This window comes from Harpia harpyja, chromosome 7 (assembly GCF_026419915.1).
Source record: "Harpia harpyja isolate bHarHar1 chromosome 7, bHarHar1 primary haplotype, whole genome shotgun sequence".
NCBI classification, from domain to species: domain Eukaryota; kingdom Metazoa; phylum Chordata; class Aves; order Accipitriformes; family Accipitridae; genus Harpia; species Harpia harpyja.
In genome coordinates this window covers 43,943,345-44,004,292 of record NC_068946.1, presented here as the reverse complement: position 1 = coordinate 44,004,292, position 60,948 = coordinate 43,943,345, and the positions used below count along the sequence as shown (strand labels likewise).

Genomic DNA, 60,948 nt, shown 5'->3' with positions numbered 1-60,948 from the left:
GCGATTTCACGCTCAGCCTCGCTGACCTCAGCCGGCGCTGCCAGGACACCCCCACGGCTGGACCCGAGCAGGCTCGCTTTTAAAAGACAGACACGGGCAGTTTGGGGGACAGACGGCCGGTCCCAGCAGAGCCGGTCCGGAGCTGGGGGTCCCCCCCAATGCCCCCGAGCCCCGCCGAAGCCGCGCTGCCGCCCGGGCGCCGGCCCCGCACCGGGGCTGCCCGCGGCCGGCTTTGCCGTGTCCGTCCCGGCTCTCCCCTCCGCCGCCGCCTCCCCCCTTCCCTCGGCGGGGCTGGGGGGGGGGGGGGGGGTGTCCGTCCCTGCGCCCCGCGGCTGCCCCGGCCCCGGCGTGCCCGGGGAGAGGCGGGGCGAGGCGGGGCGGGGGAGGGCTCGGCCGGCTCCGGCGGCCCGGCCCGGCCAACCCGCGGCCGCCGGGGCTGAGCCATAAAAGCGCCGGGAGCCGCCGGGGCCGCGGCTCCAGTTGGCCGCAGCCGTCCCCGGCGCGCCTCGGGGTGGGCAGCCCGGTTGGCCCCCCCCCCTCCCCCCCCCCGGCCTCCCCCAGGCACCGCGCCGGACCCGACCCCCTCCCCTTCTTTTCCCTCTCTGCCCGCCCGCAAGATGCTGTTTTGGCACACGCAGCCGGAGCACTACAACCAGCACTCGACCGGCAGCTACCTGCGGTGAGTCCCCCCGCCCGCCCCGGGCAGCCCGAAACCCCCGGGGGTGCCCGGCACCCTCGGCACGGGTGTGGGGCGGGAGAGGCCCCCCCCGGGGGGACCCCTTTGAGGTCCTCCGTACCCGCCGGCGGGACGCGGCGGCCGGCCATCGCCCGGGGTTAGCGCTGCCAACTCCTTCCGAGAGATGTGGGCTCTCTTTTCTTGGTTTTTTTTTTCTTCCCTCGTGGTTGTTTTTTGGTTGGTTGGTTTTGGTGGGGGTTTTTTGTTTGTTTGTTAGCGCGTGGTTAGACAACTACCTGCAGTTTTGCTTGATTGCTTTTGCCGGCTTCCCTCCTCTCAGGGGCTTGGGTAGCGCAGTTCAAAGGGAGAAGGTGCGACAGTTGCAAAGCGCTGTCAAAAGTCTGCGGAAAACCTCTGTTGGCGAGCTAAGAGGGCGTCCAGTTTTTTGCAGGGTGGGATTTCTTTCTCCTTTTTGGGACGATGGGTAAAAAGCTCAGAATTTCACTTTCTGAACTTGCCTAAACCAGCTTTTTCCTGTCTCCAAACAGTTGCGTTTAATTAAATGTGCCTAATTTAAGCACAAGGGCTGCTAAACAATAGTCTGTAACATGTGTAGCACAAACCCGTATTTCCTCCCTCCAAAAGACAACAAAGCAGACAACTTTGGGAGTTTCCTTTCTGCTGGGTGCTTGTGAATTATTTTTTTTTTTCTGAATATGTAAAGCTGAGCTCTCAGCTGGTGTCAATTGCTGCTGCTCTGCTGAAGTGTGATTTTTGTTGAATTTAGCAGTGGAGAACCTGGTTGTGGCCCAAGAGCCTTGCTTTCAAAATGTACCCCCAAATAACCACCTTTGAGAGAACATCGAGTTTGTCTGGTGAAGCACTTCGAACACAGATAATGCTTCCCTTTCAAGGAGACACTCAATCTTAACTATTCCTGCTCCCTGTCAGCGCATTTGAAAAGGAATTTTTTTTACTAAATAATAACTTCCCATTATCAAATGATACAGTACTGTGAGATTCTTGCTTTCTGGCAGCTTCTCCACTTCTCCGCACCAGGTTCTTCACCTCATCCCTCTATGCCAGTAAGTCTGTTTTAACAACATGTATGTGGCAAAAGCCTCGCTTCGTGTTTGCAAACCTGATTAGTTTAGGACAGTGAGAACAGTAGTAGCAGAGGAGCATCAGCATTGGTACTTGTGCATACTCTCTTTGCATTAGAGAGCATTTATGGTGCTCAGGCTGCTTTAACTCCATGGATTTGTAGCACGAGTGCTACAAGATCATCAAGTCTGGGTCAGGCTTGAGCCCACATTTCAAATGCCTTTTAATTGGCCAGAAAACACATTAGATTATTTTTGCTGGCTTGATGCTAGCTGGGGGGATAAAGGATACCTGATCTGGCAGGAAGGCTGCTAGTATGAAGGTAATCTGTCAGTGTTTTAGGAACAAACTTCAGCTTTAGGGAGTATCTGCTGTTGTGACCGTGGTGGTTTTGATCTGGGACTAAAAGCCCTAAAACAAGTTTTATGGCAGCAATGGCCTCAGGTGTTTCACGGAAGGTCAGCTGAATAAAACCTTTCTTTTTTTGTAGGGACCTCTAATTCTGGCCACTTCGCTCTCCATGGGAATGTGGCAAGACATTCATTTCCAGAGGGGCATTTTTCTGCTGAGCTGTGCCTTTCTGAAGGCTCTCCATACCCACTTGTAGCAACTTCGCAGAGGAAGCTGAAATAGTACAATCCTTGAAGTAGCTGTAGGAAAAGTTTGTATCGATTATACTTTGCAGAGATCAAAGGCTTTGTGCGTGTCTGAGACATCTGTGTAAATTCTGCTGTACCTCAGTGGTATTTGTAATTATAGCAAGACAATACTACAGAAAAATCCTCTTAAATCTTCATGCATTTTTATGGAAACCCAGTATGTGTTTTACACTCTGTTCTGCCAGCTGACTGAACTCTCAAATAACTTTTCCCCTTCCCAGGTAAGCGGACTAACTGTTGGTTAAGACCAAAACTGTAAAGCTTTAGCATAAAGGTGAGACTTGGGAGAGTTTTAAGGGTTTCCCCCCTTTTTTTTTTTAAGGATGGGAACCGTTGTAAAATCCTGCTTTTTCCAAAACTTGATTTGCAACTTTTGAGTGAAAAGAGTTGAACAAGTATTGTGATGACTTGTATACCTAGAGCTTAGAAATTCTTTTAAGCCTTGATCTGTTGCTTACATCCTTCTAAGTTCCAAACACTTCTAATAAGGTGAAGTGTTTTAGAAGGGCTTGATCCAAAGCCATGGATACCACTGGCCATTAATTCAAATGCTATAGGAATAAAAATGTGATTAACTTGTGTGGCTTCATCAGCGCTTAAATATTGCGAACCTTTCCAGAAACCAAATCATGGATTCCTCCATGCTTACAGTCTTCAGCAGTCAGACAGCTGTTCCAGCAAGTGTAGGGGTGTTAAGAGCCTGATATGAAATATGATATCTGAATTTTGATTTCCCCTTGCCTAAATTTCCCAACTGTTTCAGCTGAACAGGTATATGAAATCCTCACCCTTAACTGCTAAACCTGGGCCAGATTTTGTGTGCTCTTTACTGCAGAGGCTTTCAGGCTTCAGAGTTTTTTGACCTGTTCTCATCTGTAAAGCAACATGCATTCCAATAGCATTTTGCAGATGAGTGTGTTAAGAGCAAATGTTGCCATCTGGGGTGAGTGAGATGACTCTGTGGAGCAGTATCAGATCCTGTGTATGTGTGGAGCAATGCTATCTATTTCAGAAATCTACTGCAAGCATTTCTGTCACTTCATTACTGTAGTAAATCATCGTCACTAAGGAAAAAAAAAAAAACCAACCCCTCTCTATGGCTGCAGTTAGGCAAGAGCTGTGATTATGTCAGTAATGCCAGTAAGCAAATGGGGCTGGATGCCTTCGAGTTGGTGATAATATGGAGGGGGTGGGGTTGGAAGAGAGAATGGAAACAGAGATTGGTGTTTCTTTTCTCCTGTCTGTATCTGAAATGGCACAGTTTGCTCTCTGGCTTTATTTTACCATAAATAGAAGTACCTGTGTTTGAACCAGGCACTTCAGCAGTTTGCTATAAACTGCTGCACCGTTTCACTCATGACCTGGGTAGCCTTCAAGGTTGTGGGTGCTATGAGTGAAAGCAGGGTGGATCATTAACTGAACAGGCAAGGAAAAAATTCTTAATGCTCTTTCCATAGGGAGCCTGCCTGTACATGCTGGCATGTTCCTGAACAGTTTTTCTTAAAGCTTTTTGTGTATGGGATTACTGAAGGGAGCAGAACTGCAGCCTCTGTAATGGGAATCTCAAGTCTTCACACATCTGGAGGAAATGGAGGAGGAAAAAAAAGAATAACTTATTCTGAACTGGTCTCCATGTTCAACATAATCCTCCTAATTTGGAAGGGTATTAATGTCTTAAATAGGCAGACACAATGATCAGAAATGTTAGTGACATGGGAAAGGCTAATGTGGTTCTGCAGTATCAGACATGCTGAGATAAGGATGCTTATTCCTGACGTCTCATTTTGTACTAATTATTCTGTTGTGCTCTCAGCCTTGCTAATACTCATTCTGCTTGGGGATTAGTGTGGATTGGGATCAGTCTGACACTAAATCAGCAGGCAGGTCAGCATGAACATCTTGTAAAGGAGTGAGAACTGGGACTGCATGCAGGTCCTAGTGAAGCTGCTCCCGAGCACCTGTGTGTGCATTTATGAAGGTAGCCCAATGCTGACTTAAGAGCTACGCGATTCCTTGTGACCAGGTTTATTTGAGTGCAAGGGGATGTTATGAGTCAATTAATCCAGCAGTTCTTGCTGTCACTTACCTGAATGTCTCCTTTTTATGCCAGAGCTGTCTGTTCCTCACCCTTGGCTGCTACTTGTAGACATTTTACTAATCTGACATTCAGCTGTCAAAATAAGGTACCCTTTCTTACTTTTTTTTTTTCTGAAAGGCTTTTGTCTGAGAACCTAAGAACTCTTAAACAAATGTTCTTCCACAAGGATGAAGAATCTATTTTTGATAATTTTTTTCCGCATGAGGCAGACTGCTTAACTGAAAAGTAAACCTGATTTTATGTTTTAAAAACATAAATTAATTCTCAAAAATATTCTGGTTTGTTAATGCTGTGTTCTTTTGTCCAGTGCTGACATCCTAGAGGCAGAAGTTGCCTTGCTACATTATACAGGCCAAATTCTTTCTTTTTTAGCCATCATAACTTGGTGTTTCTCCAGAGACCATCTCCATTATCTCAGAGCATGAGAATCAAGTGAAGAACGAGGCTAGGATATTCTGTAAAGTTTTTGTAACTAAATGTGTGTGAATTGTATGTTGCAGAGATGTCCTTGCACTGCCGATCTTCAAGCAGGAAGAACCGCAGCTGTCTCCTGAGAACGATGCCAAACTGCCACCCTTTCAGTACGTCCTCTGCACAGCCACGTCACCTGCTGTGAAACTCCACGAAGAAACCCTGACCTACCTCAACCAAGGTAGGGTTTGTACTACACTGAAGGAGGGCGTATTTCCTGGGAACAATTCATGAGAAAGAGATTTAATCCCATACTTGTGCCTTTACCGGGAGGGCAGTGGGATGGGGAAAAAGAGGGATAGAGATGGGGAGGGGGATGGAGGAAAGGAGGAATATTTAATTTTTCATATTTATATACCAGATTGTCAACTGATATAAAATAATGAAGTACCACTGATTTAACTGTTGACTTAAAGCAGCATTATAGCATCCCTGTGGCCAGGTACTGGCTTGATCTCAGACAACTTACACTGCAGTCTCCTACCTTTATCTTAAAAGGGCAGACTAATTAAGCAGATTGGCAGCCTTTGGGTTGGGGAGGGCTCTTACTATTGCAAGTCCCCAAGTGCTGGAGGGCATTGCCAGAGAATGAGTTAGCAGGTATCCAAGGGCTCCTCCGTGCTCTGGGCAGAGTGTGACATCCCTCCCACTGGCTGGGCGATGTGGCTCTGCGCAGTCCCTAACTTGACAAGTTGCTGGGGTTCAGTGTAGCAAGGTCCTCTGTCACTGACCTCATAGGCTAATTTTTACTCCTGGATAAACAAGCACCGTGTGCTTTCTCCAGGCTTTTTTTTCCCCCTCCTTTGGCAGAATTTGTACAGACACATCTGTGGTTGGAGTTTGGCTGTCACTTTGCAGCACCTCCTGTGCATGGGTCCTGGCAGGATCAGACATCTTCAGGCACAGATTATGCTAAAACTTACTAGACTTATTTTCTGCCAGGTTGTAAACAAGGGCATTAGCCTAGCAACAAGCTGAGGGCTGTCTGCGCTGTTACTGAGATTCCTCTCCTGTTTTAGGATGCTGCCCTGCTCTTTAAGCTTTGTGGACTGAGCTTGAAGCTCACTCAGGTGCCTCTCTAGCTAGGTTTCTCTCAATGCTTGTACAGGATGGAGCTCTGACCTCAGGTGCGGCTGGCTGCTGGATCTGTGTTGCTAGCTGCTAGACCCATGGAGCCCCCATAGAAAAATCAGCCAAGTGCTGCAGGCTCTACCCAAGGAGCCAGATCTTTCCTGTCACATAAGCTGGCACTGTGCTGTCTCCAGTATCAAAAGATGCTTGAGACTTGTGACCGTCTTCCCAGTTTATCCATCCAAATACAGCAGACCCCAGGAGGTGATATGGGGCGTATCAAGGGTGAGACAGAGATGAATCTTCCCGTGAAACACAGTTCTTTCCTGTTTCAGAGTAAAAGATTTTCTGTTGTGAAAAGCAGTTGATGGCCAAATATTTAGCACACATGAGGCAGTGTCTATTTTTTTTACCTTGGTAGGGCAAAAGTTAGACAACTCTTTACACAATACCATGAGTTTTAAAAACCTGTGTGACTAGAGCAGTCTCTGTTTTCCTATGCAAAGTAAGACTGTTACTGCCTTTGTAGATAGACCATGTGTGTTAGGCTTTCCCTTGCTTACTATTGCAAGGAGTTGTCTCCTGCTCCATCTCGACACAGTACTGACCTGTTTCCTTGGCAGACCACCAGTTCTCGGATATCTTCTGCATCTGTCCTTTATCCCTCAAGGGGGAAGGTGGGATATGTCCTTGCAGAATACACCCTGGAGAGCATGAGGCTGGACAGGCCTGGAGGAACAAAGCAGGGATGAGGCTGGCAGGAGCTGTGCAGTGGGGCAGAGTTGGGAAGGGGCTGAGAGAAGAAGTGGGCACTCTTTAGTGCTCTTGGCTTGCCACAGTGGATGGAAACAGCACCTTTTCCTAGAGAGTCTTTGGGATGATTAGTGGTAAAAGGTGGTGTATCTCCTGACAGCTGAATGGCTCACTGCTTTCTGTTCTTCCTGGCAGGAGCTTTGCATCTGCCTGCCACCTTCTTGGGAGCATCCTCACCTCATTTATTTAAGCTCCCAAGCAATTCGTCTTCCTCCTTACACTGAGATGCTCTGGGTTTCTTGAAAAACCTCTTGAAATTCAAGGCGCTCTGTATGTAGATGGATTTTTTTTTTTTTCTTGAGATCTTGCAGTGTACCTATTTTAAAAACCATTCTGCTCCACTCCAGCAGGTTGTTTCAGACTCCACACCATTGGCTGCACTCTTGCTCCCGGCACTGACCCTTTCCAGTAGCAAGGGCAGGCCTTGACTGTAAATTCATCTGATGCGTAGTCTACCTTGATACTAAGTCCCTTAGACCAAAATCCCTTGCTTGTGCTGGTTAGCAAAAAGGGACTGGGGTCTGCTCCCATGTGGATATGAGCTGCTGTGAGATGCTTCTGGGTTCATTGAAGGTAACTAGACATATGGGGAGAAGATGATGCTGGACACACCTTTCAACCAGCTGTGGTCAGAGGTGGAGAGTCTAATTTCTGTTGGTGGGATGTCAGTGAGGACACTGCCTGGGGTTAAAAAGATGAGGATTTGTCTTGCAATTCCATGACAAAGAATCAATTGGCAGGTAACCTGCTATGTCACTTAGTTTTCTGTTTAGGAATGTCTCCATAAAAGGGTATTTGGTCTTTTTCATGACATCTGTGTCAAAAGTATGTTCCTCATGCAATGACCTTCTAGAATAAAAAAATAGGAGGTGTGTCTTTTTAAAAACAAATATTAAAGTGCATGAGTCAAATTTTCTTCTCCTTTCAGCCACACTTCTCTGGGGGAACCACTTTTGATTCTTGAGCTATATAGTTTCTCAGCAGGTACCTGTTGTGTAGGTATTTTCCTATCCCTTCTCTAAAACCAGAGGAGGGTGCTGCAACTCTTTACTTTGACCTGCTCAACGTAAGCCAGGGAATCCCACCCAGGTGCTGCCACATTGATCTCAATTGTCCTGCCTGGGGTAGAGCCAAGTGCAAGTTAAAGGCTCTGACAGAAAATTAATCCCATTAATAGAATTTTGTATAAGCCTGAGAAGGTATGTGAAGGAGACCTCGAGGCAGTCCAGGTCTCTGGAGCCAATATTCATGGCGTGGCAGAAGAGCTGACTGACTCCAGAGCACTGTGACCCAGCTGCAGTGCTGTAGCCATCTCATGAAGCAATTTAGACCATTCCCTACACCTTATCACCTTACACTGACTGTAAGCAAAGGGACACCTCTTGCACCTTACCCTCTTTCTGTGCTTATCATGATCTGGCCAAACACTTACATAAAACTTCCCTTCTTCCTTGTATGCTTGAGTTTTGTGATGGATTACTTTAGCAAATGGGTAACTTCACTAATGGATGTCCCTCACCCTGTCTGCACTGGTGAAAGCATCAGTCATAGCTGGCTCCTAGTAAGGCAGATACAAAGATACAGTGGCTGTCCCAGCTCCAACAAAGCAATTCACATCCAGTGTGGTTACTTACCCAAATTGTGAGGACTGGGTTTGGGGTTTTCTGCTTGCTGGGTGACTCTTGCCACTTGCTGCCCAAATGTTCCTTCCTGACTCGAGCTCTTCACCACTCAGTAACTGACCTTTTGTCACTCCGAAGCAGTTCTGCTCCCTGCCCTGAAACACTTACTCCACATGTGGCTGGTTCAATGGTGGTTGGTGAGTGGACCAGCTCAGGAGACAGTCCATGTGCAGAACTGGATAGAAGAAAGGTCAGGTCTGACAGAGCTATGGAGTGGAGAAAGCTGGAAGAACTGGGTAGTAAATTGAAGGCCAAGTTGTATAGCAGAGGTAAAAGAGGAACTGGTGGAGACATTCAGGTGAGATCTGAAAGGGTTTCATATGGGTTAGGAAGAAGGGCTGTCCAGTGGCTGTGTTTGTGTACAAAGAGGAGAGGGATGGGAGAGGGCTCCAGGCTTGTGGGGCGTAATGACTTCTCGTGAGCCTTGCTACTTGCTGGATAGACCCATGGAGATGGTCAGTGGCATTGAGGGGGAAGAGGACTTTGGCCTGGGCTCTCCACAAGAGTGAAGGAGGAAGCTGAGAAGACTCCTGAGCTGGAGACCAGTGTTTTCAGTAAGGGCAGGGGAAGCATTTGTGAGGGATCATAGGGGAGTGAGCTTAGCTGTTGTGTTGAGTTGACTTGGGGACATTCAGCAGTGGCAGGCTCCCAAGCTTGTCTGCTCCAGTTTGAAACTGTGAGTGCTTGCTGGCTGCAGGTCTAGAACCAGCCTGTAAATGAAGTAACTAGAGTCAAATCCTTAGCTTGGTTTCCAAAGACTGACTCATTACACTTGTCTTTCCTGATCTCTTCCCCCCCTGCCTTCCCACATTCCTTGGGAAACTGGAGCCAGAGTCCTGCTAGCCCAAATTGAACATGATCTTAGTTTGCTAATCCTTAGGGCAGTTCCTACCTTAAGAGATCTTTACTGGACCTCAGGAGGATTACTCATCTGATGGGACAAAGTATAGAGTCATTTGTATGGTGTCTTAACACCACTCCACCTTCAGTCCACAAAAGTGGTAAAGGTGCTGTCCTCACATTAGGAGCTGCTGCTGGCATCGCTCCTTTGGTCAGGGATCGCATCTGTCAACAGAGCAACACTGTCCAGAAGTCTGCAGCACAAACATCGCCTAATGTTTCTGGAACTAGCCCGCCTTTTAGCACTATTTCAGTGTCTCTTGTGGATAGGGATTTTCAGACAAACAATCAACCAGCAACCATATTACAAACCACCGCTTTAGCAAGAGGGCTTGATGCAGTTGCATATTCCATGGTCTGCAGTCATATGGGGTGTGGTTTGACCATGGCTGGTTGAAACCAGTTTCAAACATGGACAGAAATGGGAGCAACGAAGGTGGTTCCAGAAATTGCACCAGGAGGAATGCGGAGGAAGCAAGCACTGTACAGTAGATCTGAATGCTAATAAATGTGAGGAAATAAAATAATTCCTTTTAAAAAACAAAACAAGAAGCCAAAGAACACAAAAACCTGAAAGTCATTGCCCGAGGGAATCAGATTGTAGTGCCAGAACCACATGTAGACTGTGAGCTATTCAAGTCATGATTTTGTTTCATGACCAGCATTGGGTTGGCTCAGAGCCTCAGATCTAAATTACTCCAAATAGAAGGTGGTTAAGGTTGATGGCAGAGGGTCGCTGAGAGCAAGCTGTGTGACAAATCCAGTCCTGTCCCCCAGTGGTACTTCAGAGTAACTGGCCGTCACCTGCCTATGAAGTTATCCTGAGGTCTATTCAGCTCTCCAGATCTGTGGTATGTGACTTGTGGTTCTTGGCCATGTGAGGATTTTAGTATACAGCTGGTTAGGGTTAGGAAGGCTGGCCATCTCTGCTTTACAGTGTCTTCCAGGAGTCATCTTTATTGCCAGTCCTAGACAGTTCAGAAAACAAGCAAGCCAAGAACGCAAACCATGAGAGAAAACCGCTAACATCTGAGAAGACCTGTGATGATATTGGGAGCGTTGCTGTAGAGGTGCATAAGCAACAGATGCCTCGTGAAGCTAAAGATGGACTTAGTTTGAGTCTGGGTCACACCTAAATGAAATCCCCAAATTTCAGTGCTCAGGTGCAAAGGCATATATCCAGGTTCAAGACACATGTGCATAAAGTGGTACACTTTAAACTGTGCTCCATTTAAAATCTGCTGGGTGTTGTCCTGCCTCAGCTCACTGCCGACATGTTCTGGTTTCTCCTCCAAAGAAAGGTGCAGAAAGCACTGACCAAGGAGCAGCTGAAGAAGACACCTTGAAGCCGATTGCTTGGGTAGGAGATGAAATTGCTTACAACAGAAGGCAAAAGAAAACCTTTGCCTCCTTAAGGTCTAAAGTTCAAATTCAGTTGTCTAATCTTCCACAGCCAGAGAACGCAGTTTTAAACAGAGATTTACAGTAAATGAAAAAAGCTGGTTTGTATTGACGTTAACTCCTACGTAATTGAGTTTTTATGGGGTTACAACTGTCTGAATGCTTGTAGTTTTCCTGGAACAATTCTTTATTTGCCTAAATGAAGTGTAGAGAAGGCTGAGTGACCAGCTCTGCCTGGGTGTGCTTCTGGTTTAATTATAGCTCTGTTTGTGGGGATATTTTTGCTTTGTCCCATGCTAAGAACTGCCTCTTTTCCTAACAATCACTGCCATTACTGACCAGGCCCCGGGTATTTCAAGGAGCTCCGCTGCTGGTGGCCTCTCCTGTGTGAACATGCGCTCCACCCTTGCTTGAGATCACAGGCACAACAACGACTTTGCGTCATTGAGACTGTGAATATCAGGTGCTCCCTGCTGGCTGCCCGCCTATGCGTCCTCGATCCCTGATCGTTGTGGGGTGCTGGACTGCTCCTTGACCCCTTTCCACTCTGTTCCTGGGTTTGGATGCCTTAAAAAATGGCTAACGAAGCTGGTTTGTCTTTTGCATTTCTGAGACCGGCTGCTTGGTGGTTTTGGTTCTTGTGGTGCACCTCTTCGTCTTTGGAGAAGGAATTTGTCTCCTGCCTGACTTTGAAGACAGCTCTGAGTAGGTTCTGGTGTCTCAGTTGAAGCCATTAATTGTGCTAGCAGCAATTTCCCCATATGTTTGGCAGCTCTGTCTTCACTTGGCAGCCCAGGATAAACAACCCTGTCTCCAAACCACACCATCCCTAAGCTCACTATGAATCTTGCTTCAGATGACAGGGCACCTCTGCATAAGTAGAGCATCTGACTTCTGTTGTCCCTAGGAAGCTAGAATCTCAGTTGTCTTTTAACCAAGAGGCTGTTTTCTATTCTTTCTGTAATCCTTTCTTCTGTTGCTAACATCTGGATGAAATTCAAAGGGGATTGTGAACTTGCTGGATTGTAGCCTGTGCACAACTCCTACTGAAAGCCCCTAGACTGCATTTCGTTCTCCCACTTCCATAAATCTTCAATATCTGTGAACGAAGGAAGTGCTCAGAAGTTCCTCTGAGTATAGTGAGAAGTAAGAGAGTATCTGTAAGATTTTTTCCTTATATTCCATGTCATGTTTTTACTTTCCCTCATTATCCATATCTACTTTGAGATTCCTGTAATTATGACAGTGAAATTTTTGCCTGTCATCTTACAGCATTGGATGTTTGTATCAATGTACCTATCAATCTGAGATGTGGAGATTTCCCAATTAGATTTCTCTAATTTGCAGTGTCCTAAAAGATCACATTTTCGGTAGCAATAAGAAGCTTGAGAAATACTGTAGTTTTGATATGATTAACTGTTTTTATAGGAGTAATAGGTGACACTTTTTTTCTAGAGAGGCTGGAAAAACCCGCCTTTTTTTTCCCTTTGCTTCCTACCAACCATTTATTGTGTGTTCTGGAAACTAGACAGCAAGTACTTGAGTAGTGAGATTCCTCTTGTCCTAGCTCCATGCCACGTTTGTAACCGGTGTCAAAGGTACAGTCTGCTTTGATGGGATGGTTGCCAATCACATCGTCTCCCCTGCTTTGTGGTAGGCACTGGCTGAGTAGCCTTGTGTGGTAGTGGGACTTTCTTTCTCCCAGTTTTTTACTGCAGAAACATGGTGGAGGAAGCGACTTACCTGAGGGCACGAGGGAGCTGCTGGGTGGGGTCGGGAGTCGTACTCAGCTCTTCTGCATCCCTCTTCAGCACCCCTACCTGGGACCATTCTTCTTACTTATCTGAAACTCAAGTAAATATTACACACAAAGCTACTCTTACAGAGCTATAAAATCTGTTGTCCAAATTGACTTAGAACAGGTTGAAACCAGAAAAAGCCTGTATTTTTTACTTACACAGAGGGGGCTGAGGTTTTCTGAGCTGGACAGATGTGACTAAGATAGTCCTGGGTGTTTCAAGTACATGCTAGAGAAGTGGAAATACAGGAAGAAATTATTTTCACAGGGCAGATATTTTTTCAGCTTTCCATCAGAAGTCCATAATTTCTTCACTGATTAATTTGTATTAAAAATCAAAGTTTATACCATGGCTTAGATTATGTGGAGTCCAACAAAGTGGATGAGGTCTATGCAAGAGAAGCCCAAGTACACGCAGTGAACTTAGCAACTGTGTCTACTGGCTGCTTTCGTGTCCTTGATTCAAAGTTAGACTCTATTCTTAGAGGAATTAAATGTACATCCCTCTCTTTTGAGTGGAAACCACTGTAAATGAGTGTTTCTGTTAGTGCCTGTTAGCTATGAAGTGTCACCACTGTAAAATAGGCCATCTTCAAAAGTCTGGGAAGATTAAGGCTCGGCCAAATGTTCATATAGTAAATAAGCACTGAAATTTTCCTCGAGCAAACTTGGCTCCGAGGCATGTGTTTGGCTTTCCAACAAGAAAGAAGTAGGGAAAGAGAAAGAAGAGGACAAAGAAACCCCCTCGAGTTGGGAGCAGATTGTAAAAGGAGGGAAAACATAGGAAGAGACATGATGACAGTGAAGCTCTATGGTGTAGTAGTAGAATTAGTAGTTATGAAGTGGTCTGCTGCGTTCTTGTAAGTCTTGCTACCCTGGTGGTAGTGGCAAGTAGGGTAGGTATCCTCGGTGTTGGACTTAGATGGATAGCTTTGCTACAAAGGGAAACAGGCAGGAGGCAGGTGAAGGGCAAGACTGTGAATGCTAAAGCAAGGCATGTGTAAATTTTGGTTCTTATTGCCACAGTATAAGCAAGTTCAGAAGGGGACAATACAAAAGAGGAGTGTGTGAGCATTGATACAGATACAATCTGGACACTGAACACCAGAAACTGGGAAGATGCAGCCAGGAAAGGGCTGGCTGTACTCATCCTGCTCCATCTCTGGGTGCTTATAACTGGGTGCTGTGTTGAAGATGAGATGTGGGGCAAGACGGGCCTGCAGTGTCAGGATGGCTCTTGTGTTCCTTTTGCATTTCCTGGCCCACAGTTGGTCCTCCTTTGCAGGATTTCCATGTTCCTAGCATAGTGGGAGCTTTCAGGGTGGCCTATTGTGTAGCTGGTGAATGCATAATATCTACTGGATAAACATCTCCTACAGCATCTTGTCAAATGAGGCTGCAGCAAGCAACTGCAGAATATCCACTGCCATTTGTGGCCCAGGGAGGGAGGATTCTGCCCTTGCTCCTTGTCCTGCAGAATGTCTGCGCACAGGACATTTCAGCAAGTCTTATGCTAAGTTTTATTTTTGCTTTTGTCTGGCTAAAAAGGTGTGGGCAATCAAGCATGCAAGTTCAGATGCCAGCTCTGTCACTCTTGCCTGTTTACCCTGGGGGTTCATTAATCTTTCTTGTCAGAAAAAATTTTTGTGTGTGCCTGATGCCCTGAATAGTTGCATTTGGCTGTTTCAAAGGTGATCCTCCTGCCTGCTGGATGTGCTTTGGTTTGGGAGGATAAATGCTTTCTTTTTTTTCCTCCCCCTCCTTCTGCGTGCTGCATTTGACTGTCAGCATTCCTTTGCCTTTATCTGTGCACTATTTAGGATGTCCATATAAAGTTGCTAAATGGAATTTTTATTGGCCAGCTTGGCTTAATAATCAAACAGTTTCCAGGCTGGTTCTGTCTAGTGCTGTGTGGATCCATTCTGAGAAAGAGGACTCACAGTGGTTTTTTTTCTTTCCACAGACTCTTGTTGGGGATATGGTTTAGTCTCAGGTTAGGGTTTAATTAATTGCTGGAAAGGCAAGCAGACTACTTGGCTAGATTAAGTAAGGCCTGAGTCATATTGGTCTGGAACATCAGCATCCTAATTGGAAATTAGTGTATTGTATCGGTGTATCGTGCAGAAAACCACAAAATGCATAGTGCAAGTGGCCCCTGAAACATAACACCAAAACAAAAAAAAGCAAACAGGATATTGTGGTTGTGTAGCAAATAATCTTTGAACGAAATGTAACTTTGAGCTTGAAATAATGATAATCTTCTGTAATCAGAAATTGCCTGAAATTCCTGATGGCTGACTAAATTCCAACAATGGAAATCAGTTAAGATGTTATGGTTTGTACCTTCTGAGTGAGTGAAAGCGTTCCTGTGTTGAACTAAATTATTTTTTATCCATAGCAAATTGGTGACTTTCAGTTCTTTTGTCCCCAAACTAAGTGGTCCTGCCTGCATTTAATGTGCATTAATTACCAAAGACAATAAAACTTTAAAAAGTAAACAGTCTATAAATCCTCTTTAAGATAGATGCAATTGCTTTATGAATCACCAAGCAGGAACTCTCTGGACCTGGGTGGTTACTACTTTGCTGGATACTACTCTTGTTTGTAAAGCAGAGTTGCTCAAACTCTAGCCTAGGAGGAGATTGCATAAATTTGCTGTTGCTCAGGGAATGTCTGTTCAAAATACAAATTACAGCGTATCATCACCCACCCAGGTTTTTATTGGTGCCCCTGAAGCTTTCAGTGAAGCTGGGAGACAAATTGCATCTCAGGAATTTACTGTGGTTTTCTAAATATTTATTACTGTTCTGTTCTCTGCCTGAGGTAGGGAAGAAGGGTTGTGGCAAGCTCTGTGCGAGGGGAGCACCGGGTCGCGCAGGCAGGCAGGCAGGAGGCTGCTTTGGCCTCAGCTGTGCTGGGGATTTGCTTGCAAAATGTCCTCTTCATTTCAGGTAGTGGCAGAGATGCTTCAGATGCCCTAGTGTGCTTGTGTCCGATATTACGACGTGACCAGAGACCAGGCTGGTCACCAGCTTTGAAGTTATCTTGAACCCGTGTTGCCTGTGGTGGTGCAGCTATGGCCAATGTTGAGAGCGTGGAAGGAAGAGGGTTTCAGCAAGCTGCTGGCCTTTAGCACTGGGTTTAAGTCTAACATTCAGTAATGTTGAACATCATCCTGGTAAAGGGGGACTGCTCTAAAACTGCTACCACTGCTCTCCTAGCCACAGATGTTTTCTTCAGGCTCTTCCTTCCATCTGAGCCCAGTGGATGTTAAACCCTTGTCAGCCGAGGACCAGATACTGCCCTGGTCAAGGTCAGACCATTCAGTCAAATCACTGGAGAGTCTCAGCATCTGTACCCTTTGCCCCTGTCTCCAGCTTTACCACCAAGCATTGACTTGGAAAGATGTAGGCTAACCTATATTCATCTGTATTTTCATTTGGGGCAGATGGACAAACTCAGTGTAGGGGAACTCTATATTTCAGCTGTATGTTTTGGGCTTAGCTAGGTGCAGTCTGTGTTGGGAGCTGGGAATACAGTTTGCTTTAGTCACACTTGTACCCACATTTCTTTACAGATTTAGATACCTGAGTAAGAATGATCTGTTACTGATTTAGTTTTAGCAGAAAATTGTCAGTCTATGACTGCTAGTGCTGGTGAGTCAGTGATGCAGGATTCGTATGTGATCTGTGTACCAGAGCCTTGAGTGACTTCTTCGCCCTCTTTGTCGCCAGGGGGAGTTCAGCTTTCTTCTGATTAGGTCACTATTATTCACTTTATTTTACAAAGGGATCTTGTTTTAATATCCAAGTACTGATTCTTTAGGTCTTTTTTTCCCTGCAATTGTTACAATTGCAGGGCTGAGATTGTAATTCACTATTTCAGGAGTTTTGCTGGTAGTGATGGTGGAAAACATAGGGTAAACAAGGTTTGGAAGGTATTTTTCAAGGAAAAAATATAATCCAAGCAGTTTGATGCTATAAAAGTACAAGTATCTGAATGCTGTCCATGCTATACCAATGAATTATGGGTACCATTAACCACAAAGCAATGAATTTGCTGGAATAAGTTGTAGGGAGAATGATTTTTTTTTTTTTTTTTTTTTTTTCAAAATCAATACCAAAACATTTATATATAAAGGAATTGTGAAGAATTAGGACCAAATTCTCACTGACAGGGCTCCACAGAGAGGGAAATAAACTTCATGTTTTCTGAAGCTTGGCTGGGAGCAGTCTTGTTTTGATAACAGTCCTGTGTAGTAACTGGAGTGAAACATTCAGAGGTCAAGGGGAAAGCAGTTAGCATAAAATACCATTTTGACTGAGGTTTTTCATGGCGTAAACCGAGTTCCAGGGCTTACATCAGATGACCCGTATATCTTTCATCAAAGCATTTTATTTCCTCTTTGGCTTTCCATTTAATATTAACTCTGTCTCCACTACAGTCTCTTTTTTTACCAGTGGGCAGAATCTGTTTCTAACTTCATCCAAGGTGAATCACTCCTGTCAGGAGGACATGTGCAGTGCCTGCTGTGTGCAAGGTTGCATTATTGTTCCTATCCCATGCAAGTGGCTGGAAAATGCATGCTGCAGAGTTTTTTGAGTGCTTGATGCTAGTTTGAAAGGAACGTGGCTAATGTTTTTATGCCCATTATTTTCTTTTCTCATTGGAATTTCAAATAAGCAAATCAGGCTCACCAAAGAGTAGGAGGGTATCAGTGCACAAAGGTGTCCCAAAAACCTGCTCATTCCTGAGATACCTGCTGAATGGCTAGAAGTGCTTGTGGTTCTACCATTGCCTTCCTCTATACCACAGCTCATGCCACTTAATTTCTCTGTCCCTGTTACCCCATCTGAGTACAGTCTTAGATATATTTTACCGTCTCTTGGATGCTCATGGTCTCAAATCCTAAATTAATTTTCTGTAATGATTAATTAGCCTCATATTTGCATGGGAATGAACTGTAAGTGCAAGAGATGCTTGGCTGTGTAAATTTGTTTGAGGCAATGAACTGTATCACTCTATAGCTTGTGAAATGTATCCCCGAACTGAGCCATTGAGCAGCGGAGTACTTCATACAAAGTAGGTACACTTGTACAACATATACAGAGGTACATAGTACAACAGACGTGGCTCTTAGGGAAGTGGTTTAGTGGTGTACTTGGTAGTGCTAGGTTAACCGTTGGACTCGATGATCTTAAGGGTCTTTTCTGACCTAAATCATTCTGTGATTCTACGAGAGAAAACCAGTTTTGTGAACCTGAGCCTGTTCTTTGTATGCGAATGCAACAGTATTGATTATGTGGGGAGATATGTACATCTCTCTAAAAACTGCCAAGTGAACAATATTAACGCGTATCAGTGGGAACATTAGAAAGTCTGTTGAGTTAAAGTGTGGAAGACCTCAATTTGAGGACCGTGGTTTACAAAATCCACTTTCGTTGTCCGGCAATCTTCAAAGGAAGGTCACTGTTGTCATTTTGGTTTACTTATGCGCAGAGATGGGTTAATACCTATGCATGTTTCCAGTGCTTAATTTGGTACTTCAGATGTTTTATTCCCCCCTCCCCCCTGCCCTAAGCCACTTGCTGGATTCAAGGGTCACTTCCTGTTTGCGGAACTCCTGTTGACATCAGTAGGAGTGTTGTGCAAACATTTGGGGCTTCAATATGGCCTCTCTTGTCCTTTCTTTTTTTTCGTTTTTCTGCCAGCCAGCTGAATAAGCACGATGATCCCTGTGCTCTAGTGATATGCTCTGTACTCACACGGGCAACCAGAAGAACTGGGATTCCCAAAAGGGAATCTGCCTGAAACACGGTGCCTTTCTGACACATCTGCTGTCATAAGTCTTCTGTTTCTAGATCCAGATCCAGACATGTAGCATTTTTTGTCTCTGCTGGTAGCAGCTGCTTAGAGGGAGATATATCTGCTTTGTAGTTTTCTGCAGGGCCAGTTCTGCGGAGATACTGGTGGAGCCAGAAAACCCAAACTGATCTCCTTGGTGCCTGCCTTGTCATACCCTGTACATTTTTCAGTAAAAGGGAGGATGGCAAGATGAACAAGAAAAAGTAGCTATAAAGTATTATACGTATGCTCCGTTAATTCTAATGCTCCTGTCCTGCCTCTGTATGAGCTGTAGGTTTATTTTAAAGAGTTGGTCCTCTACAATGAGCTTTTGTGCTGTCTTAGCCATTTGTGCATAAGGTATCAAGACATCAGTCTCCTTTGTCTGCTGTCAGCCTTGGAGGGAGATATTATTTCAAAAACCAGTTAGCTAAATCCTACTAAAGTGGCTAAATTCCTTATGCTGGGGTGGCATGGGTGGGGTGGTGGTGGCGGCGGCGGTGGTAGCGGCGGTGGGGTGCTGGAGTATGAATTCTCTTCCCGGAGTTGGTCCTTGCATATGCTGTAATACCCATTGCTGCTTCCACACACATATCTGAAGGAGTATTTATGCCCTGGGCAGCCACGTTCAAGGCCTTGTGGAAAAAATCTTATATTTCTGGTTCACCAAAACACCTTACAGGCCTGACTGCTCTCTGAAGAAGGCAAGATTTTGCCCAAGTTGCTGTCCTCTGCAGAATAGTGCCTAGACCTGTTGTGCCAGCAGCTCTTCACACAACCATTGCTTCAGCAGAAGGGACAGACAAAGACAGTGCTGTTACAGCCACGTGACACGGGGGTTACAACTGCCTCGAACACCTTGGTGACTTTCTCAAGGGTGACCAGAAAACTGTAGCAGCCCCAGGAGACAGACTATGATCGATGCCCTAAGTGAGAGATTTTAGCTGCCAAAAGAAAAACTTTTCCCTCAGATTTCTGCTGTGCTTTAGTGCCTACTTGATTACTGGGGCAAATGCATTATGTTACCAAAAATGAGCTTTCCCTGATCAAACGTATGCTTTATTAGCCACGTAAATGCCAGCATGACTCTCTCATTGCTACAACATATTAAACACCTTGGAAATGTTTCCTTAAACTCTAGGTCAGTCTTATGAAATCCGTCTACTTGAGAATAGGAAATTGGGAGAGTTTCAAGATTTAAACACAAAATATGTAAAGGTAAGGAGAAATATAGATTTCTTTTCTTCCTGCTACTACGTACAGCCTCTAATGAAGGGCCTGACCTTGCTCACACTGAGACAATGGAAAATACTTTGCCATTGTTTTTAATGGGAGCAGGGCTGATGGAGTTGTTGAGTGCTAGTTTCACGGGACTATGCAGCTTGGCTTTACAGGGCTTCAGGGGAACCTTTATCCTCTTTGTGGTCATGATCCCAGAGTTTCACTGTGAATATTGGGTTCAGGGGAATCCCAAAGTTCAGAGGTGAACATGGTCAAAACTGCTGAGAGGCAGACTTGTCTCCCTTCTTAACCCCAGCAACACGCCTGGGTTGTTACATGTCAAATGGAGGACCCCGGTGTTTACATCGTTCTGCCATGCAGATTCTGCATAGCTCCAGTTTACTTTGGTAATGGGCATAATTATGAACTTACAGAACTTGATTGTTTGGTTTGGGGGATTTTTTTTCTTGTTCCCCCCCTCCCAAAACAGTTCAAATTCAAAAACTTTGGTTCGGACCTTGGTTCTGGATCCAACCTTCAAGCCTTCCTCTCCCCAATTCTTGGCTGTTTTGCCTCAGGATTTCTTTTGAGAAGTGGGGACTAGCTGCAAAATTTGGATTCCAATCTGGATTTCAAATGTTGTCCAAGTTTAGGCAGTTCCCTATTTGTCTTCTGGCCCATTTCAGGAAGCATGTGATTGGGATTTTCAATGTCATTGGGATCCCAATTTTGCAGGCATTCCCACTGTGGCTTGCTTGCTTCTTGGAGCTAGGGTTTGATTTGGGTGTTTCTCAGGTTCATTGGCAAAAATTGCTCACTCATTTGATATGGCAGTCCCCAGCAGGAGCATGGACTTGAGAAACTGGGATGTAAGGGGTCATTAACTCATGCAAGCGTAGCACTCTGAATATACAAAAGGATATATTAGTTAGGAGTACTTTGGACTTGTTTGCCCTGGGGATTGCCCTTATTCCAGCCTTTTTTCTCCAGTTATTGATATGGCTGCACCATTGCAGACCAGAGATGAAAATTCTCCTGTTACAGAAGCCTTCCTATTCTACACTTGTTTAACTACACTGGGGCAAATCCAATGGCTGGCTCTTAATGGCTGGAATCAAGTTTAATTCCCACTGACAAGGTGTCTGGGCATGTCAGCTCCACCGGTGCAGGGACAGGTGAGCTGGCTTTCACGTTTGCTAATCAGAGTGGGATATACTGGGGTTGGGGCATGGTACAGACATATTAAATATTATCCCCATGTGAGCCATTTTGGGTGTGGAGGCAGTATAGTGATGCTTACATGGCATGACACCTAAGATTAGGTGGACATTGCTATAGTGCTTCCAGACCGAATCCCAGAAAGCTGTTGAGGTCTGCGTTATGCAGCATGGATGTGCCCTGTGAAGGGGGAAGTGTGTTGCTCTCTCACTCAGGGGTCCATTAGGAATTTGATAAACATGGCGATGGGTCTCTTAGGTGGACCCTCTACTCTCCTCATGAATGGGGGTGAGAAACATAACAGATCAGCTTTTGCTTCTACGCTGGAAAACCTAAATCATGTCAAGAGAAGGGCCTCTGGATCACGTTGTTCATCTTGATATCTTTTCTTAACAGAGCATAATTCGTGTAGTTTTCCATGACCGACGCCTGCAGTACACAGAGCATCAGCAGCTTGAGGGCTGGAGGTGGAGTCGGCCTGGGGACCGCATCCTTGATATAGGTGAGACTATTTCATTATGGTTCCTGTGCAGTGTTTGAAAGCGAGATGCTGAATGATGTATGGAGTGTCTGCATGTGTGTTTAGGTTTTTTATATCCTACTCTCTTAGGAATCCTGTATGTCTTTGGGTGGGAAAGAGATCTAGCACTATAGGTCCCAAATAGATATATCATTGGTGGCTTGGCTTTTCACATGCATCTTGTAATTGTATGGAAATGCTTTCTCTTCTTCAATTTTTAATATTTTTAAAATTTTAGGGGTTTTCTTCTACAGATATTCCACTGTCAGTTGGTATCTTGGATCCCAGGGCCAGCCCAACCCAGTTGAACACTGTTGAATTTCTGTGGGATCCATCAAAGAGAGCCTCAGCATTCATTCAGGTGAGAGAAGTGATATTCCTGTGGTAAATACAATGGTGAGATATCTTACAAAGACATGGTGAGATATCTTACAAAGACCTGGTGAGTTAAGCTAGCCAGGACATGAAGGAGAGAGAAAAATACTAATGATAATATACAAACTCAAGTGACAATCATGTATAATTAACTTGTAGGATACTTGCTAAACCAACTTGCTAGCTACTTGCTAGCTTTGGAGTACTACCTGCTACAGCTAGGATCTTCTTTTTTAAAAAAAAATTGATGTTGCTTTCTAAGCATGGGTTTTGTCTGGCGGAAACCGTTCACAACCTGTTAGTTTTGCTTGCTTTCCTCTTTCGTGAGCGTTTCTCATCCCAAACGCCAACCATCTGTTTTTAATCTGTATGTGGGATTTACTTAAGTCAAAGGATGCTTTTCCTGATGCCCTGTTTCTTTCCGGGCTGCTTGTTCTTCTAATTGTTTTGTCCCGAGGAACAGAAATGAAAACATATGAACTCTTCTATCTCTCTTAGTTTCTCGGGAGGAGCCAAAACCTCATGTTCAGGCAAAATCTGAAATTCAGATTTGCACAGCTTCCAACGGTCTCCAGAGATGAGCACAGCTTTTGTTTTGCCAGGTACATTGCATCAGCACAGAATTTACTCCACGGAAACATGGAGGAGAGAAAGGGGTGCCCTTCCGGGTGCAAATCGACACCTTTAAGCAGAATGAAAATGGTGAATACACAGAACACTTGCATTCTGCAAGCTGCCAGATCAAAGTGTTCAAGGTATGAGGTAGTTTTGGCTTTGTCATCAACATAGATTAAGACACAAGAACATGCACAGTTTTTAAATTGTGCAGGAGTGATGCAAATAGCGGAGTAGAACAGACTTTTAACTGGGTATGCTTAAGTTCTTAAACTGGACTCTTGCACACAAAATGACATAAACACTGAACTACACAGCATTTCTAGTTAAATTCAAATGATCCAATTGCTGCACCAAGACTTATGCCAGTCCATTGTGCCTTGAACACTATACAAATACTTGAGATATTTAGGGTATCTGCTGTGTTTTGGTACTCCTAGGCAATCAAGACATTATGGCTTCTTTGATTCAATCCTCCATGTACAATGAGAGTATATCTTGGATATCTTAAATACCCTTTGCTTGTTGCAGCAGAGTTCCTCTCCATGATACCTGGAGGAGAGAAAGCTTCAGAGAGAAAGCATCGCTGAAGCTCCTGATCTGGGCATGGCAGACCTGTAGCCACTTAACAACAAGCTTTTAATTGGTCTGTTTTCTCAAACGATCTCCTGCTCCAGTTTTGCTCCTGTGAGCAGTGTCTTTCCTTTTCCTGGAGAGATGGTACAAATACTAGTTGAGGTGCATAACTCATGGGGCTCATGGTCTGAAATAGTTGGTATCAATTCTCAGGACTGTGGTCAGCCTATTTTGGAATTGCAGTAGGCATTAGTGGGGGATGTTATAGAAACAGCAGAGATGCTTGACTGATTTTTTTTGTCCGGAAAATGCAGATCTGATCTTGTTCCATATGTAGAGTTCCCATAAATCTTAAGGAGACTTTTGTGAACAGATTAGAAAAAAAATCTGTTGGCCTCTGTCTCCAAACTTGTAATACTTCGCATAAGGGAAAGCTTGTGCTTGTGCTTATAGCCTAAAGGAGCAGACAGAAAACAGAAGACTGACAGGGAAAAAATGGAGAAGAAGACCACCCAAGAGAAGGAGAAGTATCAGCCTTCCTATGAGACAACTATTCTCACAGAGGTAAAGTGTTTTAGACATGTCATACTACTTCAACATGTTGGGAGATAGATTTAGGAGAAAATTCAGTCTAACTGAGCCCTGGAGATTGTCTTGTGGAGACACGTATGCCCAAATCTGATTGAAATTGAGAGCAGAGTGAAATTATAAAATGTCTCTCACTGTTGAAGTTTATAAAAGATGCCAAAGTTTCTTATGTTTCAGGGTATAAACCAACCTTTAGCAGCCTAGATTTAAAAGAAATGTTTTCTCCATCTTCTGCCGTGCTCCCAGACATTTGTCATGACACTTAGATGCCAGCTGTATGAGGTATTTTCTTCAGAACTGCCTGGCAAAAGCTCATGTTGGAGATGGGGCACTTTAATAATTTAATCAGACAGCCTATTAATCTGTTCATCTGGTTTTCTGTGAATGTCCTTATGAAGCTACTATTACATACAAGGTCTCAGAAGATTCTGGCTTGTACTCTAGGAATATCTTGAATGTCTTCTATTCTGATGCATCTGGTGTAGAGATGTATGTGTTTCTACCCCTCCATGCCATTACTAAAATGTACATATAAGCTTACCCCAGGCTGCAGGATTACTAAGCAACAGGACTCCCTGTGGGAATGTCTTGTTGTTTGATTTAGTTCTTGTTTTTCTGAAGTGGCTTGCTGGACTTCTAAAAATGAGGGTTTTTTCTTAATTTAAATAAACTTCCTGTTTGTGAGATCCAGTCCCTCCCACTCAATTTTCCTTACATTGCCAGGAGTGACCAGCATGTTTTCTAATTCAACGTGGTGGTGGTTAATGAGGCTTTTGTATACACAGACCTAATTCTACTGAGTTGGCAGATCCCAAACTCTCCCTATGAGCTCTGATGCACTTTGACATATTGCATGGGGAAATGTGGGTTGCCAAAGAGTTAAATATTTGCTAGTGCTTGTGGAGATGATAAAATATTTGCTAGTCTTTGTGAAGATGATAAAACTCCAAAGCTACACTTGTCTTTTTTTTTTTTTTAATTGTTGCAAGCAAGGATACTACAGAGCATTTTCTTGAGCTCTTGGTGGTGAGAGGTTTCACAGGGCTAGACTTCTCCTACAGATTACGGTGGCTTATATTCAGAACAGAGTCACCAATTCTAGCTGGGTTACTCTGGTTTTACACTACTGTAATGGAATATGGAGTTTGACCTACATTTGTGAAGGCTTTTAGTAGCTTTGTGTCTGTCTGTCTATCTTACATTTTCTCCATGTAATGCCCATTTATAACTCAAGCTCTTTGACTAATAGCCAGAGGTTTTAGCAGGCTGGTTCAAATTCTGCTCTTTCACTGGTATAAACCTGAAGCAATGCCACTGGAGCGTATTTGTCACTCTTGCCTGGATTTAATTAGGGATTTATAATTGAGACCAGGGGTATTTCTGTATCGTTGCTGCCTTCAGTCTGAGTTGACTTACTGGCGTTGCTCTGACTTACAGCTGTGCACACTTTGGCCCAGTGTTATTTGGGGACAGGCTTTGTGAAATGGGAGAAATGTGGAATGCACAACTGGAATCAATCTGGCCCCCTGACAGCCCGCTTGGAGAGCAGCGTAGAAAATCCATGGCCTGTCTCCTCCTCCCAGCAGGAGTGATGAGCTGAAGTTAGTGGCGTGGCAACAGCATGAATGTGGTATGAGAGGAGAATTGAATCCTTTATTTCCATCCTTATGAAAGTATCCCTGCTGCCTTTCTTCCAACAGTGCTCTCCCTGGCCAGATGTGCCTTATCAAATGAACAATGCTCCATCTCCAAGCTACAACAGTTCACCCAACAGCTTCAACCTTGGAGATGGGTATGTAACAAATAAATGCTTTATCTTTCCTGTTGATACGGTAGCCTTTGTGTGCATGTGTTTTGTGTGTCCATGCATTTCATACCCTGGAAGAAGAGGTCAAGGACCACCCTTCCCAGAAAGGGGAGAATATTTCCCACAAAGCCTTTTAAGACCTTCCATCCAGGAATTCCCTGTAACGCAGAGTACTCTTTGTATGTCCTCTGCTTATGTGGTGGCTGGGAGGTGAACATCAGAGGACCACCAGGGCAATTCCTGCCATGAATTTCTTCTCTTACTCTTCTGTGGGGGTCAGAGAACACACCATGCCCCGTACCAGCAATTCCCAGTATCTTCTGACAGGAACGTTAGGGGCTTTCAGCCTTCAGCACCTCTTCAGAGTTGGTATTTCTTCCTTCCTTTCTGTCCTGAGGTGGTTTGGGGTGTTGAATTCCCAGTTGAATGGGAAGAAATCCTGTCTGGGGCAAAACAGCCTGGGTTTTGAGAAGCCGTTCCAGAACAAAGGGCTAACAGGAGGCATGTTTAATTCATCAATATAGCTGTCATAAAGAAACAGTTTTAGTGGTCCTGAAACACCCAAGATGACAGCTGATGACAGAAATATACAGCAGGGTCCCTCAGTACTTCTGAGTCCTCCCTGCAACGTACTTTCCCCTAGGAATTTGACGTAGGCCTTTCTTTTCCTTCTCTAGGACTCTGCAGCCTTGTCACCTTCCCACACAGCTTATTAATTAATCAATGTTGTATCACAAATTTTCAATGAGTGACCTCAACCTATGAATAAGGACAAACACTGAAATGACAAAAATTGGTGTTAGTAGAGAGATCTGTTGAGCATTTTCTTCCAGTGGTAGATTATTAACTCTTTGGGAAAATCCTTGACATGTTAAAGTCCTGTCTGTTTTAGGAGGGTTTAGTAGAAATGTAGTTTTGAGTGAGAGTTAAACTGCAATTTACTATGTTTAAGATAACACCAGGGTTGAATTATAAGGTCCTTTATTGAATTTTTGTGAAGAATCATTATTAGACAGTGGATTTAGGGGATTTCTGGCTTGTAGAAATTTTGAGTTCAGCCACTCTGTTGGTCACAACTTCCTTGCTTAGATGGTGTCACGTTAGTGAGTCACCCATATGGAAAAGCTTGAATGAGGTCAGTAGACTGAGTTTTTCTCTCAGTGTTGAGTAGGACCTCAACTGACCAACAAAACGCTCAAATAGAGATTTCTTTTTTTCTTTTTTTTTTCTTTTCTTGGTCCAGATTTTGGACACCTTTTCTAAAATGATAGAGAGAAGAGCCAAGTTGGTATATAACTTGTGACAGTTGAGTCAAATGGAGGAGGGGGAAGAGGAGGGACACTGCAATGTAAAATTTAAAATAATGTTTTTTTTCTCTTCCAACTTTACATAATTTTTTTTAGCAACAGTTCTCCAACCCACCAAGTGGAGCTCCTGCCTCCCAGCAATGATGTAAGTACTTGAGATCATGTTAATGTGGTGCTTTTCTTTTTTAGGACACTGGTGAACAGTTCATTTCAAGACCTTCTTATTCTTTTTGCAATGTAGCATCTCCTTCCTTCTGCTTCTATTCAAGATGCCCAGCAGTGGCTTCATCGTAATAGGTTCTCTCCATTCTGTAGACTCTTCTCAAGTTTTTCGGGTGAGTTTAAACAGTCTAATTATTTTGTCTTTATTCTCTTTTGTGATTGCAGCTCATGCTTCATACCAATAGCATCTGCTGCTGGCCACTGTTGATGGGATCACTGGTCTGATCCAGTGTGGTTGTTCTTTTGTTCTTAGATTAGTCAGCATTTGCCGAAACAGTTTGTAGAAATATAGAATAAGTAAAGATGGAAGAGAGTAAGTTAAGATGGAAGGGACTTCTTGAGTTCATTAGGTGCAACCCCCTGCTTGAAGCAAGTCCAGGGCCTTGTGCAGTTGCATTTGAGTATCCCCAAGGTTGGAAATTCCACAGTGTCTCTAAGCAACCTCTTCAAATACTTCACTACTCTCACAGTGAAAAGGTTTTTCCTTATACCTAATCAGTGCTTCCCATCTTGCATCTTCTGTCTGCTGCCTCTCATCCTGTCCCTGTGCACCTTTGAGAAGAGTCTGGCTCCATCTGCAGCTCCATCTTCACTGTACCCTCCCATTAGGTAGTTGTACACGGCAGTAAGTTGGTGGAAGGGGGAATTGTTAAAGATATTGAAACATTGAGGAGCCTCTCTCTGACTTGCAACATGATTAAATAACCTGGTGAACGTGGGAGTTAGAGAAAATTGGGCCATTTAATGGCCAATGTTAAATATCTAGCTTGTCTCTGAGCTGGCTAGAGTATCTTCCAGTGTAACACTGCTCTTTTGGCAGCTTCTAGCTCTGTTTCACGATGATTGATTTGCAGCATACACCTCTCTGAGTTTGCAACTTCTCTAGGCAAATCTGTCTGATTTAGCTTTGTGGATTCTCTCCCCCTGCCCTTTCCTGCTGCCCATACACACAATTTGGAAGCTAAGATTTGCTTAACTTCTGAAAAAAAATCAATTTGAAATATGTAGGTGCTGACTTACTGAAGATGTCCAAAGAAGATTTTGTTCAAATCTGTGGCCCTGCTGATGGAATTCGGCTCTTTAATGCAATCAAAGGAAGGTTTGTACTTCTTCCTTCCTATTTTTTTGTTATGGCAGCATCCCTTGGTAATTTCAGTGTTAACTAGAAGTTAATCCTGGAGCTGTAGCATTTAGACTTCCTTTCAACACTTCAGAGAGGTCATCTCAGAGGCTGGAGATCACAATGGTATTCAAATCTAAGCACAGCTCAGAAATGTTGCCGAAATGAAGCAGCATAATATGGATCCCCAGTGGTTTGTTTGCTACCAGCTGATAGGTTCCATCCACTTCATGTGAGACACGGCCTACAATACCCTGTCTTGCATCTCCATCACTGGTAACAAACAACAAACCAACCAACCAACCCCTGGAGCCTCAAATGACTCTTAAACTTACTTTTATTGCAATAACATCATAAATTTTACAGCTGGGCAGGATTCAAATCAGTAAAAGCAGGTATGATGAGCTGCTTGGCAAATGCTGTAAACTGTTTATTCTTATCTGATCCTGAAGAGGTTAAGGTGCTCTGCACTGTATCACCACCTCCCAGGGGGCTCTTATAGACCTCCCAAGACATCTAGTCACCAGCATCAAGACTGTCCCTTAGTCGGTTATTTATGCACAGCCTGAATGATTCCATCTGTCATTGTTTGGTAGCTGACTGGAACAATTTTAGATCTACTAAACAACTCAATACTGTTTTTTCAATAATCCTTAGAAATGTAAGGCCCAAGATGACAATTTATGTCTGTCAAGAACCGGAGCAAAACAGGTCCCATCTCCACCAAAAACGAGAAAACGGAGATGGCAGTCTTTGTGGTAAGTTTTTATGTACGGATTTTGTTAAACACTTATCTGGTGAGAATGCTGCCTGAGCTCCTGCATGGGACAGCTTGGTGTCCTGAGTATTTAAAGAGGTCCTATTTATCCTAGTTCTGCCGCTTTGGTTAGTTTCAGGGCTACACATTCCAACTGGTACCATCTGCCTGGGGAACAGACCCAACTTACAAGCTATCTGCAGAATGCTGCGGCAAATTCTCTATTCAGTTCTTAATAGGGACCATAGCATTAAAAACTACCTTCCCATCCACGATTTGCTTTAGATTATGGCTTGTTTGAAAATATCCTGGGAAATGGAAGGTTGGTATGTCTTAAAGTGAGGTTCTAATTCTTGGAAGTTTGAAGCTTTTGGGGACTCACTGCTCTTAACTATCCGTCATGACATGATGTACGATCAAATGAGAATAGAAATTGTCCTTAGTTCTTGCACATAGTATTAACCAGGCACAGCTTGTCTACTTGGTTGTTTCTACCATTTGGATTGGATTTAAAAAATAATACTGTCATCTGCAGTTATCTGATACATTGTAGTCTTTAGTTTGTGCCTATGGAATCAGTGGGATAACATCTAATAAAATACTACTTTTGTGTAACATAATATCATGTGGTTTACTGTTAATTGGATCTACTTTAAAATGTCAAAATCAGTAAAAGTACATTATCCAAAAATGTTAACGTCTTTATGAGAGGACTTTTTTACTGCCCCATGATACATGTTGTCATTAGTCCCCGTGTTTTCCTCTGGGCAAAAGTGACGTATGCTTTATTTGCCCACTGTATCCAAATACTGGGCGTTTTTCTACAAATCATCAAGCTGGATATTTGGGTACTGCTTTAAAGGTACTAAGCTTGTTTACCTACTGTCAAGATTTTAACCTTGATCTTAAACCCATTTGGTTGTTGGTATCGGGCATCTTAGTGTAATCTGTAGTTGCTATTCTGTAATTACTCTATAATTCTGTAATGACTTTCAACTTGTTGCAGTATATCATGCAATCTTCTTGGAAGAATTGACCACGCTGGAATTAATCGAGAAGATTGCAAACTTGTACAGCATTTCTCCACAGCAGATAAATCGAATCTATCGGCAGGGACCCACAGGAATCCATGTATTAGTGAGCAATGAGGTAAGGGGTTAGTGCAAACTCTGTCAGAGCTGTAACGGTTGTCTGACTGCTTGAAGTTAGAATGACCTTTTAAATTATGGAATGAATCTTCAAGGAAGCTTTGCAAGGTTACTAATCCCAACAAGTTAAAGCAAATACTTAAGCAAATCATTCATGCATACCATTGATTTTGGTGTGATTTTAAGATCTTTGCTTTGTAAAAGAGTCTTTTTTTGAAAACAGAACAAAACAGAACAAAATCAGTCATTTCCTTTTTATGCTGGCTACTTAAACAAATTTTGAAGTGAGGATCTAAAGTGAGAATCTTTAAGTAGGAATGTTTCCTAAAAAAGGCAAGTTTGAAAGTCTGTAGGGCAATTAATCTTACATCTTGGCTAGTGATCACAACCACTGGGTCAGAGTCAGTGCTGTGTAAGTGCACACCGTAAATTAATGGACCTCTGCTCGCTGTTTGTGTCCCATTATATGATGGCTTAATTTAGTCCATTCCATTAACTTGCAGGTTAATAGTGAGTTGCCCTTCTTCCTCTTTTCCCCCCACTAAATTACTTACTCATTCATGCACCAGAATCACTTAAGGAGCTTCATTTTTAAGAAACATTGTTAAAACAAATGAAGCAGAGCATAGGTCTCAACTGGAGCCTAAATCGAAGGCTGAAATGCTTATTCCTCCTTGCTATTTCAGCCTGATTAAATCTGAAACCTTGATGCTTTATAGATGTAAAGTGCTTGGAGGCAACTCTTGGTAGGGGAATTGCCTGAACCAGCTTGGGTATAAGGCTTTAAGTATTTATTTAAGTCAATTATTAACAATGTCTATTGCTTTTTTTAATAATTTTTTTCTTGTTCTAGTACTATAGTGGCAAGAGTGAGGCACTCTATGAATGTACTTCACGCATCATTAGGCACAGACACACAGACTGGCCAGTGAAGTTTGATTTGCGGGAGCGGGGGGTGGATGTTAAACCCAGAAGAGAATAGGGAGATTAGTCTAAGTTGAAAAGGATATTTGGTGTGAGGACTTACAGCTGGAAAGTGCTCTACTTGAATGATATTCAATAGCTAGGAGAAGGCTTTTGCTTAAAGCTGGATTTTCTGAGCTGATCAGAGAGGTTCTGGTCAGCTCCCTTCTGAAGTTAGGTGTCCAGCATCTGCTTCAACTGTATGAGACACCTCCTGAGGGTAATTCACCTCCTCTGTCCCACACAGCTACTCTAAGATGGGAGGAAGCATTGACTAAGGATGAAGCTTAAATGAGCATTTCAGACTGGATCTGAAATCAGCTGAATCTCTTAACTTGCCTCTTTACTTAGGGGCCTCACTAGAACCTGCACATGTTCTGAAAATCTAGTTGTATCTCATGAATAACTCAAATAGCTTTAGATACTAATCTTGTTTCCCGTGGTCTGCCTTGCCTCTCATAGCAGTTTCATTAAGATTCCTGTGCCTCAACAAAATACAAGCAGGTAAATGATTCCTGCAAGCACAGCATCTATACTAATGTCTGGTCAAAATAACCAGGTGGATGCTGCTGAGATGGCTTTTCAGTAGCAATATTCCTTTATTCAGCAAGGAGTCCATTTTTCAGGGCTGACCACCTCTAGATATTATTTCGGATGCTAATGTAAGCTCAACTGAGCCTCCTCGTTCAGCTGAATGTGTATTACCGTTGTTAGATTTTAGGAGAGGGACTGCCTTCATCCAGTCTAAACAACTACAGCTTCACTGAAGGCGATTAAGAGCACAGTCTTTAATAGACTAACTGGAGCGGTATAAGAACTTGCAGGATCAAGAGCTGCAAAGAGGATGGTAAAATGCTGAACAAGCTAGATCAGTTCCAGGCAAGCACTTTAGTATGAGCTTCTCTTAAGCACATTAGCAGCTGCAAGGAGCTTAATTAATCAGTCATGTACTTTAATAATCTTACAGGCAGGGTTACTTAGGACAGTGTAGGACAGGACTCAGGACAGTTTGATACCTCTCCTCTAAACTCTATACTGGCACTGAAAGAAACTTGAATTTAATTGCTAAAAATATTTTGTGTTGGCTTTTTTCCTTCTGCCCTTCAGATGGTGCAAAACTTTCAAGATGAATCTTGTTTTGTTATCAGCACATTAAAAGGTATGTATTGCTGCTGCTATTACATGTGGCTCTAAAGATAATTCCTCCTTTCAATTGCACTAAACGTTATCACAAACTCAGTGCTGTTATCCTGAAAAGATAAGTAACCTAATATAGTGTAAGTCAAGGTGTTGCATCAACTTACATACGGTAGACTGATTGATCTATGCTTTCCTCTCAGTTACACTGTTGTAAAACTTTCATAAATCCATTGATACCACTGACATAAACGAGAAGAAAACTTTCCAGTAAAATGATAAAAGGTGACAGTTAGTATGTCGTATTTTTTTATGTAAATGCTTTAACCTACATGTTCAACATTGGTTTTCATGAGTGGGTTGTGGAACAAGAGTACAAACTATTGCAAACTACCTAAGGAGAAAATCTGGAGTTCTGTATCTGTGCTGTTTTCTAAAAGGAATGAAAAAATGCTTTGCATTTCTTTGTTACAGCTGAAAGCAATGACGGCTACCACATCATTTTAAAATGACCGTGCTGCACAGAAAGACTTTAACAGCCTAAAATTTAGTGCCTCACTGAGATTGCTACAACCTAGACTGGAAACATGAAGAACCTTCTGGATAAAATGCTCCTATGAACTAAGAATTACCAAACAGCTTAAGGAAAAACTTGCTTTTACAGATATACATTTTTGGTGGTGTGTAGTTTTGTTTTGGGTTTTTTTTTTTTTTTTAAGCTGGAGCTGAGAACATCCTCAAAGCTTGTACATGTTTCTTCCTCCCTCCCTTCCTCTTCAGTCTTAAAAATTGTCGAGGTTTCTGCTTATTACTTAGAAACATCTGCCTTGTACTAAAGGGAAATGAAAGATAAACAAAAACCAATTCTCTAGACCCCTCATGGTTGGGTGAATTGATTTATTTACTGTTCTGAGTGCTCTCTTGCTTTCAACACACCCCCTGTTGCTGATGGACATAGGCTCCCTGGGGCTTCTTTTTTACTCTTTGAGGTGGAAGTCTTGGGGCTACATCCAAAAACAGACTGGGCAATGCAGAGGATGGATTTGATGCCCAGTCCTCACCCAGAGCGTCAACCCTGGAAGGCTGCTCTTAGCTGTTCTCCACCTGTAGATGTGCTTAAAGTCCAGAGACCGTAGTCCCTCCTGACAGAACTTCTGTAATACCCATCCAATAGAACAATTTTGTGGGTTCAAGGGAGGACAGACAACCTGAGGCAAGCAGTTCAGTACCATATTGTATCTTTAGCTTCAGAGTAGTCTCCCTGATTGGAGTATATGAAGGTTTTCTGAGGAAATGTTTTGAACATTGAAAGTTATAGAGCTCATTACAAATTCATAGCATGGATTTATTCTACTCTACAAAGGTTTGATTAACTGGTATCTTTACTGTAACTGGGAATTAGGTTTTATAATCTTAATGATTTTTCTTCCTGTTACTTGCTAAAGTAAGTAAAACTGAGTTTTGATTGAGTCCAGGTAACAGATCATCTTAGTTGCTGGTTCTTATGTTCTTGCTATTTCACTCGACTCCTGTTTCCAATATCTGAAACTATGGTCAACTCCACCCTCCCTTGGTCTTTTGGGACGCCATCCAGGCTCCACTGAGCTGAAAAAGTGGCTTCCACTGATGTCAAAGGCAAACTGGATCACACCCCTCTTGCATGGATGGAGTCGTTTCACTTTTGGCAGCTAGTTAATAAGGCTGTTTCCCAAACCGAGTGTCCATGTAGCATCAAATTCTCATACTTGAACATTGAATTTCATCCTGAATTGAGATGGAAAGCTGAAATACCAAAAATTTTCCTGGAATGGAAATTTTTCAAAAAATGAGAAATTGTCAGCTGGAAAATGCTGAATAAAATGTTCTAGCCTTTTGAAATGGAAACATTTAATTAAATCCATTTGGCCCTTAAAGCAGCATCAGTTTGAGCTACTGTTGCAGACCTCAGAAATTACCATTCAAGTGCCTTGTGTGCCGTGTCTCCCTTGGGGCTGAGCTCTTTGGCTGGGTTACAGATCCTATGATGCTCTTACTGTGGGTTAGTCAAAGGGGGAATGCGTCATGAAGGCTGGAGGGGTGCCCAGGAGCCCAGCCTTCTGGGAAAGAGGGGGACATGGAGCCCATGAATTACAGCTCCCAGCTGACACCGGAGGAATTCGGACAGACATGGACTGATATTTTTCTGACAAAAACGATGTGTTTCAAGTTTTCCCAACAGAAATAAGCAGCAAAATATTGGGAAAAGCAACCTTTTTTTCATTAAAAGCATCAAGTTTTGTGCAAAAAAACCCACCCATCCCCACTGAATTTTTTTACACCAAAAATAATACTAGAATAGAAAAATCGAGTTACAATGGGAAAACCTTCAGCCAGCTCAGCTAATTGAGTAACTGTGCCTACTTAGGCACGATCTTGCTCAATTGGCTGTCCTGGATGCTCCATGAATTGTAGCGTTTCTCCAAAAAGGACGCCCAGTCTTTGGGACATGGCGATTCCTCCCCCCGGAGTGAAGGAGTTTGAGGCTTCTTGGTTGAGGACCAGGTTGCGTAGGTGAGGAGGTTGTAAGTGGTCTCCCGACAGAGAGGGGAGGTCAGACAGAGAGGCCAGGGGGAGCTTTGGGGGAAGAAATGCCTTTGCAGAGGATGGGAAATGCCATCTTTTTGAGAGGAAGGTGATGCCATGTCAAGCTTGACCCTGCCTTGTGCCGGTGTCATCTCCCTGGCTTTGCAGCCTGCTCTGTGCTGCCATGCGTGTGGAGGGGGGCAGCTGGGGAGCCCCTGGCCCTGGGCACTGAGTCATCCAGATTGTGGCCATGCAGTTACAGCTGCCTTCCAAAACAGGGAATAAATTCCAGCTGGTTTTGCGAGTATGTGGGACCAATGTGCCCCTGCGTACCAGGAGTTGTTTGGTTCCTTTTGTGGAAAGTGCTTTGGAAGGTGTACATTGGTTGTGCTTTTTCATCCTGTTTTGTAATACAGGCCCAATGTATGGCATGGCTGTTGTTGGCATGCAAGTCAGAGAGGTGAATCTGACCCGATGAGAAGGGTTTAAAAAAGACCTTGGAGTTGCCAGGAGTGTAGCCTGTACCGTATCTACTCACATGTGATAGCCCTGTAATTCAGGGGACACAGCAATACTGAAACATAGCAGTGTGAAGAAAGGATAGACGTAGCTTTGCACCCAGAGTTAGGGACTGAGAACTGTTCGCTTATTTAAAAAAAATGTAACTTGTTCTTGATTATTTAAAAAAGAAATCTTGCCCATAAGGAATTATATGCAAAAGTCTTCATAGTGTTTCAGTAGCACTTGCTTGATTAATTTTGAACAAAAATAACTCTCCGTTAGGGCCTTGTTATATTTAGATTTTCTAAAATAAAATAATTTTATACTGATATGAGAGTGAATTTGACAATGTATCTTGTTCTCCTTTCCATGCTGTAAGAAGGTATACAAGAGTAAACAATCCCATAGATTATGAATATTGTCCTACTGGGTGGGCTCTACTGTTTTATCTATGTTAGCCTGTTTGTAAAGCTGTATAACTTTAATGTGTGTGTAAGGCCTACACTTACTTGACAGAGTAGTTCTAGTCCTTGTTGAGCCTCTGTAGTCCCAGCAGAAATTTGGAGGATTGTGGTCAAGTAACATACACACCCATGAAGACACAGCACAGCTAGTTTGGTGTCTAAGAGAATGTCAAGTTACTTCAGCTTAGAATCATAGAATATCTTGACTTGGAAGGGACTCATAAGGATCATTGAGTCCAAATCCCTGCTCCTCGCTGGAATACCTAAAACTAAACCATATGACTAAGAGCGTCATCCAGACGCTCCTTGAACTCTGACAGGCTTGGTGCTGTGACCACTTCCCTGGGGAGCCTGTTCCAGTGACTGACCACTCTCTCGGTGAAGAACCTTTTCCTAATGTCCAGTCTGAACTTGCCCTGACGCAGCTTCATTCCACTCCCTCATGTCCTATCGCTGGTCACCAGAGAGAGGAGATCAGCACCTCTCCCTCCACTGCCCACCTTGAGGAAGCTGTAGACCGCAATGCATCTCTGGGTGTTAGGAAAACGTGTTGCACCCTTTGCCCTTATTGCATGATGCTGCGCAACCAACCGGTTGTTGTACCTGGGCAAACTGGCCATGAACGATCGTGGCTGAGCGGCCAGTACAAGTGGTCGAGCAACGTTGGTGTGAGATTGGACTGCTGATGAACCTCCCCCTCTGCCTCCCAAAGACATAAAAACAAACCCTTGCCCTGTTGAAGTTGGCGAGTTTGTCCATGCAGGAACCAAGCAAAGCCTTCAGGATTTATGTTAGTGGCTTATGTGAGGAGTGAGAGAGAATTGTCTCACCTGTGTAAGTGGCAGGTAATCTTAGACTCTCCCTGTGGTTACAGAGGGTCTGCCATCCCTGGAGAGACTCATTTGCCCTGTTTGAGGATGTGACAGCCTCCAGAAGGAAGCTTTTGTTTCCTCAAGACTGGAGGAAGCACAAATGATTAGTCTGGGCTAGATGTCTTAATTCTAGATAGGCTAAAGGCAAGGGAGATGAGTAGCTCGCCCTCATCTAAATATCCAAAAGGGTTTTGCATTTGCTTTGCTCTTAAGTGCCTGTTACATTTATTCTTGCCTTTTTTTACTTTTTGTTGCTCCTGTTTCTTTTTTAAAAAGTAACAAATGAAACCTCCTGCTCAAAGTGATTTAAATGAGACATTTTTCAGCTCTATATGTGAAATTTGTACAGCAGACCTTTATAAGGTCTGGGGTTTAGGATTACAATGAATAGTATGGTATCCCAAACGGTCCAGCTCTGAGGTTGTATGTATGATGGCAGCCACTATGAGTTGAAGTGGGCTTGCTGGGGATGAAAAGACTACATGATTAAAACCAGTATGACTCCAGCCAGCACTGCAAAGTATAAACCTGGGTTCTTGTCAGATCTGTACTGGCTGTTTGAAACTATTTCATAAATTGCAGCATTTTCTCTGACAACTGAGTAAGTTGATACAGATCAGGTAGTACGACTCTGGTGATGGTCTGAGAACTCATAGAAATGCCCATGATACACAACTGCAGGGCAGGGAAGGGGCAAATAATCTGGTGATAGAAATTTGTGCCATCTGCCTGAGGTGGCAGGACTGGTGTTATTAAAATTAAAGCTCCTGTTCTTTCAGCTGGCCCTGCTTGGTTAATTGGCTAAAATAGAAATAATAATTCAATCTGGAAAATATTGGAGTTCTCATTGTCTTGGTGTGAAATTTAATGGGCTGAAGTTTTGAGACTTGGATGTGGTAAAAGGATTCTTGCAGTTCAGAAGTCCTGAATGGCACTCTCCTTATAATGTAACATATACATATTTATGCGTATATATATATACACACATACATACTGTACTGTATCAACACATATGCGTGCTGAGTACTTGTGTTCTTTGGCTTTAACTGGTACTCTGCTTTGTTTAATTGCAATTCAATGTAAAAGACTCTGGTTGATCAAGCTTTGAAACCCAGCCGTTCCTTGGGTAGAAATATAAAAGTCCATAATAGTGACTCTAGGTGATTTGGACATGGTACACTTGGAGTGATGTAAATTTGATTAATTTCTGCAATGTAAATCCCAGACCTTGGTGAAGATGGGCATATTCTTGCACTAACACTGCAGTTCTATATTGCAGCTTCTGAAAATTAGTTAAAGAGAAATAGATTGCCCAACGCTTTGTAAACTAGTAAGAGCTACTCCCTAAGCAGAACAACCATACGATGACTTTCCTAGCTCAATGTTGTATTGCTTAAGCATTGGCTGTAATTCTAACAATCATCTGGTGGATGACTGGGACAGGTTTTTTTTTTTGTCTGTTTCTGGTTTTGTTTTTGACTGTTCTCAAAGAAATGCTTGTATTCAGACTGTAGCTTCTCTTTCTCCTCCAGTTATGAAATGGTTTAACTTTATGGTACTAATAGAAATATTTTCTTAAGATTATAATCTGTTTGACAGCACAGGGTACTCAAAGCGGGGAGTATTTGGCCTTGATCATCACTGCTGTGGGTGAATACGAGAAGGCAGACTGGAGGTGTATCTTAACATCCTTGCCTTTCTTTAACAAATGGGTTAAGCTGGTGCCCAATTCTTTGTGTATTTCTGATTGGTACCTTTTTTTTTTTGCCAGTCCCACAAAATTCTTCTCCCTGCGGGAGGGACACATTGGTGATCAGCTGGTGTGTCCAACTTTTTTCAGTAGCCTGCTGTTGTCCCAGTTTGCTTGGGGTGAGTGTTTATCTTTCAGAGGGCTAGGGGGGTTACCTCTCTTCACTGACAATGCAGCCATTCAAGACAGGCGGTGCCGATTACAAAGTCGGTGTGATGGGCGAGGGCAAGTGGAGGTGGGTCGATTGGAGGCTGAGGCATACCAGTTGTGAGTAAATACTGCCACACTCTTTGTCTTTTCATTTGTTGGTTTTTGGTTTTTTTTGTACATGAATAAATAAATAAATAAAAAGCATATTTTGCACTGGCTCTTGTACTGTTGTGCAGAAGAAATCTGTATCTAGAATCTGTGCTCCAGTCAAAATGCAAATAAACCTGTTTGTAAGAAGCACGGGTTTCGTCTCTGCTTTGCTTGGCGTGAATGGGCGCAGGAGAGCCTTGGCATCGGCTCCTCCTCAGCACGCAGCTGTAAGGTGCTGGGCACCCTCTCAAAATCAGCGGGAGGGGAGTTTGCAAAGTGCTGGTGAGAGAATGTCAGCTGTAGCCAAACGTCCTGCAGTGTTTTCTTCGTGTTGGGACTGACTTAATTTCTCCGCAGCACAATGCAATGACCAGTTCGTACTCAATCCAGGTCAAAGCATGAGGAGAAATGCCTAATTCTTGCAGAAGCCATGACAATGGGCCTATGCTTTAGTGGGAGCACAAGCTGTGTTAGATGACAGCTGGCTTTGGTCTTAGAGTGCTCAGAGGACACAGGCATTTCAGAGCCTGGTCTTCGGTGACATCAGAGATGAGCAAAAAGTCCTTCCTAGTAGCAATGTTCTGTCCCATTTAGCAGCTGCTAGACACATGCTGGGGAAGAGGCAGTGAGGTTTGGACATGAAGCATTCACCATGGTTTGGCTGGAAGAACTTCAGTATCCTCTAAGGGTTAAGCCATCGGTCTAATAACATGCATGTCAGAAGATTGACCGATGTTCAGTGTCATTTTCCAGTTGGAGAAGATGGAGCCCAGTTTGCAAATAGTATCTTCCAGCAGCCAAACTTCATGTTAAGGCAAAGGAGAGGGAATGGATGTACCACCGTGTAAGCGTGCTGCTTAGTCTAAATTGACCTCGAGCAATTTTGGCTCTTTTGCTGAAGAAGTATTTGAATCACAAAACTAGAAAATGCAGTATGTGTCTCTGTATATATCAGTTCATATGCAAGGTATAAGGGCACAGACCATGTTCCCAGAGGAAGGTAGATTAGAATTGACTATTTTTCCGTACTGGTGACTTAGGCATCCTTGAGAAGAGGAAAGGGACTGTCTACCCTAATTTGTTAGCTTGAAGTTTCTCCAGAGGTAGCAGTCCAGCTATCTGAAGCCTGATATTGTTGAAGTGTTTAACTGCTCTGTGCGTGATTAGGCAGCATCGTGTCTCACAGGGCTGCTGGGATTCAATACAGCTTCTTCAGCTTCAGCATAGGTTCAAATCCATTTGCAGGCAGCAGCAGGGGAGCTGGCTGGGTCGTGCCATGACGGCAGGATGCTGGTAGGCATTTGAGGGTCCAAGGCTGGTATTTGGGCTCTCCAGGACTGGCTGGAGGGTGCTGAGTGTGTGAAGCCACCGGCAGCAAGTTCTTGGTGGCTGTATGAGCCCTGCCAGCTGCAGGGGCCGTCCCTGGGGCTTTCAGGAGGATGGAGGTGAATCCCTCCATGAGCCCCCCAAAGTGTGGGATGCATTGCATTGCATGCATGGATGGTTCCCACTAAGCTCCATGCAAAATGATCCCTCTTCTGTAAGCCTGACCCATGTGTTGGCAGGGGTTGGTAAATGCAAAAAGGAATACCAGGAAGGTTTTTACCTAAAATTGCCTAGCAAAAGGGGTTCAAAGACAGGGAAAGGGGTAATGCTGCACAATTTAATTTCTATGGGAAACACACCAATAGAGAAGCTTATGAAGAAAAGACCTCCTAGGGAACACATCAGAAGACAGCAGCATCTGTAATTAAGACTGGACAGGAGCTGAAAAGAGCTTTTCACGAGTGAGGAAAGCCAAGACCTAAGACTGGAGCTGCTTAGCCAAAGAGTTGGCTTAGTCTTATCTAAATCCTCAACAGCAAGCAAACATTTTAAAATTAATTTTCCAATTTACAAAACAATGCAGTCTTTCAGTTAAAATGATTAGTCACAACTATGGAGCAGGCAGGGAAATAACATCCCTCATACTCTTTCTGTAAAGCTACATGCTTCCAGGCTTACCTGGGTAGGAAAGGTTTGACACTGCAATAATCTGATTTTTTTTTTAATATGTTACAGCAGAGGCTGGTTGTCCCAATCAAACTGGAGTTTCAGACAAGTGTAGACTGCTCTGCTCCCCAGAGATGCGTGACCTAGGGAGGAGGGCAGTCGCTGGGTTTTGGGATGCACCAGCCTCTCACATTTCAGGAGGGAACTAAGGTGCCAAGTGCTATGAGTCTGCCTAGGAGAGCACAATAGGCTGTAGTGCCTGTCTTGGCTCATCACAGAAAAAAACATCCTTCTTCCCATTTCTTGGAGAGTAGTGATGCAAATCAGGCTCTACACAATGTTGTGCTATGCTGGTAGGTTAAAACAACAAATAAAACCCACTCTGGAGCCTTTTGAGTAAGGACAACAAACAGAATGCTGGAAGAAAATAATGTTTTAAGTAAAACAAAATGAAGCAGTAAAAGATGGTACGCCACCACCCTGGATAAAGTCCCCACGCAGGTAATGAGTGAACTTCGAGTACCAGATCAACTATGTCCTTATGCTGGGACTTGTAGACCAGCATCTGCCTGCTTCCTACTGTGGATGTGGAGGCACATGACCCCGATTTGTCCTTTTTCCTCTGAGGGTGCCTGATAGATATGTTAAAAGCACTGCTCATTATATAAACATATACACTTACGTTTTTCTTTTGCTATATATTTTTTTAATCCTAAAATCTTCTGGTTTTGACTGCTGCAAGCAGTGCTGCTATCCATTTTGCAGCCTAGGAAAACCTCAGTTCTGATTTCACTGATATTAAGTAATAAGCAAGTATGATATAGCTGGAAAAAGATTGACTAGCAGGAATCCAAAATTAGATGAGCACAGTAGTGCACTGAGAAATAATTTTCCGAGGGTGAAAATTCAAATGCTGAAGTTAAGACTATGCTTTAGAGAGGAAACGTGCTAGAAATATTATGTTGAATAGACTCAAGCAGATGCAACGCTAGGAGGAATTTCTTCATGAAAACATTTTCAAAGCTTAGCATCTCCCAGAAGAAAGAGTTCCTGGATGGTTGGCACCACTTTGGGAATTAAGATCTCCATGACATCACCTAACAGTTTAAACTGTGGTAGTAAAATCAGGGAAGAGTTAAGTGAAAAAAAAAGAGAACATGACTTCATGCAGAAAGAAAAATGTGGCTAAGGCTGCATGGCTGGAGCAGCCCAGGAAAGAAAAGCTCAGCGCAAAAGCATGGAGGCCACATACGTTAAGCCAAGTGCGTGCTTCGGCACAGCTGTGCTCAGGACAAAGAACATTGTCCCAGGCAAAATTATTCCAGAACCGCCCACAGTTTCCCTCGTCCGACAGATTTACCTCATTTCACGGCGCTGCCTATGAGGCCGCAACTTTTGTTTCCTGAACAGCCATAGTTATTTACTGTCTCATGCATGGCCTGAAAGAAATAAAGTCCAAGTGAGAACATGGGGATAAATTTGGGCATCACTGGAGTAATCAGTGGGAAAAAAAAGGAGAGGCATTCTGCTTTGCTTTTTCAAAAGCTTTAGCTCCCTTCTGGCTCTGCCAGTCCCTGCTGATGGCTTTGCAGCATCCCCACCGTGCCTGCAGAAGAGGAGTGCCTGGTCCCAGACAAATATGCATGCAGCCTTGTTGCTGGTTTAAACGTGCATCCACCTCCTGAACACATTGCTCAGAAATGCAACCTGCTAACATCCTGCTCAGGAGGACACCTCTCTTCATAGTTGTTTAAACAAAGTGAGTCTGCAAATTTTGTAATGAAGGCGGGGAGGAGGGTTTTGCACTACCAGCTTTCACCACTTGGTTTGGGTGCCTGGAAAAAGGGAACCTGAGCTTCTAGTCAGGCTGTTCTTACCAGTTTCTGGAGGTCACTGTGTCTCTCCATGGATGATACTGGGTGTTTTGTGATACCAGCCTTAAGCAACAGCTGAAACTGGGTGGTGGGATTGTCCCCTAGACTCTCATCTTTGGGCACCTTTTTAAGGAATAGTGGCTCTTCATATTTAAAGTAGGTTATGTATGGTTGGGTTTCTGGTTTGTCATCAGAAAATTTAGTTCACTGCCATGTAGTTAAGATTATAATCAGAAATTATGTTAATTGTTTGATTGCTGCTTTTTTACTCCTATCTTCCCCCAAGTAACTAATAACCGCATGTGCTATTTCAGGATTGTTTGGGGAGGGGGTTAAGCCAACTGCTGGTGGAAGGATGTCCTCGCTTATGTGAAATCATGACAGAGTAGCCATTCTGATTCATCATGGTAGCCATTGTGTCCCCAAATAGTCAGGGGGTGGGGGGGCTGTCTATCAACACCACCCACGTCATTCTTGGTGGATAATTGTCTGACTTGACCTTAAAGGCTGTCTGTGATGGAGGGTGGGGACAAGCAGGGTGAAGCCCATCCGTGTTACTGCAGCAGTTGGAACAGGGCTGGCATGTTTTATTCCTGTTTTGTGTGTCCCTGCTTGGAATGGAGCTGAATCCCAGCTGAAGAAATGGTCTCCAGCCCATCTGCCAAGGGGAATTCAAGCAAACCCGCCACCATTAGCTGATGGTGACTAAGGCAAGGAAGCAACTTGGCTTTCACTTCAAATCTAGCATGAATCACTTTTAACACCATGAGGCCAAAGTGGCATCACACCGTTGACTCACTCTGAAACTCAGCTGGCTGGTGGCAAATGGCTTACTAAGCAACCTGTGAGAAAAGGAGCATCCACCCTCCCATGTTATTTCTGAGGTAGCACCATGCCCTTTGTGCAGCTCAGAAACCACAGAGAGCTGTTTGGCACAAGTGCCAAGAGCTGGACATGATATGCACTGGCCTCGAGCGAGCATTGGTGGCTCACTATGGCAGGAGGGGGACCACCACAATCCTGCCCAATGTGCACAGCTGAGCATGTCTGCATGGTGAAGAGGGTCCTGCTGTTTAATGTGAATGATGCAATTTTGTACTCAGTTTTGGGTGGTTTTATTTTGCACTTTTCAATTCTCTGTCGAACGGTTGAATTTTCCATCTAATTGTGGTGACGATTACGGTCACCTACTGGCCAGCTACGCATGCAAAGAAATTGAGAAAATGAGCCTTTTGATTCTTGGAGACTCCCACTTTAAAACAATGAAACAATTTTTCCTCTCCTGAATGTCATCAAGTAGCTTTAATCTGTTGCCTTTCAGGCTCTCACATCCACAGGTGATGTCTCTCTCAGTGAGGAAGTCCTTAAAAATTACAGTTAAGTGCAAAGCCTCTGAGCCCTTAGCAGTGCAAAGAGCAGGACCAGGAGCCCGAGCTGAGAACCTGGGCCAAAGAGATGTACAAGTTCATCAGGGCTTGCTGGCTGTGGAAAAGAACTAGCCCAACTGCCGAGGTCCACCAGGCCTTGTGGGAGGGGAATGGTCCATCGGCTGGAGAGAAGGGCCATCAGGCACCCTTTTAAACTTGCTTTTAAAATGAAATCCTTGTAACATTACAGCACTGTGGAACTCGGAAAACCCCAAACCATCAGACTCCTGATAAAGTTCTGAGCAGTTGCCACCAATCCTGGTTGAATGAATATGAGAATATGCGTGGAGGTGATTTCAGGTAGAATAAGGTAATAAATATAAAATGCATACATTAAAAAAAGAAATTAAATTTTACATAGCACCCACTAAGCATTGGAAGAACACTAAGAACTTAAACGTCATGTGCATCACTCAGTTAATAATCGACCTAAATATAGAGATCCGTTGTGACAGTATGTGTGTTGTCTGTAGTGTCTGTTTAGGGCGTATCACTAAGCATAAGACAATCTTTAACTCGATTCTTTCTGTAGGGATTTATAGCTGCAGCCAGGATAAGCCATTAAGTAAAAAATTAACAGGCCATTTTGGTAGGTGTGAGTACAAGACACTAAACCCCATCCCGGCAGAACGCTGAACCCCCCAAGGCTCTCAGTTGCACCCCTGGGGTCTTTTCTCAGCTGTTTTGCCTGCCACCTTCAGCAGGGTGCCAGATGGGTTGAGGGCAAGGAAGCTTCTTAATAGTAAGTGCTGGGGAAGAAAATGATGGCCCTTAATTAAGAATGACACTTTCTTACCTACACATTTGACTTTTTGGGGCGGTCTTGAAAAGAAGCCAAGACTGGAAATCCCCTTTCCACCAAAACTGGGAGAATATTCCTGGGAGATGCAAACAAGCCAGCAGGTGTTCCTGGGAGTTCCCAGACTGGTCCATGATGGGGTCAGCCTTACTACCATAGAGACAAGGAACCCTCGCTGCACGAGGTCAGGAGACCTGGCTTTATAAACCCAGTCACTTCCCTTCCTAGGTGGCTGCAGGGGATGCAGTGCTGGGGCAGGAGGAGGGGACCCATCCCAGGTGAGTGGCTGAAGAGGCTGGACTTGTGTGTTGTTAACCACTAGTGTGTACTGCACTTCTTGCTGGGCTTTATTATGCTCCTTAAAGGTCTGTCCCAGGTGTGAAAATCCCTGTTGCTTTCCTCTTTGCCCCCCTTAGCAGTATTTTCCCCACCTCTCTGTCCTTCTCCCTCATTTCCTTGGGCGCTGGCAGTGCCTGGTCCCTGCCAGCTGTGCTACAAGGCTTTGTCATTATAGCAATGGGTGCTACTAATGGCATAGTTTGGCAAAGTTTTGTGATGGGAACCTCTAGTGATCCTGATAGTCTTTTTCTAGTGAGTGATGCTCCATCTGCTCTTTCTGTCTTGTTCCTTAAGGGTCTGTGTGGCTTGAGGTTTTGCCTATCCAGTCATGTGAATGAGAACTCCTGAGAAACTCAGAGCAAAATTCATCTAAGCCGTCTAAAGGGTAAAAATGGGCACACAGGCAAGTAGCTTTCAGACCCCAAACCATGCAGCCAAAGTCTTGGGGTAGCCAACAATATTGCCTGCTACTGTAAACTGTGCTGAACTCTTCTCGTGTGGCTCACCTGTGGGTGTTTAATCTATTACCAGCCCAGTGCTGGTTGTGTAGTGCTTGGCATTGGTGGGAGCTGCAGAAGGATGCAATTAAACTAATTACAGGCTGGTGATTTTGCACTCAATGAGATAATTACTCTTGAAAACTGGCAGTATGGATGAAACTTGCTCCCAGCCTTAATATCAGGTTTCACCATCTTGCCAGAAAGTGTGATTGACGTCAGCCTGTGATTGTGACAAAGGCTGTAAATTCATAGGCTCATAAAATAATTTAGGGTGGAAGGAGTCTTCAAAAGTCAGCTGGCCCAGACCTTGCTTAAAGCAAGGCCAGTCCAGAGGCTGCTTTTTGTTGTGCGGGGTCAACAGCGGGGAAGCCCATGGCCAGTGCTACCCGGGGCATCCGACTAGAGATCATAATGCCCCATTTTTGCATCAGATAATCTATGAATACATTCACTAAGAAAAGCTTTTATCTTTCCAGTGTTGGGTGGGAGAAAAGTAAAATAACACAGGTGTGCCAAGCCATAATTATCTTTCAGTTCATCCCTTAAGAATGACTATTTAAATATTAAATTGGGATATATTTGTTTACTTAATAATTTTTCCCAGCAAATAGAAAGAATATAACTTGGCAACCACTTTCTACTGTCTGGCAGTTCTTGTGGAGATCTGGTTGCCAGCTAACCTTATAACTTGTCACAATGGAACTGAACACATATTAATTGCAACTAAAAATTTACGGTTTTCCTTGCTAACAGTATTGCTTCACAGTGACAGGTGAGATTAGCAGTGCGAGGGGTCCAGTGGGCTTTAAGATGGGGCAAAACCGCATTGGATGCGCTACTCCATACTGTGTGGATGCCCTCTTGCTCTACATATGCTGTGGTGCAAGGCAGCATGCCCTGCCTTTTGAGCAGGTACCTGTGCTGTGAATGCATTAAATCTCCAAACTAGGATCTTGTGCAATTGGCTGTGTGTGCTGCAAATTCCCAGCTCTGCTTGCTTGCTCTGGTATCCTGTGTAACCTAGGTGTGAGAGGGTGCATTAACTCAGCTTCTTTTTCTATATGGTAAAAGAATACATAACCAAGAGGAGAAATGGCTGTGGAGTTGGTGGATAGGAGATGCTTATCCTTAAGTTACAGGCTTAAAGTAAATGAAGATGCAAGTTGTCTTCCTTTCAGTGCTTTTTAAGTTGAATGGAGAGGCTACAATTGGCAGGACTTTCTGCCATGTCTTACAAGCTGAGTCTGGCTCATAGGCTATAAGCATGAGAAGCATTACATGGTGCCTTCATGCCTTTCCTTTGAAGGAAAGCATGATTGTCTTGCTTTCCTTCAAAAAGGGGGGAATTCCAGGAAGTGCTTTGGCAATTTCCTTAATCATCTGAGTCGTGACCATGGGCTCCACACTGAAGAGCCCAGTCCTAAATGCAATACTCTCATGATGGACCTGGGACACACCCTAGGAAGGCCTTGACCTTTGAAAGACCTAAAATGTGGATAACAGCATAATCTGATGATAATAATAAAACCAGTTATATATTCTGGGGTTTTCCCCATTTCAAATTTTACCTGACACATTTGCTGCAGCGAGTGGTCCCTGCCAACATTACTGAGGATCTGTGGTTACCATGGTCTGTTCAGTAATAAATGGTTTTGTGGAATTTCATTTTAAACTTACCTCAAACAGTCCACCTGTGTGTGATATGGCTTTTCAGAAAGAGAAGACTTCTTTCTGTTTCATAGCTGGTAATTTTTTTTTTTTTGAGTAATCTATATTTAGGGTGAAAATACCACTTCAAAACTGTGATTCAACAAACAGTAAATTTAGGTTTTGCCATTCAAAAATACTGCTGCCTCATTTCCAAAATGGGATCTTCTGACACAATTCAACAGACTTTTTTTCTTTTCTTGGCAAAGCGTAATTTAATTCATTGTTCACCTCAGTAAATGAAGGGTAGCAGAGCAGGGTAGAACACCAGTTGCCTAAGGTACATTTTCGTTTATTAAGTTATTTAGCCTGTACGCATTGTTCTCACTGCTTTGAGTATGCAAACCGTCTTCTGAAAAGGTACCTGACCTAGTGGCTTGGTCAAAGCACCTCCTGGCATATTGCAGTTGTGCATGTTGCAAGTCCTGGCCTAGGAATGATGTGTTTTTAGATAGCATGAGTGTGATGTCCCTTGTGCCTTCAGCTAAGAAAGAGTACAAAAAACCTAAAGAGCATCACTCATTTTATTACTTGAACTTTGGGCAAACTGGCTTGTCTAGCATTCTTGCCCCTTGGATCCCCACATGTCCCTCATAGCTAAATAGCTTATTAGCTGCTCTACTGATGGACTGCTGTGTGATCTTTCCCAATCTCCCAGGTTCTTCTCAAGAGCCTGGGGAGGCCAGGAGGTGCTCTTCTTGGTCAGTGAGGGGAAACTAAACCAAAGAGGTTTAGACTTAGAGCGTCTAAATTACTTGGGCACCTGACCCACCTCCACACCATTTGGTGCCTGGATGCTATTGTGGACTTGCGGAGAAATGACTTACCAGTGGGCTGAAGGCTGTGGCAGATTAGAGATTTGGTCCATAGTCCCAGTGATTGCCTGCACTTCAGGGTAGGTCTGTCTACCAGGGTCAGCAGTTCCTGATTTCCATGGCAATAGTCACAAGTCTTGACGACTCCTGCTTTAAATACACAACAGAAGTCAGTGGCATAAGATATGGGTATTGCACATATGGCATAAGTAGAAAGGACTTTTTAAAACCCAGCCTTGGATCAACTTTTTAAGAATTTTCCTTTCAGGAGGAATGAGACAAGTGTGCAGGGCTGCCCTTGCATAACCTGGACTTCTGCTGTAGCTGTGCCCGGCATTGGGCAGGGGCATCCACAAGACCCACGGAAGAAGGCATTACTCTGGATAAACCTGAATGCCTCCTGGCTATGGTTGCAGCATCCAGGGGAGCAGCTCAGTTGAGATCTGTAGGGTTAATAGGAACTTAGCATTAGGTTTAAGTCCAACCTTTACTAACCAGTCTGTGACATTTTATTTCTTTATATATTTTTAATTAATTGCCTTTGAGAGAGCTTAGGAGGACATGATGTCTGGTTTGGGGGGGAATTTAACATTGTCAAGGGTGGGTTTTCTCAGTGTGCAAGGCAGCCATGCTTGGTGAAGATGCTCTAGTTCTTGCAAAAGTTGCTGGAGAAAGGGCAGAAATTATTTTTTTGCACTTTGGTAATATTTAGATGGACTTTGGGGGGAGTGAAGGTCTTTTTTCCCACAGAAGCTTTCTGAAAAAGGAGATTCTATAGTGTCAAAATAGCTTTGCTCTGGCAGAATCCTGTGACAATATCTGCACTAGTGAAGCATGGCTAAGCTCTCTTTACCACAGGGAGAAGGTGTGCAGTGTATGATTGCTCGGTGTTTGAGGTTCCTATGTACTGTAACCAAGGGCGTCATTTCAATGGTGGTCACTGAAATAACACTGTTACATAACTGGTCAGGGAGCATATCCCACCACACAGAACAACATATTCTCTATATATTCTTGAGCAAGGAACTTTCTGTAGCATCATGTAACACTTGATACCCAGTAACTTTTCTCTTTGAAGGGCTGCCTGAGCGCTCTGATATTCTTAAGCAGATACAAAGAGTTCATGGGTTAAAATATTTTCCCCAACTATGACTGAGCTATTGGATTGGTTTTGCTTAAAAGCTGCAAAATTGGGTGAGTTATATGTTGTCCTGCAGATGGAAGACTTGGATGTTTCTGTCAGCTTCCTTGAGGGTCACTGGAACAACACTTAGAGACGCTACTGAAGAGAAACTCCTGCTGCAGCAAATAGTGGGTGAAATTATTCAGGAGTACTCATGCTCATAGCAATTCTGCCTTTAAATCTATTGATCTTTCTTTGTGTGTGCTCCTTTTCCACCTAATTTGGCACAGCTCTGTTGCCACTTGGTTGCCGATATTACAATGCAGGGGTTGATAAGCACTTGCCAGCATTCAGAAACTTTCCATTCCCACACTTCACAAGCCCTGGCCATTTTTCAAACCTGTCATCTGAAGCTGTTTGAATCGTAGAAGAACAATGACAAGTGAGGGAGAAAGTGTTACTACTGATATTTATCCAAGAGCCTTCTTTGGTGCAATTACCAACTGGGGAGATAAAAGTGTGGTGGAAAGGGAGTGTATTTGGATGACGGTCATGCATGGAGTTTAGTGCCCTCTCAGAGAAGCCATACAAGTGCTGGATCAGCACCAAGCAGTTACAGCATATCACACCGTACAGACCAGGCCCTCCACATGGGGAAAACATAGCCAGGGATGTTCCTGGGACAAAAGGCAGGGAGCCACGGCTGCACCAGTTCCCACTGTCACCAGAGATTTAGGGCTCAGAGGTGGGACTCCCTGCCCTGTGCAGGCAGGAGCAGTATTTCATCTTGCTGCGCAGGTAAGGTAGGAGTCATGGGCAATAAAAGCACCTGCTGGTGACATTTCCAGCCTGTGCCTCGCATGTCTTCGGAGACTTTGTGAACTACCAAGAGGTAAAATCCTCATGTAGACGTTACAATGAGCCTGCTCTTCACTGCTTAGCACATCAAACTAAACACTTCCTCCTCCCTAGTCTTGCATGCTGCCTGGGTTAGGGTGTGGTGTGGCCAGACAGTCCCAGGGATCGATATGCATATTAATGACCAAGCTTTTGTATTGTCCAACATCTGCCATTGATGCAACACCTCACTACACACTTACAGGTAAGACCAGAGAAAGCTTGCCACATGGCTTTCTCTTCCGCAGCTTTTTTTCTCCCATTTTCTTCTCCATTCAGCTTTCCTACATGTAATTTGCCCTACTCCTACTGTCAATCCTGCACTGCTTGTCTCAGGATGAGATGTCTGTGAGTTGCCTGGGGATGGACTCTCGCAACAGGAGGTGTTTGGCTGCCACACTGACCCACGGTATGTTCCTGCCCCACATCCCACTTCTGCCTGGGCTGTGGTATGCTGCCTGCGCCGTGTCCAGCGTGTGCACAGTGACTATTCTAGGTTAGAAATAAATGACTGGTTTTCACTTGGGAGAACTTCCTGATCTGATTCATCCCATAGCTACAACAATGGTTATATTGGCCCAAGACAGGGTGTTTGAGGTGGCTGGGGAAAGAAATGCATATTCAAGTATAACGGTAGCAGCCTTGAATGAAAAGTGTGTATCTTGTCCTCCTGCAGACAATACCAGAGAGGTCAGCAACACCCTGGGGAGCTGGCTCCTTTTTCCGGTGGAGTTTGAATGAGGGGCCAGATTTCCATGTATCAGCATCTCCCTCAGCCTCCAGAAGTAACCCCTGTGATGGTTTAACTTCACCCCCTCCCACCGCATTGCAACAACAGGGCTGTGACTGCTCTCTGAGTCCCCCCCATCTCTTCTTATGGCCCAGGGTGTCTCTGGCACAGGTGGTGGTGAAGCTACCTTGTGAAAGGGGTGGGTGAACTGTGCACTTAAAGAAAAGTGTCTCTTTATTTTTTTTAAGCAGTGTCAGTTGCCTGATCTGATTCTTAATCTGAGGCTGCTGAAGCCCATCAGCAGGAAGGGCTGGGGTGTATGGCTTGGCCATGGCCCTGCAATGGCCAAGGCTGCTTGTGGCAGAAGCTGCCACCAGTGGGGCAGGGCGATGCTGGGGATGGGGACAGCCTGTGTCGAGGGTGGCTGTGTCAAAAGGATCACAGGACTGAGGTGCCTGACCTCTCAAACAGCAGAGCTGCAAGGGTGGAGGTGGTCCTTTTGGCACTCTCCTGTGCTGTTGCAGGCATTTGTGGCCGAAGGGCAAGAGGCCATGACCACCCATGCTGTCTGCTGCTCCCTTCTTAACCCCGACTCTTTGCTTCTCTGTAGGGAATTTGAACATGGGCTCTGGAAGCTGCTTGTGGATCTGACTGAGGTTTTCAGCTAGGGATGAAGCAATTAACTAGTAAGGGTAGCTTAAAAAAAACACAAGCCCATAGAGAAACAGAACAAAAGTCTACTGAGGGAGCAGGCAGCAGTGGATCCAGAACTGCTTGGGGCTTCCTGCTGCAAGTACGGTGCAGCACACGGTGTGGGGAGGTGCAGCCCCAGCTCCTTACCTCTTGCACTTACTTTAAAAAAGCAATGTGAGCAGTGTTATTACTTGCTATGAACTATTATTTAGTTACCCAGTGGAGCTCTCCCTGTTTTCATGATTCCACTAAGTACAGCTCCTTAAAAGACAAGCAAATCCACACTTTTTCTTTTGTTTTCCCTTGAGAGAAAGCTGGAAAACAACCAAAGCCCTCAGTGTCTCTCGATGGCTTTGTGAGAGCCCTTGAAACGTCATACTATGTAAAGCTTTAGGATTGCTCAAACCAGGAAACCTCACACAAAGAGCTCTCGTTTTTATCTGCAACAACAGACATTGTGTCATTGGTTTTTAAGAATAAAGCTGCAAAACAGCTTGATGTGGGTTTTTCTTTTAACCAAAACCAATGCGTTAAAGAATTCAAGATGTGTCATTTTAGTAAAGTTCATAGAGTGCATTGAAGTCTTAAGATCTACCTGCAATGACACATAAATGCCAGCACCACCAGTTTTGCTTAACTTCTTATGTGTGACTTCTACCATAAGGTTTGAATCAGAACTGCTCTTTCAAGATGAGTTATAACTGCATGAAGTTCTAGCAAGACGGCGTGACCGCAAAGGAGACTCAGTGCATGCGCTTGTTAATCATCACAGGTAGCCCTGCTGTGGCAAAACTACTTTCACATGGGATTTGGCGGTGCACAAATACAAACTGGGAGATGTGGTGACTTGGCAAAAGCAAAAAAATTGGTTCATAGACCAAATCCTTCCACTGCAGTATTTTTTGGAGGTATTAGCTGGAAAAACCCCAAACCCAGAGTGCCTGTCATTCTGCAAGGCAGCATGGATTGTCATTTTTATTTAATCCCAATTTCTGCATTCCCACTTGCTGTCTGTTTTGTGCAGCAAAATGGGAAGCCACCAGCCTGCTGCTTCCTTCAGGAGACGTGGCTGATGTGTGGGAAGATAGACTCACTTCATTGCTTTGAACTCAGTGAGGTGCAAGTTTTCCTTAGTGTGCTGACCATTTCTGATGAATGAATGCACTAGCTTGCTTTAGCCTGCTCACAGGCCTTTTTAAACCCAAATGCTGATTGCGGGGGCAGGAAGTTCATCCTTGTAAATTCTAAACAAAATAAGGGCAGTGATAGAGAAACTAGATTTTCAGAAGTGAAGGAGAAAACTGCTAATCACACCAGCTTTGGGAAATTGCCTTTCAGAAAAATTTACCCTGATCTTGTTTTAAGCATGAGTATTGCTTGCTGAACATAATGAGTATTTTCCTGGAGGAGTAATGAATGAGAATTGATCAGCAACCAGTTTTTGCTAGTAGAGTGTGCTATATCATCAAGCTTTCCAGTAAAGAAGAAAGAGTGGATTGAGTTATCCTATGATGGCAAACTCAAAGTTGAAGGCAAGACAAGACAAGTCAATTCAGTGACTTCTGGCTATGAAAGGGATGCAGGCACATGCTATGATTTGTGATGTTCTTCACCACAAATCTGAAGTTGTTTATATATGCTGCGACTATTGTTAGACCATGCATCTTAATCCACGATAGGTCATCACTTGAATTTTGCTCATATCCCACTTAATCTAAAGCAATTGGATTCCCTGAAGGGATGGGAATATTTGTGGGTAGAGGGTAGGGTAGAGGTAGTCATGGCAAGGTCTGTAGGCAGAGGGTGGGGTAGAAGTGGTTTGGGCAGAGTTTGTAGGTAGAGACTACACCTTTTGTTAAACTGTCTATTACAGTTGAAAGAAGTAGGTAGGTTTTCAGGCACAAAAGAACACTTTCAGAAATACTGTCTTCTCCTTATAGGCATTGCCCTACCTGTGCCCTTAGACTGTCACAACCACTGCTGTTTTCTCAAAACATTCATTCTTTTAGTTGTCTTCAAGAGTTACCCAAAACACTTCTTGTGTTTCCCTTAATTTGCAACTCAAAATACAAACAATATCAACTTTGGCTTGTGTTCAGCAATAATCCTGATAAGATTTCTCAGGAACCTAAACCGAACAAGTTAAAAGTCATTTCATTGACGCAGTTCAGTGGTATACCAAAATACATCAAGATGTCATTTATGACATACTTGTTTTCTTACTTTGACTCAATCCAAAGACATAAATAATTGTAATGGATTATTCATCGTGTTTTAAGAAAAAAATGTTCTAATATGTTTTAGGTTTCTTTCAGCATTCTTCTTTTTGCTGCAAGGTCTGGAAATAATTAAACCTACTAGACTCCAAAAGAAATGCATATGGGAAGGAAAAATCTGGAGGTAGAACTTCAAATATCTTATATTAAAGAGAGTGAATAATTAACATATCAAGATCAACTAACCTGGGGATCACTGGCTTTGGGCCCTGGTTTTCTGTAGCTGATGGCTATTTGCAAGCCTCTGATGAGCACTGGCTAACTGTGGGTATGGCTACTGATGTGAACAGTTTCTGGGAGCAATATCTGTTTAGAGAAGCACCATGTAAACCCTTCTTGACTGGTCAATGGGACTGTGTTTTAGACCATGCCAATTTGTTCCTCTTTCCAGGTCTTTGCCCTATCCATTGGGAAGGGCTTGGTTCCTCACAGCTGCGGGCATCGTTTTCATCTCATAGTTTATTTGTGGTATATGTCCCTTGCTCAACGACATGGAAAAAACTATGCTCAGGCCTGAACCAAACTTGTAGGTGTAAAGAGCCCCTGCATGAAAGGCTGCTCTAACTTGAACACCATTTCTGTAGGTCTTGCTCATTAGAAGATACGGACCCAAGGTCTACATAGTGAATGATCACAAAGCTGGGGCATTAGAAATCTAGTTTGAAACCATCTCTAATGAAGATACTGAGCAACTGAAGGGATGGTTTTAAAATATCCATATGGTTAGTAATGAAGAGGCTAAGTGTGACATTAGTCTGCTTGAAATGCCGTGAGTTAGGAATGTGCTTGAAATGCCATGAGTTACGAATGCGCATAATGCTTGTTGGGAACGTAATTGCATATGAATTAGTCTGCTGACGCTGGGGGAGCAAAACCAAGGTGTATACACACTATTACTAGCTCCTGAATGGCTTCCAAATAATAGCAGAAGATAATTGTCTGCACAGCTGGGTCTTCTCTATCTGCTTGTCAAAAACTCTTTGCAACCATGTGGAGACAAGATTTTTTTTTTTTTTTTTTTTTTGTAACCTGGGTATCTCCACAAGTTTCTGGTGCCCAACGAACTTGGAGGAAAACCTCTAATTATTGCATTGCTCCAAAAACTCCAGACTGGAAATATTTGTACATCTCCAAGGCAGGAATATAATTCCTGTAATGAACCAGGCTTTTAAGAAACCAAAGAGGTTTCTACTTGGTATCTTAAAGCCCTCTAAGAAAGCTCAAGAGAAGGTGTTTTTCACTCTTTTTTTTTTTTTTTTTTCATTCCTGGCTGTATACTTAGCGATATGCCTGTATGATTTGAGAGCTATTGAAATGGATTCTCAGGGTCAAGATGGTATTTCAGTGGTGGATGAAATAATAATATAACTGTCATGAGAATGTTAGGGATTTTTGGATAAATTATTTAGTAAACAAGGTAGTGGCTTACATGCTCTGAACAGTGACTGGCTTTTTTTAGTCACTCTCAAGTAATTTTTAATATATTTTCCATACACAGAGTCCTTCTGTTACAAGCCTTGACCTGATAAAAATCTGGCCTTAATATAAACTGATTTTTTTATTCTACAGCATCAAGCTCTTAAGAAGAGGAGGGCGTAGTGGTGACATGTAGCATGTACCATTTCTTCTTGGCAGGGGTGGGCATTTCACTTCCCCAAAATCAAATCAAGATTTATAACAAAACAAACATATTTCATTGAAATGAATGGGAGGCGGGGGCTGGCCAAGATGAGTAATGAGTAATATGCTTGTAACAATCCTCAAGGCTGACTAGATCCATCCAGAGAAAGCTTCTTCAACTCCATCACCAACACACAGAAAAGCTTTTGTTACTGCAGAAGAACCTCTCGTGCCAAGCCTGAAGAAGGCAAAAGGATGAGAGTGGAAGAGGGTGTTGGTGAAAACAAGGCAACCTGGAATTTTGTCTGGCCTCAAATATTGGAGAAGCTGTCTTGATATTTTTTTGTGGAAAAAGAATTTGCGGAAGATGCCATGCTAATGTGCTATTTATAGTTCCTGTGATGGGGAGCACTGAGGAAGCCCCCTTTCTTTCTCTGGACCCAAATCTCCTCTAGCAGAACCGGCCCCTTTCCTTTATGCTACTGCAGTGAAAGCAGTGACAGCAAAGCTGAGCAGGAGGAAGAAGGACGGAGCAAGAGCCAGAGGCTGGTAGTTGCTTTGGGACCTTGTTGTAGGCTTTGCTTACTACATTTCTTCTTTCTTATTCATTGTTTTCTTTTTTTATATCCCCCCAACCTACGTCAAACTTTGTTAGATTGCAAATGCCAAGGGCTAGTTTGAGATAGACACTCCCATTAAATTTTCAACTCCTAAGCATTACTGCCCAGCAGCAATCCACTTCAACAAGTCTGAGCCTTGGCCTTGCTATATCCTGGCCCCTTATGGAAAGGTTTTTTGGGACTGCAGTGCTGGGGAGGCAGGCAGCTGCATGCAGGGAACCAGCCTCACTGTGGGATGCGAGCAGGACTGGTGGCTTGCACCGTGCATGGGACGGGTGGATGGATGGGAGACGTGGGGAGGCTCTCTGCCTGCGAGCCTGTGAGCAGGGAGGGCTGCGGGAGAGGACTATGCAGGATATCCCCTAAGGCCAAATCGAAAAATACTTTATCCTGCCCTGCAGGCCTGAGGGGACTGCTTGGTGTTACTTGCTGCTCGGATGTGGCAGTGAGGCTTATTGCCAGTGTTATCAAGAGCCATGCAAGTTGTTAGGACTGCTTGTCATCTTGGTTACACTGTCCTACCGCAACCCCAATCTTTGCAGAAATATGCAGGGAAGCAGAATTGTGTTTGCGATCACACTGGGCTATAGCTTGTGCTCCTGTACCTTTCTTTGATGACTGACTGTGATGTCTGTCAATCACCATATTCGAGTAAACCTGCACTTTGACTTCTCACCTGGGTTCCCATCTGCACCTACCCTATGTGAATGGGCCTCTCCAGTCTGCAGCAACCCATAGAGTTTTTTTGGTATGAGCTGCTTGAAAAGTAGCAGAGGTGCAAAAGGAACCAACCAACCCATTGCAGAGAAGTGGTGCAGTGCTACCCTTGTCCACTCCCCTCTTTTGGGTGCTCAGTGGCTGCAGTTTGGTTTCCACCAGTGAGGTCTCGCAGGACTGACCCTTTGCATCTGACTGTGGTCTGATGTCCTCGATGCTCATGTGGTTGGCTGGTGGGATGTCTGGGGAACAGTGTCTTCCTCCTTGTGCTTCTGCAGAAATGCTACATTTCTGAAATGAAGTATGTTCTTTGCATGTCAAATGGCATGGGACGTTTTCCCAGCTCTCCTGGCAGCCCACAGGCTTGGCATATTGCATGCTGAAGAGCAGCCAAGGGCAAGAATTTAGAAAAAAAAAAACAAACCCTCGTAGGCAACTGCCAGAGTTTGGTGCCAGATTAATCAGAACTCCCCATTGTCTCTCTGAGACAAATGTTCTGATTAAATCTATTGTTGTTGGGCTTGATGGGACAAAGTGTTACTGAGTTACATCATAGCTATAATGTGGAAACTGGAACACAGCACAATTTATGATGGAATGTTCCCTGGTATTGTTCAGAAATATCACCACAGAAGAAGTTTGTGGGAATGATTATTTGAAATCTGCTGGTCTAAACAGTGGCTTGAGCCCAGCTCCAGGATGCCTAACTAGGCTCTGCTCCATAGCTTAAGTAAACTGCTTAACCTCCCTGCCTCTGCTTCACCCTTTATTAGCAGTGGTGTTAAAGTGCTTGTCTGCCTTCCTGCAAGCATTTGCTCATGTTTCCAACTGGCTCTGGTTCATGCATCAGTGCTGGTGTTGCAGACTTTTGCCATATGCATTGGACCAGTTGTTTTCTCTTCCTTCTGTCTAACCTGGTCATCATGTTCTCATCACTGCAGCATTTCGGAGAAGGCTTGGAGTGACTCCGGGTGCTGCCTGCTCCCCTTGTGGGAGAGATCGCTTCCCATGGCTGTCACGCTCCAGACCCTCTCCTGCCTGCCAGGGCTTGGAGCCTCGAGGTGGGCTGGAGGTGGATGGGGCTGCTCCATTGCCCTGGCCCTGCCACGCTGCTGGGGCTCACATGGTGGGCAGAGCCTGGCATCCACCACTTGCATAGTCTCCACCTGCAGGCTGCAAACCAGAGCCATGTGAAGGGCACTGTTTAAGGACTGCCTGGTCCTATACATGAAAAGAGAAGCAAGTAAAGGGTGAGTTGTGCAAGAGGCAACAGTGAGGAGGCCTCAAAGAAGTTATTGCAGGACATGAAAAAGGTGGGAATCAGACTGTCTCATCTAGCCACCTTATGTGACTCTTAATAAAAGACATATATATCCATGAGAGACATTTACTGCATGGGATTGCATCCAGATTTCATGGCTCCAGTCCTTCTCCACCCAGATGGAATCCTGCCTGGTTCCTGGGAGTCCCTAGCTAACAGGTCTTACAGATATGACAAAGCACACCAGATAATACTGATGACTGTAAGGTTGCTCAAGTTAAGCTGAACACTGAAATTCAGAGAGAAGGTCAGCTGCCTCTTTCTCACTGACAGTTACAGGATCATGTAGCAAAACAACAAGGCTTGTATTGAATGCCTTCTGACATTTGGTAACTGTTCACAAAGAATCAAGATGTCTCATTGCTTTAGTTGTAAGGGGGAGAACTTTTACTCATTGTGCAAATCCCTTCCTTTAGTTTTATGGCGATTTAAATGTTAAATTCTTATTGTCATGAACAACTACTTACACAAGAGGTTCCATAAAGCAAACTAAAAATTTGCATTGACCTGTTGCTCCACAGGTTACGTGTATGGCTGCTGCTAAACCCCAGTTCTGCAGTCTGAAAGCTCAACTCTCATCTCTGTAAAGTGTCATTGTATTAGGGGACAGGAGACTTAGGAAAGCAATCAACAAAGCATTCAAGGGTCTTAAATGTAGTTTGGGTGGGATGTAGCTGGTCAGGTTTATCATGATAGTGAATCATAATGTCTCATCTTATTTCTGTAATTGTTTGAGATGCTCTAAGCTCCCAAACTGAGGAAAATCTTTTACATGATGCCAAAAATGCTCAGACCTGGCTGAGTCACCTGCTCAAATGACTTTCTCCCTCCTCATGCTGTTTGGGGTGGAGAAAAGGGGCATGCATCTGAAAGGCACACTGGTTCCTGTATATGCTCAAACCATGTCTAATTCTTTTGAACACTGAGTTTGATTAAAAGCAGTCATGGTGGTGCTCAACTGTTATGTATGGTGCTCTGTTTTGGGAAGCATACATGCGCAAAGTACTTGGGTGTATTATAACTTATCCTGATGGCCTCTGAACAATTTCCTCATTTACAGGATCTTATATCCATGAAAAGAGTTATGGTCAGCCATGACTTATTCTGGGACAGGGGGATCCAATTCAAAGATGCACAAATTAATCACGCAAAAGTAAACATTTTGTAGTTATATGAAAGCCCTGATGTTCTAGAGGAAAGACTTTTTTTTTTTTTTTTTTTTTTAAGGCTTTTCTACTATAAATGGTCAAAGTAAATTTACAGGGCTCCAGAGCTTAAAAGAGGGTGGAGAAGGAAGTTTTCTTTATGATGCTGTGTCTTTTCTCATAGTCTGCTGTGTTGGAGTCGGATGAGGCCGGGGAGCTGGGTGCGACCTGGTCTTTAGCAACATGTATGAGCCATCTTCAGTATGGTTCTTGCTGGCACATCTGATGCTGGCTCATCAAGTCTGACTGTTGGAAGGGAGATCCTTGACCCTCAATCTCATTATATTTCTAAACAAAGGAGGAGAATGGGCAGGACCAGTGGCTTTACCTATGCTGGGTTGTAGCAGAACACCTTCCTTTCCTTTGTCTCTTCTTCTCCTGTCTTTGCATTTATCTTTGCTTTTCTCTCTGTTTTTTGTTTTGTTTTGCCTGGGTTCGGGGAGGGGGGTGAATTCTAAGCTAGAAAAAATTGCAACCTGTGGCATCAGCAAGCAGCTTTCATGTTGTAATCTTCTGGATTGTGTTGTCACAACTTTGTTGGCATTTTGGCCATAAACACACCACTCTCATTTAAGACACAAAGACCATGCTGTATGTTAATTTTGCTGGCAGTATGTGCTTAGAAAATAAAAGGTTTCTCTTTGTCACATGTGTTTAAAGGAGACGCTAATTAGAAAGGAATGTTAACATATGGCATTAGCCACCAATTGCAACATAACAGTAAAGCTAAATTTGGTAATAGTGAAAGGGCATAAGTCAAGTACCTAGACCAGCAGACAAAAATCATTAGTGTTACCAAAAATGGTTTGTCAGTGATATTGAAACAAGTGAGAGCAGTTCAGCTGACAGCTTCAAGACTGACATTAGGACCAGAAGTGTAGACAGAAATTAAAAAAAAAACCCAAAACTGATAGAACTAATTCAGAAAGAAAGATGACTTCATGGATTAGTTGCCTCATCAATTGATGAAGTTAGCTTGAATGCCAGCTGGTGAAACTATACCACTGACTTCCATGAGCCATGACAATTCATGTCCTCTGACAGCTCCCTTTTGGGGGGCTTAGAGAAGGTCTTTGTTTAGATCTGAGAATGTGCTGTGCCATTCAGATCTGGTATGTCATCTGAGCTGCAAACCCAGTGCACCAGGCACGGCAGAAGATGTAAAACTTCTGCTGCAGAATGTTAAATGCATTAGGGTAATAAATTGTCTCTCTGTATGGTAAGCAAGAGTTACCATGCCTCTTCTGGGCTTGCAGGTTAACTGCAGCCACTGACAAAGGCAAGGAAAATGCATAGTGTATCCTTGGACAATGCAAATGAGCTACAATGAAGGAAACTGCTGAAAATATGTGTAGTGCTGTGAAGACTGATTTCAAGACAATGTGAACTAGGAGTGTGTGTTCACATCCCAGGAGGGGAAGAATAAAATAGTCTAAAACTGTTTTAGGAATAGCAGCTCAACATAGTCACAAGGACAGCACAAGAAATAGCAAAATATTAGTTGGAGAGGTTCCAAAGATGGAAAATTATTGACCCAGAAATCCCACTTCTTCCAGAGAGCAATGAAATTAGAGGAGGTCATAAACACACAAGGAATGGGGAAGGAAAGTCTACCAGCAGTGAAGCTGATCATAGGATCTGAGCACTGAAACTAGATGTTGTAGCAATGTATAACCAGGTATAACAGTGATCTGGGTTAGCATGACAGTATCTAGTGACGTGATTTTGTCATTAATGAAAATCAAGGAGGGAA

The 60,948-nt window shown here is 43.8% G+C and overlaps 1 protein-coding gene across 2 annotated transcripts; it reads left to right on the top strand.

The window, feature by feature from the left end:
- Positions 1-583: 583 nt before the first annotated feature.
- On the top strand, positions 584-38,687 carry TFCP2L1 (transcription factor CP2 like 1). Of its 2 annotated transcripts, XM_052792859.1 has the most exons (15): positions 584-679; positions 5,038-5,189; positions 19,659-19,735; positions 21,353-21,458; positions 21,731-21,837; positions 22,454-22,606; positions 23,496-23,606; positions 25,331-25,422; positions 26,841-26,889; positions 26,986-27,079; positions 27,975-28,065; positions 28,744-28,844; positions 29,850-29,992; positions 32,062-32,113; positions 32,566-38,687. In XM_052792859.1, the coding sequence occupies exons 1-15, from the start codon at positions 618-620 to the stop codon at positions 32,601-32,603; spliced, it is 1,428 nt and encodes a 475-aa protein (XP_052648819.1). In that variant the 5' UTR covers positions 584-617; the 3' UTR covers positions 32,604-38,687. The 2 variants fall into 2 exon arrangements, with proteins under 2 accessions (XP_052648819.1, XP_052648821.1); XM_052792861.1 differs by lacking the exons at positions 584-679; positions 5,038-5,189; positions 19,659-19,735 and adding an exon at positions 20,747-20,913.
- Positions 38,688-60,948: the final 22,261 nt, after the last annotated feature.

Excerpts from the sequence above, each read along its gene's own strand:
- TFCP2L1 (XM_052792859.1), top strand. The coding sequence starts at position 618 with ATGCTGTTTTGGCACACGCAGCCGGAGCACTACAACCAGCACTCGACC. Across the intron at positions 19,736-21,352 it reads TAAACACAAAATATGTAAAG|AGCATAATTCGTGTAGTTTT; the intron begins GTAAGGAGAAAT and ends TTTTCTTAACAG. Across the intron at positions 25,423-26,840 it reads AGCTTCAACCTTGGAGATGG|CAACAGTTCTCCAACCCACC; the intron begins GTATGTAACAAA and ends AATTTTTTTTAG.